Genomic DNA, 72,089 nt, shown 5'->3' with positions numbered 1-72,089 from the left:
AACCGAAGTTTCAAAACCACATTCATTCAAAAATAGGTGGCCATTAAACCACTCACGCTGCACCTCCGCGTCAGGGACGTCTCATGAGTTGCTCGAGGCTGCTGCCAACAGCTGTCCAGACCGCATTATTACACCCGCCAGTAGATGGAGGCGGAGTGCCGTTGAATAAAATCCGGCAAAACACGAATAACGAAGTTAAAAGTGGTATGCGGTTGCCCTCTGCTGAAAGCCACCGCTGTGGCAGAGATACACATTATTAGCGTGGTTGGGGGGGGGGTCACGTACGGTGCAAGAGTTCAATATTCACTACGTACGTAAAAGTCGTTACAGGATTGGGAACATCAGCTGTGTCAGTCGTCATTTTCGGCCATGGTCCACTGCTGAATGGAGGCCTCGTTGTGCGTGGTAGACTTTACGAGAACTCTGATACTCTGGTAAATCGAACAATACAAAAGTAGTTGGAAATACATCTCAATTGTTCATGGGACATTTATTTTGCCAGTATCAAGAAAGGTATCCCATGATGTCGCTGCTCAGCCCGAGCGATACATTCTCTGGTACGTGTGGCATTGTCTTTGTGCTGTTCGCCTTTTGGCGTTCTCTGGTCTGATACTGGGAGCGAGACGAGACCATAAGGGAGGCTGTCTCTGGTGCAGGCCAATCAGTTTCAAAGACAAAGCGTGTATCAGAGGATGTTTGTTTTCATTTTCACCACAAGTACGTCTGGTTAATGCAGACTTCATTCCTTGTTTGAACATCGTAACCACCTGGTTTATTGCCAAAAAGGGTTAAACATATTCAGACTTTCAATCTCAATTCTGTTTCCCACGTGTGCCGCTGTACGGGAGGTTATGGGCGGGGACTGACTACGCCATCGCCTTCGGGAGGCAGGGTGTCGGGGCCGGAGGAATCGACGGTAAACGAGAGTATTTGGTTGTGATTTCACCTCGAGACTTTCACCGGCATGAGTCCAGCGCGAGGGTGACACGTGGCACCGCGTCTACAGGAACCCAATGCCAACGACAGAACACACAACGGGGCTGAGCAGTGGGTATAATTATGTGCTCCCACGGGATGAAGTATGGTCAAAAAAATCCCCCAAGACCCGGACAGGCATGGGGAGGCCCTCATCCAGCAGCGGAGTGACAGAAGAGTGGATATACGGCACTCGGACAGTAAACAAACGTCTGTCCTTGTGGAAGAGGTACGGAGATGACACGTTCGTCATCTGGCCACATGGCCGACCAGCTCTGAACCAATTCCTCAACCACATCAATTCCATACACCCAGCCATCAAATCCACCATGGAGGTGGAAAAAGATGGCAAGCTACCATTCTTGGATGTTTTAATCTAAAAGAGACGTGATGGCTCAATGGGACAATGTCTACAGGAAAGCAACCCATACGGATGCCTACCTAAAACCTGACTCCCACCACCATCCACCCCAGAAGAATTCCCTCATCAAAACTCTACACCATAGAGCTCGATGTATTTATGACCATTATCACCTAGCCAGTGAACTGGAACACAATGGATATTCAGACTACACAATCCGTAAAGCTATCACCCCAACCGTTGGGAAAGTACCATCTGAGGACCCAATCAAAACCATCACCTTGTCATACATAGCAGGGGTCACCAAAAATACTTCCAAAATCATGAGCAAACACAATATCCAGGTTCGATTCAACACAGCACATAAAATTCGTGATCTGATCCCATCTGTGAAGGATGTGATCCCTGACATGCAATACCCCGGCGTCTACAAACTAAGCTGTGCCTGCGGCAGCAGTTACATTGGGGAAACTAAGCGACATGTCTCGGACCGTGTTCGTGAACACAAGGCAGATTTGAAACACGGGAGGACCAATACCTCGGCCGTGGCTGTTTTAATGCGGTGGGCTCAAACCAAATTGATTTCTCCAAGACGAAGGTACCTTGCAAACCCACTGGCTATCAACAAAGATTCGTTCATGAAGCCGTCCATATATACAGACACAATTTAAACCGAGAAGATGGGTACAAACTTAGCAATCATTGGAAGGACGCTATCAACCAGTTTAAGTCATAACTGACTATGATGTTCCCATCCTACCACCTTCTGATGATAGTTCACATGATAATTATGATAATTGGTTTTTACCCTTTTATCTGGCAACAAAACTGACACCTTTTTTTACAAGGAGTCATGTTTGCATAGACCACAATACCTGCAGTCGGAATGCAAACAAAAAACACAACTCTGATAATGTATCAACTTCAAGGACAGTGCATACATTATCAGAGTTATGTTTTTTGTTTGCATTCCGACTGCAGGTATTGTGGTCTATGCAAACATGACTCCTTGTAAAAAAAAGGTGTCAGTTTTGTTGCCAGATAAAAGGGTAAAAAACCAATTATCATATTTTTCTACTGGCAAATGAGGTTCCAATGGTGATAGTTGACATGGTCGGCTCTCCGATTTTACAGTAACACGTTACATTTCTCACACTAAGCACAGCCACCTTCGCGTACCGACCTAGATCTCACATTAACATGCTCATCTCTCACATTAACATGCTCATCTCTCACATTAACATCGCCACCTCAGCACGCTCGCCGTGGAGGCCGCTCACCGATCTTACACTAACATGCTCATTTTTACCTGGCAGCCCTTTAATTGGTGGAAAACCCACCACCGTCGCGGTCGCTGCCCACCACTAACATTCGCTGCCCCGCCCATGCTGCTGACATTTTGGCTAGGCCTATTTCAAACCTTGATAAACAGGTTGCCTTTAGAAGCTAACCACCTTTTCCTGATGATGACCGCTTGTGTTGCGATCGGAACGTCGTAGTTTTTTGTTATTTTCTTTGAACCTATCTACGTTACTTTACCGAAAAACCCCAAAAATAGGTAAACAAACGACTCAAGCAAACGCCACCTTTGCGAAGGAGACGTGGCATTTAAAAAGGGAGCTCACCGCACAAACGACAAGTCAGCAATAAGAGACAAGGGGTCAGGGCCACTGGGTTGCCACTGCTGAATTCGGGTTCCAATTGAGTTGGTGGTCTCGGCCTACTCACCAATGACTGCAGACACACACACAAATGAACCACATTACTTTATATGTATTACTCCCATCTATATTGTGTGGACGGGAGGTTACTTGTAAGCATCCCAGAAGCAGTTCCATGATATCTTCTTCAGCGGACCGTTCTCAAGCACAGGGAGGGGGACGCACTGCCGCTGCGCGAGACGGAATGGACACGCAGCCTCTCACGGCGGCGTGGCGACGACGGCGCAAGATGCGTTTGGGAAGTCAAAATCAAGCGCACGTAGAGGGCAGGAAGAGACCCAACCCGCGTTTCCGCGACTCTCAAGAGCGAATACTGACCTTGAAGACCTGTGGGCCCAAAGGTTCCTTGTTTTTTCCTTCAGCTAACCACATTTCCTTTTTGTTTGGTGCCAAAGATGTAGATTCTAGATTGGATAAAAATGTCAATGTGCTCAAACAAGCCCTGCAACTTCATGACGGTCATGAGCTCATGGGGGAAATGCCACAGTCCTATCGCAGAAACACGCGAGTTATGTCAATCTGGCACCCCGAGGACAAGCCCCTCGACTCCCCGCCTCCTCGTACTCTCCCACCACCTCTCCCCTCGACGCTCCTTCACACGCTCTCCACCTCCAGCCACAAAGGCTTTCTGTCGAATCTCCCAGTCAACGTTTGCTCAGTGGGAAGTCCTCTGCTGCCACCATTCGCAACTCTTACCCCCCAGGTCTCCGTCATGTGCACTCCCTGGCCCTGTTCACATCTAAGTTCAAGAGCTTCATTTGCTACCTTTGACTGACTGCCTCTATGAAATGAATGCCCATCACTCCTCTGCGGGTTGTTCAAGGCGGGGAGCATAAAATCCAACAGTGTACACCAATGAGTTTGGCTCCACTGGCCAATAAGTAACCCCATAATCTATAACAACCATCCGTGCATGGTGGTCGCCCATCCACACACTATCCAGGCTCAACGCTGCTTAGCTCCCTGAGATGCGCGCGGACGCTTCCCGGGTGACATGCCTGCAGGCGCCCACAATTGCGGCGTGAGATTTGTTTCACAATTCTGATTGCGCGACTCTGGTCGTGTCAAAATCACGAGCAGCTTGTACAAGCTCCAGTACAGTGCGTACGTGATTTGGCACGCGTGTTTGGCCATCAAATCTGATGCACATTTGCATAAAACACAAGGCCACTGAAACTGCTGCTGCTGCTCCAGCATGGCAGTGTGGTCACACATTCCACGCCGTGGGTGTCTGTGCAGATAACCTGCGCGCCGTGTGGGTCTCGTGCGTGGCGTGAGTGTGTCTCAAGAGCAGGCGTGTATGTTGCCAGGCTCAAACGGGTCAATGATTGCACAACACTCAGGGATGCGATATTTTAAGCAGTCTATATGGCCTGCAGTGACGCAGCAATCAGAAACGTGGAAACATAGAAAGGAAATGGAATAAAAACTGAAAATGGTGTGAACAGACAGAGACAAATTCATGCTTGTAATTTAACCGAGACCAAAACAGGAATTATTCCATTGGGTAAGGCGCAAACAATATCAATCTTATTCACCGATTCATAACTAGCTATACTCTCTGCCACCTGACAATCAAGTCAAGTTGTCACGTGGTCAAACATGCCAATGGATTTGGGTTTCCAGGATATCCGAGTGGTGAAACGCATGCGATATTGACAAATGTATGCATGTTGAATTTCTTTCGCACCGTACGTAGCCAACCGTGCTAATCAGAGGTGCGGGACACGCACCGCGTGGCCTGCTGAGAGAAGCGAGTGGGGCTTGGGCAGGGGGCTCTTCGCTCGAAGGGGTCGGGGACACACAGAGGGGCAGCCAGAGCAGGAAACACGCCAGGAGAGGACGGAGCGACGAGATCAGACCGTACACACAAGCAGCACTGCAGGGACCATTGCAGCACTGCATGTACTACTCTATTGTAGCACTGCATGTACTACGCCATTGTAGCACTGCATGTACTACTCTATTGTAGCACTGCATGTACTACGCCATTGCAGCACTGCATGTACTACTCCATTGTAGCACTGCATGTACTACGCCATTGTAGCACTGCATGTACTACTCTATTGTAGCACTGCATGTACTACTCTATTGTAGCACTGCATGTACTACTCTATTGTAGCACTGCATGTACTACGCCATTGCAGCACTGCATGTACTACTCCATTGTAGCACTGCATGTACTACGCCATTGTAGCACTGCATGTACTACTCCATTGTAGCACTGCATGTACTACTCTATTGTAGCACTGCATGTACTACTCCATTGCAGCACTGCATGTACTACTCCATTGTAGCACTGCATGTACTACGCCATTGTAGCACTGCATGTACTACTCCATTGTAGCACTGCATGTACTACTCCATTGTAGCACTGCATGTACTACTCTATTGTAGCACTGCATGTACTACTCCATTGTAGCACTGCATGTACTACTCTATTGTAGCACTGCATGTACTACTCTATTGTAGCACTGCATGTACTACTCTATTGTAGCACTGCATGTACTACTATATTGTAGCACTGCATGGACTACTCTATTGTAGCACTGCATGTACTACTATATTGTAGCACTGCATGGACTACTCTATTGTAGCACTGCATGGACTACTCTATTGTAGCACTGCATGGACTACTATATTGTAGCACTGCATGGACTACTATATTGTAGCACTGCATGGACTACTATATTGTAGCACTGCATGGACTACTCTATTGTAGCACTGCATGTACTACTCTATTGTAGCACTGCATGTACTACTATATTGTAGCACTGCATGGACTACTCTATTGTAGCACTGCATGTACTACTATATTGTAGCACTGCATGGACTACTATATTGTAGCACTGCATGGACTACTCTATTGTAGCACTGCATGTACTACTATATTGTAGCACTGCATGTACTACTATATTGTAGCACTGCATGGACTACTCTATTGTAGCACTGCATGTACTACTATATTGTAGCACTGCATGGACTACTCTATTGTAGCACTGCATGGACTACTCTATTGTAGCACTGCATGGACTACTATATTGTAGCACTGCATGGACTACTATATTGTAGCACTGCATGGACTACTATATTGTAGCACTGCATGGACTACTCTATTGTAGCACTGCATGTACTACTCTATTGTAGCACTGCATGTACTACTATATTGTAGCACTGCATGGACTACTCTATTGTAGCACTGCATGTACTACTATATTGTAGCACTGCATGGACTACTATATTGTAGCACTGCATGGACTACTATATTGTAGCACTGCATGTACTACTATATTGTAGCACTGCATGGACTACTCTATTGTAGCACTGCATGTACTACTCTATTGTAGCACTGCATGGACTACTATATTGTAGCACTGCATGTACTACTCCATTGTAGCACTGCATGTACTACTCCATTGTAGCACTGCATGTACTACTCTATTGTAGCACTGCATGTACTACTCCATTGTAGCACTGCATGTACTACTATATTGTAGCACTGCATGTACTACTCCATTGTAGCACTGCATGGACTACTATATTGTAGCACTGCATGTACTACTCTATTGTAGCACTGCATGGACTACTATATTGTAGCACTGCATGTACTACTCCATTGTAGCACTGCATGTACTACTATATTGTAGCACTGCATGTACTACTCTATTGTAGCACTGCATGGACTACTATATTGTAGCACTGCATGTACTACTCCATTGTAGCACTGCATGTACTACTCCATTGTAGCACTGCATGTACTACTATATTGTAGCACTGCATGTACTACTCTATTGTAGCACTGCATGGACTACTATATTGTAGCACTGCATGTACTACTCCATTGTAGCACTGCATGTACTACTCCATTGTAGCACTGCATGTACTACTCCATTGTAGCACTGCATGTACTACTCCATTGTAGCACTGCATGTACTACTCCATTGTAGCACTGCATGTACTACTCCATTGTAGCACTGCATGTACTACTCTATTGTAGCACTGCATGTACTACTCCATTGTAGCACTGCATGTACTACTCCATTGTAGCACTGCATGTACTACTCCATTGTAGCACTGCATGTACTACTCCATTGTAGCACTGCATGTACTACTCCATTGTAGCACTGCATGTACTACTATATTGTAGCACTGCATGTACTACTATATTGTAGCACTGCATGGACTACTCTATTGTAGCACTGCATGTACTACTCCATTGTAGCACTGCATGTACTACTCTATTGTAGCACTGCATGTACTACTCCATTGTAGCACTGCATGTACTACGCCATTGTAGCACTGCATGTACTACGCCATTGCAGCACTGCATGTACTACTCCATTGTAGCACTGCATGTACTACTATATTGTAGCGCTGCATGGACTACTATATTGTAGCACTGCATGTACTACTCCATTGTAGCACTGCATGTACTACTCCATTGTAGCACTGCATGTACTACTCCATTGTAGCACTGCATGTACTACGCCATTGTAGCACTGCATGTACTACTCCATTGTAGCACTGCATGTACTACTCCATTGTAGCACTGCATGTACTACTATATTGTAGCACTGCATGTACTACTCCATTGTAGCACTGCATGTACTACTCCATTGTAGCACTGCATGTACTACTATATTGTAGCACTGCATGTACTACTCCATTGTAGCACTGCATGTACTACTCCATTGTAGCACTGCATGTACTACTATATTGTAGCACTGCATGTACTACTCTATTGTAGCACTGCATGTACTACTCCATTGTAGCACTGCATGTACTACTCTATTGTAGCACTGCATGTACTACTCCATTGTAGCACTGCATGTACTACTCTATTGTAGCACTGCATGTACTACTCTATTGTAGCACTGCATGTACTACTCTATTGTAGCACTGCATGTACTACTATATTGTAGCACTGCATGTACTACTCCATTGTAGCACTGCATGTACTACTATATTGTAGCACTGCATGTACTACTCTATTGTAGCACTGCATGTACTACTCTATTGTAGCACTGCATGTACTACTCTATTGTAGCACTGCATGTACTACTCTATTGTAGCACTGCATGGACTACTCCATTGTAGCACTGCATGTACTACTCTATTGTAGCACTGCAGGTACTACTCCATTGTAGCACTGCATGGACTACTCTATTGTAGCACTGCATGTACTACTCCATTGTAGCACTGCAGGTACTACTCTATTGTAGCACTGCATGTACTACTATATTGTAGCACTGCATGTACTACTCTATTGTAGCACTGCATGTACTACTCCATTGTAGCACTGCATGTACTACTCTATTGTAGCACTGCATGTACTACTCTATTGTAGCACTGCATGTACTACTCTATTGTAGCACTGCATGTACTACTCTATTGTAGCACTGCATGGACTACTATATTGTAGCACTGCATGTACTACTCCATTGTAGCACTGCATGTACTACTCCATTGTAGCACTGCATGTACTACTCTATTGTAGCACTGCATGTACTACTATATTGTAGCACTGCATGTACTACTATATTGTAGCACTGCATGTACTACTATATTGTAGCACTGCATGTACTACTCTATTGTAGCACTGCATGTACTACTATATTGTAGCACTGCATGTACTACTCTATTGTAGCACTGCATGTACTACTATATTGTAGCACTGCATGTACTACTCTATTGTAGCACTGCATGTACTACTCCATTGTAGCACTGCATGTACTACTCTATTGTAGCACTGCATGTACTACTCTATTGTAGCACTGCATGTACTACTCTATTGTAGCACTGCATGTACTACTCTATTGTAGCACTGCATGTACTACTCCATTGTAGCACTGCATGTACTACTCTATTGTAGCACTGCATGTACTACTCCATTGTAGCACTGCATGTACTACTCCATTGTAGCACTGCATGTACTACTCTATTGTAGCACTGCATGTACTACTATATTGTAGCACTGCATGTACTACTATATTGTAGCACTGCATGTACTACTATATTGTAGCACTGCATGTACTACTCTATTGTAGCACTGCATGTACTACTATATTGTAGCACTGCATGTACTACTCTATTGTAGCACTGCATGTACTACTATATTGTAGCACTGCATGTACTACTCTATTGTAGCACTGCATGTACTACTCCATTGTAGCACTGCATGTACTACTCTATTGTAGCACTGCATGTACTACTCTATTGTAGCACTGCATGGACTACTCTATTGTAGCACTGCATGTACTACTCTATTGTAGCACTGCATGTACTACTCCATTGTAGCACTGCATGGACTACTATATTGTAGCACTGCATGTACTACTCTATTGTAGCACTGCATGTACTACTCCATTGTAGCACTGCATGTACTACTCCATTGTAGCACTGCATGTACTACTCTATTGTAGCACTGCATGTACTACTATATTGTAGCACTGCATGTACTACTATATTGTAGCACTGCATGTACTACTATATTGTAGCACTGCATGTACTACTCTATTGTAGCACTGCATGTACTACTCTATTGTAGCACTGCATGTACTACTATATTGTAGCACTGCATGTACTACTCTATTGTAGCACTGCATGTACTACTATATTGTAGCACTGCATGTACTACTCTATTGTAGCACTGCATGTACTACTCCATTGTAGCACTGCATGTACTACTCTATTGTAGCACTGCATGTACTACTATATTGTAGCACTGCATGTACTACTATATTGTAGCACTGCATGTACTACTCTATTGTAGCACTGCATGTACTACTCTATTGTAGCACTGCATGTACTACTCCATTGTAGCACTGCATGTACTACTCTATTGTAGCACTGCATGTACTACTCCATTGTAGCACTGCATGTACTACTATATTGTAGCACTGCATGTACTACTATATTGTAGCACTGCATGTACTACTCTATTGTAGCACTGCATGTACTACTCTATTGTAGCACTGCATGTACTACTCCATTGTAGCACTGCATGTACTACTCTATTGTAGCACTGCATGTACTACTCTATTGTAGCACTGCATGTACTACTCCATTGTAGCACTGCATGTACTACTATATTGTAGCACTGCATGTACTACTATATTGTAGCACTGCATGTACTACTCTATTGTAGCACTGCATGTACTACTCTATTGTAGCACTGCATGTACTACTCCATTGTAGCACTGCATGTACTACTCTATTGTAGCACTGCATGTACTACTCTATTGTAGCACTGCATGTACTACTCCATTGTAGCACTGCATGTACTACTCTATTGTAGCACTGCATGTACTACTATATTGTAGCACTGCATGTACTACTCCATTGTAGCACTGCATGTACTACTCCATTGTAGCACTGCATGTACTACTCCATTGTAGCACTGCATGTACTACTCTATTGTAGCACTGCATGTACTACTCCATTGTAGCACTGCATGGACTACTCTATTGTAGCACTGCATGTACTACTCTATTGTAGCACTGGATGTACTACTCCATTGTAGCACTGCATGTACTACTCTATTGTAGCACTGCATGTACTACTATATTGTAGCACTGCATGTACTACTATATTGTAGCACTGCATGTACTACTATATTGTAGCACTGCAGGTACTACTCTATTGTAGCACTGCATGTACTACTCTATTGTAGCACTGCATGTACTACTCTATTGTAGCACTGCAGGTACTACTCTATTGTAGCACTGCATGTACTACTCTATTGTAGCACTGCAGGTACTACTCTATTGTAGCACTGCAGGTACTACTCTATTGTAGCACTGCATGTACTACTCTATTGTAGCACTGCAGGTACTACTCTATTGTAGCACTGCAGGTACTACTCTATTGTAGCACTGCATGGACTACTCTATTGTAGCACTGCATGTACTACTCTATTGTAGCACTGCATGTACTACTCTATTGTAGCACTGCATGTACTACTCCATTGTAGCACTGCATGTACTACTATATTGTAGCACTGCATGGACTACTCTATTGTAGCACTGCATGGACTACTATATTGTAGCACTGCATGTACTACTCCATTGTAGCACTGCATGTACTACTATATTGTAGCACTGCATGGACTACTCTATTGTAGCACTGCATGTACTACTCTATTGTAGCACTGCAGGTACTACTATATTGTAGCACTGCATGGACTACTCTATTGTAGCACTGCATGTACTACTATATTGTAGCACTGCAGGGACTACTCCATTGTAGCACTGCATGTACTACTCCATTGTAGCACTGCATGTACTACTATATTGTAGCACTGCATGGACTACTCTATTGTAGCACTGCATGTACTACTCTATTGTAGCACTGCATGTACTACTCCATTGTAGCACTGCATGTACTACTCCATTGTAGTACTGCATGTACTACTCCATTGTAGTACTGCATGTACTACTATATTGTAGCACTGCAGGGACTACTCCATTGTAGTACTGCATGTACTACTCCATTGTAGCACTGCATGTACTACTCCATTGTAGTACTGCATGTACTACTATATTGTAGCACTGCATGTACTACTCCATTGTAGCACTGCATGGACTACTATATTGTAGCACTGCATGTACTACTATATTGTAGCACTGCATGTACTACTCCATTGTAGCACTGCATGTACTACTCCATTGTAGCACTGCATGTACTACTCCATTGTAGCACTGCATGTACTACTCCATTGCAGGAACGAGCAATGTAGCGACGTCTTGGGATGGCCTTCCAGCTAGAAGCGGCTGGTGAAGACGATGGTGGTATTCTCAGGTTTTTTCGGTAAAGTCACGTAGGTAAAAACATTAAAATTAATGAAAGTAAAATAAAACAAAATAAAATTCACGACGTTTCGGAGGCAACACAAGTCTCCGTCATCAGGTGGGACCGTCACAGCCGAATTAGCTGCACCACTTGATGCAGCTAATTCGGCTGTGACGGTCCCACCTGATGACGGAGACTTGTGTTGCCTCCGAAACGTCGTGAATTTTATTTTGTTTTATTTTACTTTCATTAATTTTAATGTTTTTACCTACGTGACTTTACCGAAAAAACCTGAGAATATGAATCATTGCAGTCACGAAAGCTTCAAATCTAGAACGATGGTGGTAGTTGCCGATGTCCACGCGGCATTCCCTCAACGCTCGTGTGGGGGGTCACTTCTACAACGCCCCGGGACGTACAACGGCCAGAGCGCTACGGGGCACGGCTTGCTGCCCGAGTGGCTAACACTCCCAGACTGAGACATGGGCCCAGGTCTGCCCGAGTCACCGAGTTGCTACATTTTGTCAAAGGAGCCGATGGAGCTCGAGGGCTCTCATTAACCGGGGGGATCGTTGCGCTACGAGACTCGTACCAGGCGTGGGCCCGGAACATTGGACAGCCTCTTTCATTTAGACTTAAAGCTTTCGTGACTGCAGGGATTCATTTTCTTGGTTCTTTCGGTAAAGTCACGTAGAAGGGAAATAAAAAAAATATTGTTATATTTTATTATTTCCCTTCTATGTGACTTTACCGAAAGAACCAAGAATATGCAGCCTCTTTTACTTTATACTTGTTTTTCCTCTCGGTAAATATTTGCAAACTCGTCTTATTACTCACATACCGTACAAAGGAGAGGTATAACCACATCGTTTAATAAACATTCTCTTTGAACAAACCGAAAATACCAGACCAGGCAAGACTCTCATGGAACCAGTTCTGCCACTGTATGACTGCCACGTCTGCTCCCACTGACAGCGCCGCATATTTGCGGCGCGTCCTGCTGCGTGCGCGCTCTGCACCTCTTCACGCCCGGAATCGCGCGGCGCACGGCGCGAGCCTTCTTCGCCACGCTTCACGTTTGAGTTGCGTCCAAGCGGCGGAGGCCTGCGCGGCTCAGCTAAAGTGACTTTCTTTCTGCAGGCGAAAAATCACCACGCGCACGGCTGTGTACAGCGACACAAAGAGCAAAGGCCCATTACCGCGAAGCTTTTCAGAAAGCAGAACGCTGCAGGCATTTTTGATTGCGAATAAAACATTGTTATTTCCAGCTCGGCCCTAAAGCTTGAGTGTCGCGCAATTCTCGATAATAATAAAGAACGCGCCGATAATGCAAAGTTGTTGCGGTTGTTGATTTATGCGCGCACGACCGAACGTCCTCCCAGGAAGAGAAACCACAGCAGGTACCGGATGCACCACGAATCACTTCTCATGGCGTTTTCAGCTTCGTGTTTTTCACTTTTGACTGCTTTGGACGTGAAACATGTCACTGATAGTTCATGTCATGGTGAAAAAGTAGTTATAATCGGTTCTTGTGGCAGAAAAGAGGCCAAATCGACAAAACACATCAACAATTACATTTGATGACAAATCATGTCTGAGGCTGCCTTTACACCAACACAAAAATTAGACCCAAGATGCATTACACATCTGACCACAGCCCCCGCGTGTCATCGGCAGGCCAGCTGGTGTGTCAATATTCCCATTTTGAGATTTACCAATCTCACCAACTCCAGTCCACCAATGTCACTGCTGCAATTCGTCGTGAACGCGACCATTTCCTAGCTTACAAATTTCCCCTTTGCCAAACGGACGCCAGTTGACAGTCATCTGCCGCGAGCCCATGAGCAAAAACCTCCACGGGGGTCTCCCATTTCCTCCAGCGCCCAACCCCTTCGTTCGTATCCCCCTCGCGTTCCCCGCGGGGTGCGAAACAAACACGAGCGGCCTTCACGAGCCCGGCAGACGGCGTGGAAACACCTGCAGCAGCGTCCACAGGCACCGGCTCGGACGGCCATCGCGCAGCGACGGCAGCAGCAGCAGCGACGGCAGCAAATGCATCGCCCGCCGGATCCGCTCATTTCCCCCGTTTGTAAGCGCCCTGTTTGTATTAACTGTATACAATAGGAAGAACCCCTTTTTTCACAACAATCGGGTAATTTTAGCGACCCCGTTGCTATATATATACGCACAACAGCGCTGGCGGAGCATTGTGTTTGGCGGAAGAGTGCATCCCGGCGTGCGACCCTGCAGCTCCTGCACCTCTGCACGAATGTGTCGTGACGTTTGTATGCGCGAGACGTGCACTTGATGACTTTGCGGGCAGCAGCCTTGTTGTGCTGCTTGCCTGCATTGTCTGGCTGCTCTTTGCCGGATAATTCAGGCAAACGGTCGACAAAACCATAACTTGATGCCACAAGACAGTGGCAACGGATTGTAAACGAATGCTGCGATTAAAGAAATTACACGTGTGGTACAATGTATGGTTTCAGCTTCTGCGGACAATTGCATCATCTCATTTGCACGTCCGCCAAAAATAAGAAATTCTGTAAAGTGCGCATAATCGACACGATTCCACAGACAGCACGTGACAGCCACCGGACTCGCACTCAGAGCGTGCGACCGTGGGAAGGGCATTTATTGCTGCAAGGAGAGAGGACACTCGGCACGAGCCTGAAACGTTTACTCGGATCATAGGCCCACCACACTCCTCACGAAAGGATGAGCCACGCATTCCAAGCAGGACGATCCGTTCAACAGTCCTGATACTCAGGGAGACTTTCTCAGAAATAATGAAAAGTCTCTTTCAGGTCAAAGGTTACAAGCATTATTATTAATGGTGCCAGAAATGCTGCCGATTTGAAAGATACATTGTTGGTGGCACAGAACAGTCGACCACAACCGCCCACGCCACGAGATTATCAACCAGGAACGTCGCGGTGTTGCTTGCTGTGACCAAGTGCACCGCCACCACCACCACCACCACCCATCTCGAAGTGAATCGAGGCATTCTTCGTGTGCAAATTGCCGCGGCTTCAATCAACAAGAAGCAAAACATAGGGCTGGCACAAATAAAGTCCCTACGCCGGTTCTTCACAGCAATAGACGACGCCGTGTCACTTTACACCCTGGCCACACTCTGCGTGCGCACGCACTAGAAAACCTGCATATGAAATTACAGTTCAATTACGCACTGTATTTACAAAATAAAAAAAATGTCCACACAGCTGTACAGTGCACCATACATGTGCACCCTAAATGCTCGCGCGCACCCAGACCACGCACCGTGAATCCGTCGTGGGTCCACGTTTAGAGTCACGCGCGGGGCTTCATTTTCTCACTGAATTGTAGGCACATCCATAGCGAGAGGTAGACTGGATGTGGTGCGTTGGGTGTGGAGATGTTTTCCGGGTCATTAATAGGCTTGAGAAGGTGGCGCGTGAGTTTTAGCCACAGCCGTAGCGAAAGTTTTACTGGATGCGGTGTGCTGGGTGTAGAAATATTTTTCGGTTCGCCAAGCCAAAAGGAACGACCAGGCTGAAATGAAATCCTGGTTCCACGAGGCAGCACCCAGCGGTGGCCGCGGTGAGCGCTGGGGTCCACGCATCACCGCGGCCGCTTGCGCTTGTGCATCCTCGCCAGCCGGCGACCCTCGGCGATCACTTCGTGCAGCTGGTGCAGCGCCTCGGCCACGCCGGCACCGGTGCGCGCGCTCACCGCCTGCGCGCGCCACGCCGTGTGGGGCGACAGCTGAGTGGCGCCCACGCGCCGCCCCACCTCGTCGGCCGGCAGCGCTCCCGGCAAGTCGCTCTTGGAGGCCGCCACCAGCACCGGCACGCCCTGGCACTCGGGCAGCCGCGACACGCGTAGCAGCTCGCACCGCGCCTCCTCCAGCCGCTCGGGGTCCGACGCGTCCGCCACGAACACCAGCCCGTCGGCGCCGCGCACGTACGAGCGCCACAGCGGCCGCAGCTTCTCCTGCCCGCCCACGTCCCAGAAGTGGAAGGAGACGGCGAGGCCCGGAGCGTGCTGTGCCACGCGGCACGCCGCGTCGGGGGGCTCCTCCTCGTCGTCGGAGGAGGAGGAGCTGGCTTCGGTGGAGGCCGCGGGCCCCGAATTCAGCCCGGGGTCACCGCCGGCCTCCGCGGCGGAGGTGCAAGTCTCGTAGCTGCCTGCGGAAGAGTCGTTTGTCTCGTTGACCTCGTCCGGCGGCGCTTCTGCCGGCGCTGCCGCCGCTGCCGGTGATGGCGACGGCTCCGCGACCTGCAGGCGCAGGCGCTCGGTGTTGAAGCTCACGGTGGGCGTGGTGTGGAGGAACTCGCCCAGCTTGAGGCGGTAGAGCAGCGCCGTCTTGCCGGCTGAGTCGAGCCCCAGGAGGGTGACGTGCAGGGGCGCGCCCAGGCCCAGCGACGGGAGCGCCGAGGAGGCAGTGCCGCCCTCGCCGCTCAGACTGTTCCCCATGACGGCTCCGGGCCGTGCGGCGTCACTGTAACAGCATCATAATCGTACAACATTGTCATCATCGTCATCAGACGTTGCTGATATCATCATTATCATCAGACATTGTTATCATCGCCTTAATCTGCTTAATGATCTTCTTTTGTCGTCTTCCCCAATTTGATAAAACTCAGAAGCAAAATATGATTTTCAGAATAAAGCAAATCATAAGCATAGGTTGGACTATAAATGTGCCAAATTTGAGCTCTCCAGCCCTTCCAGAACATCATTAAAATGTTCACGGAGAGAGCTACAAAAATGCAATGATTAAGCATCGCAGGCACGCCTTCACACACCCGCAGTGAAGCCACCGAGGTTCACTTTGAACCGCGTCTGCCAAACGGAACTAAGAGGGCATTCATTAACGCTGTGTGACAAGTGGGATGGCCGTGGGTCAGGGGCGCACTGCACACACCTCTAAGGTCGTGCGTTCAAGTCCTGGTTAGAAGTTGGTGTGAATCATCATCTACCATGGGCTGGAAATCATTCCAGCCGGGTAGGTGATCTGTAAAAAAATTCCATACCCAGCACACCACATCCTTCTTTAACCATTGCTTTTGTGATGAATTCATCCCTCGTCATGGTAAGGAGCACTTTCCACCGATGACTCTGGCTGCCAACATAAACTAATGGTCGTTTCATCACAGGCTGGGTCAGGAGAGCACAGTGTTACAAAGAGAAATTCTGTCTCCAGCATAATAATGGACAAAATCACAACGTGGTCTGGAACTCCCCCGGCCGTCCGGGCTGTCATCTCCCTGCCAAAGAGGCGGTCAGCCCGTGACTGACCGCCTCTCTCTATAAAATACGCATGCTCACCGTTGCTTTACAGCGCACGTAGACGCGTTTATACCTACATGGCGCTGTCAGCCATCGCCAACCACATCCAGCAGTGGATTGACAACAGCTATAGCTCATCATGTGGTGCTTGCTACAAAGCGGGTACGTGTTGTAACCACATGGCCTGAAGAGGTGTGTGTGTGGACTGTGATTGATTATTGAGAGAGGGAATGGTCACAGGCAGAAGGAAATGTTGGGCCGGGAAATTAAAACGCACACGTCTCCCTTAATGGGTGTGTCCGCTCGCTAATACCTGCCGGGCAGGTATTCAGGCAGGTCAATGACACACGTGTACACACACATGTTCCGCATGCATAAAGATCCCTGTGTGGCGATGCTATTAGCGAGCACCTATTAAGGCCAATACGGCACACAAGACGGCGCACAAGACGGCAGTGGCGGCGGCGGCGTGTGGGGAGAGCCACGCCCAAGTCACCTTTGTCTCATTGCTCACACACAGGTACAGGCAGGTACAGCCGCACAGACATCAACACCCACAGGTGTTTCTGTACACCCATAGACAACCCCCCCCCCACCCCGGTATAGCCTTGACAGACTGTTGGGGAAGTTCTGATAGCGAGGAGCACCTACGAATGTGAACGCAGCACGCGAGGGGTTGGGTGGCCAGCACCGAGCCCGGCCGTATTTGTCTCCCTCGTGGGGGACTCGTGTCAGGCCAAGCCAAACTCGGGGAGGCTCGCGACTGATTGAGATGAAGGTGGTGGTGGTGGTGGTGGCCGAGAGTCGGAATGAAACTCGTGTGGCCGGGTCGGCAGCGCGACACCGCTCCCCAGGTATACTCGCATGCTGCTGGTATGCCGTGTGGTGCACCCAGGTACGCACAGGGGAAATACACGCAGGCAAGTTACACACGGAGACACATGCTCAGGTATTTACACACACACACACACAGGTCAGAGACACAGCACACACAGAGATATCCACTGATAGATGCCCACTAAGCAATACTGTACACACCGGTATTTGATCAACAGGTAAGTTGAACGCAAAGCTTCCTGGCTCGCTATTGAGTAACGCTCCTTGGATCTTCGGCGTAAGGCACTACAACTAGAGTAAATATTACACCTATCCGTAATAATCCTGTATTATTGTGCCATCCATTCCTATGAATATAAAGTAACAAAGATAATTAGGGTGATCACCTGGATGTGTGGCCGTCCCAGCCGCAATTCCCGAACAGCGCACCGATTCCACACACAGAGACAACGCACAGGTAATTCACGTGTACACACACACACATAGATAAATACACAGACAGGAGACACACACACACACACGGGAAGCCTATACATAGGATACATAGACCGGTACGTGAAGTAAATACACGAGAGATGAGCACACGGGTAGTGCATTACACATACACAGGTACGCACGCAGGTACGTACAGGTAAAAGATACACAATTAGATACTCGCACAGGTAAGTCGAGTACACACATGTAGTATGTACACCTACACACACACATGTAGTATGTACACCTACACACACACATGTAGTATCTACACACACACATGTAGTATCTACACGCACACATGTAGTATCTACACACACACATGTAGTATCTACACGCACACATGTAGTATCTACACACACACATGTAGTATCTACACGCACACATGTAGTATCTACACACACACATGTAGTATCTACACACACACATGTAGTATCTACACACACACATGTAGTATCTACACGCACACATGTAGTATCTACACACACACATGTAGTATCTACACACACACATGTAGTATCTACACACACACATGTAGTACCTACACACACACATGTAGTATCTACACACACACATGTAGTATCTACACGCACACATGTAGTATCTACACGCACACATGTAGTATCTACACGCACACATGTAGTATCTACACGCACACATGTAGTATCTACGCACACACATGTAGTATCTACACACACACATGTAGTATCTACACACACACATGTAGTATCTACACACACACATGTAGTATCTACACGCACACATGTAGTATCTACACGCACACATGTAGTATCTACACGCACACATGTAGTATCTACACGCACACATGTAGTATCTACACGCACACATGTAGTATCTACACGCACACATGTAGTATCTACACGCACACATGTAGTATCTACACACACACATGTAGTATCTACACGCACACATGTAGTATCTACACGCACACATGTAGTATCTACACACACACATGTAGTATCTACACACACACATGTAGTATCTACACACACACATGTAGTATCTACACGCACACATGTAGTATCTACACACACACATGTAGTATCTACACACACACATGTAGTATCTACACACACACATGTAGTATCTACACACACACATGTAGTATCTACACGCACACATGTAGTATCTACACGCACACATGTAGTATCTACACGCACACATGTAGTATCTACACGCACACATGTAGTATCTACACGCACACATGTAGTATCTACACACACACATGTAGTATCTACACGCACACATGTAGTATCTACACACACACATGTAGTATCTACACGCACACATGTAGTATCTACACGCACACATGTAGTATCTACACACACACATGTAGTATCTACACGCACACATGTAGTATCTACACACACACATGTAGTATCTACACGCACACATGTAGTATCTACACACACACATGTAGTATCTACACACACACATGTAGTATCTACACACACACATGTAGTATCTACACGCACACATGTAGTATCTACACACACACATGTAGTATCTACACGCACACATGTAGTATCTACACACACACATGTAGTATCTACACACACACATGTAGTATCTACACACACACACATGTAGTATCTACACACACACATGTAGTATCTACACACACACATGTAGTATCTACACACACACATGTAGTATCTACACACACACACATGTAGTATCTACACGCACACATGTAGTATCTACACACACACATGTAGTATCTACACACACACACATGTAGTATCTACACACACACATGTAGTATCTACACACACACACATGTAGTATCTACACACACACATGTAGTATCTACACACACACATGTAGTATCTACGCACACACATGTAGTATCTACGCACACACATGTAGTACCTACGCACACACATGTAGTATCTACACACACACATGTAGTATCTACACGCACACATGTAGTATCTACACGCACACATGTAGTATCTACACACACATATGTAGTACCTACGCACACACATGTAGTATCTACACACACACATGTAGTATCTACACACACACATGTAGTACCTACACACACACATGTAGTATCTACGCACACACATGTAGTATCTACACACACACATGTAGTATCTACGCACACACATGTAGTACCTACGCACACACATGTAGTATCTACACACACACATGTAGTATCTACACGCACACATGTAGTATCTACACACACATATGTAGTATCTACACACACATGTAGTATCTACACACACACATGTAGTATCTACACACACACATGTAGTATCTACGCACACACATGTAGTATCTACGCACACACATGTAGTATCTACACACACACATGTAGTATCTACACACACACATGTAGTATCTACGCACACACATGTAGTATCTACGCACACACATGTAGTATCTACACACACACATGTAGTATCTACACGCACACATGTAGTATCTACACGCACACATGTAGTATCTACACACACACATGTAGTATCTACACACACACATGTAGTATCTACACACACACATGTAGTATCTACACACACACATGTAGTATCTACACACACACATGTAGTATCTACGCACACACATGTAGTATCTACACACACATGTAGTATCTACACACACACATGTAGTATCTACACACACACGTAGTATCTACACGCACACATGTAGTATCTACACGCACACATGTAGTATCTACACACACACATGTAGTATCTACACGCACACATGTAGTATCTACACGCACACATGTAGTATCTACACACACACATGTAGTATCTACACACACATATGTAGTACCTACGCACACACATGTAGTATCTACACGCACACATGTAGTATCTACACACACACATGTAGTATCTACACGCACACATGTAGTATCTACACGCACACATGTAGTATCTACACACACACATGTAGTATCTACACACACATATGTAGTACCTACGCACACACATGTAGTATCTACACACACACATGTAGTATCTACACACACATGTAGTATCTACACACACACATGTAGTATCTACACACACACATGTAGTATCTACACGCACACATGTAGTATCTACACACACATGTAGTATCTACACACACACATGTAGTATCTACACACACACATGTAGTATCTACACGCACACATGTAGTATCTACACACACACATGTAGTATCTACACACACACATGTAGTATCTACACACACACATGTAGTATCTACACACACACATGTAGTATCTACACACACACATGTAGTATCTACACACACACATGTAGTATCTACACACACACATGTAGTATCTACGCACACACATGTAGTATCTACGCACACACATGTAGTATCTACACACACACATGTAGTATCTACACACACACATGTAGTATCTACACACACACATGTAGTATCTACACACACATGTAGTATCTACACACACACATGTAGTATCTACACACACACACATGTAGTATCTACACACACACATGTAGTATCTACACGCACACATGTAGTATCTACGCACACACATGTAGTATCTACACGCACACATGTAGTATCTACGCGCACACATGTAGTATCTACACACACACACATGTAGTATCTACACACACACATGTAGTATCTACACACACACATGTAGTATCTACGCACACACATGTAGTATCTACACACACACATGTAGTATCTACACGCACACATGTAGTATCTACACACACACATGTAGTATCTACACGCACACATGTAGTATCTACACGCACACATGTAGTATCTACGCACACACATGTAGTATCTACACGCACACATGTAGTATCTACGCACACACATGTAGTATCTACACACACATGTAGTATCTACACACACACATGTAGTATCTACACGCACACATGTAGTATCTACACACACACATGTAGTATCTACACACACACACACACATGTAGTATCTACACGCACACATGTAGTATCTACGCACACACATGTAGTATCTACACGCACACATGTAGTATCTACGCACACACATGTAGTATCTACGCACACACATGTAGTATCTACACACACACATGTAGTATCTACACGCACACATGTAGTATCTACACGCACACATGTAGTATCTACACACACACATGTAGTATCTACACACACACATGTAGTATCTACACACACACATGTAGTATCTACACACACACATGTAGTATCTACACGCACACATGTAGTATCTACACACACACATGTAGTATCTACACACACACATGTAGTATCTACACGCACACATGTAGTATCTACACACACACATGTAGTATCCACACACACACATGTAGTATCTACACACACACATGTAGTATCCACACACACACATGTAGTATCTACACACACACATGTAGTATCCACACACACACATGTAGTATCTACACACACACATGTAGTATCTACACGCACACATGTAGTATCTACACGCACACATGTAGTATCTACACGCACACATGTAGTATCTACACACACACATGTAGTATCTACACACACACATGTAGTATCTACACGCACACATGTAGTATCTACACACACACATGTAGTATCTACACACACACATGTAGTATCTACACACACACATGTAGTATCTACACACACACATGTAGTATCTACACACACACATGTAGTATCTACACGCACACATGTAGTATCTACACGCACACATGTAGTATCTACACACACACATGTAGTATCTACACGCACACATGTAGTATCTACACACACACATGTAGTATCTACACGCACACATGTAGTATCTACACGCACACATGTAGTATCTACGCACACACATGTAGTATCTACACGCACACATGTAGTATCTACGCACACACATGTAGTATCTACACACACACATGTAGTATCTACACACACACATGTAGTATCTACACGCACACATGTAGTATCTACACACACACATGTAGTATCTACACGCACACATGTAGTATCTACACACACACATGTAGTATCTACACGCACACATGTAGTATCTACGCGCACACATGTAGTATCTACACACACACATGTAGTATCTACACGCACACATGTAGTATCTACGCACACACATGTAGTATCTACACACACACATGTAGTATCTACACGCACACATGCAGTATCTACACACACACATGTAGTATCTACACACACACATGTAGTATCTACACACACACATGTAGTATCTACACACACACATGTAGTATCTACGCACACACATGTAGTATCTACACACACACATGTAGTATCTACACGCACACATGTAGTATCTACACACACACATGTAGTATCTACACGCACACATGTAGTATCTACACGCACACATGTAGTATCTACGCACACACATGTAGTATCTACACGCACACATGTAGTATCTACGCACACACATGTAGTATCTACACACACACATGTAGTATCTACACGCACACATGTAGTATCTACACGCACACATGTAGTATCTACACACACACATGTAGTATCTACACACACACATGTAGTATCTACGCACACACATGTAGTATCTACACACACACATGTAGTATCTACACACACACATGTAGTATCTACACACACACATGTAGTATCTACACGCACACACATGTAGTACCTACGCACACACATGTAGTATCTACACACACACATGTAGTATGTACACACACACATGTAGTATCTACACGCACACATGTAGTATCTACACACACACATGTAGTATGTACACACACACATGTAGTACCTACGCACACACATGTAGTATCTACACGCACACATGTAGTATGTACACACACACATGTAGTATCTACACGCACACATGTAGTATCTACACACACACATGTAGTATCTACACGCACACATGTAGTATCTACACACACACATGTAGTATCTACACGCACACATGTAGTATCTACACGCACACATGTAGTATCTACACACACATGTAGTATCTACACACACACATGTAGTATCTACACACACACACATGTAGTATCTACGCACACACATGTAGTATCTACACGCACACATGTAGTATCTACACGCACACATGTAGTATCTACGCACACACATGTAGTATCTACACGCACACATGTAGTATCTACGCACACACATGTAGTATCTACACACACACACATGTAGTATCTACACACACACATGTAGTATCTACACACACACATGTAGTATCTACGCACACACATGTAGTATCTACACACACACATGTAGTATCTACACGCACACATGTAGTATCTACACACACACATGTAGTATCTACACGCACACATGTAGTATCTACACGCACACATGTAGTATCTACACGCACACATGTAGTATCTACGCACACACATGTAGTATCTACACACACACATGTAGTATCTACGCACACACATGTAGTATCTACGCGCACACATGTAGTATCTACACGCACACATGTAGTATCTACGCACACACATGTAGTATCTACACGCACACATGTAGTATCTACGCACACACATGTAGTATCTACACACACACATGTAGTATCTACACGCACACATGTAGTATCTACGCACACACATGTAGTATCTACACACACACATGTAGTATCTACGCACACACATGTAGTATCTACACGCACACATGTAGTATCTACACGCACACATGTAGTATCTACACGCACACATGTAGTATCTACACACACACATGTAGTATCTACACACACACATGTAGTATCTACACGCACACATGTAGTATCTACACACACACATGTAGTATCTACACGCACACATGTAGTATCTACGCACACACATGTAGTATCTACACACACACATGTAGTATCTACACGCACACATGCAGTATCTACACACACACATGTAGTATCTACACACACACATGTAGTATCTACACACACACATGCAGTATCTACACACACACATGTAGTATCTACACACACACATGTAGTATCTACACACACACATGCAGTATCTACACACACACATGTAGTATCTACACACACACATGTAGTATCTACGCACACACATGTAGTATCTACACGCACACATGCAGTATCTACACACACACATGTAGTATCTACACACACACATGTAGTATCTACACACACACATGCAGTATCTACACACACACATGTAGTATCTACACACACACATGTAGTATCTACACGCACACATGTAGTATCTACACGCACACATGTAGTATCTACACGCACACATGTAGTATCTACACGCACACATGTAGTATCTACGCACACACATGTAGTATCTACACGCACACATGTAGTATCTACGCACACACATGTAGTATCTACACACACACATGTAGTATCCACACACACATGTAGTATCTACACACACACATGTAGTATCTACACACACACATGTAGTATCTACACACACACATGTAGTATCTACACGCACACATGTAGTATCTACACGCACACATGTAGTATCTACACACACACATGTAGTATCTACACACACACATGTAGTATCTACACACACACATGTAGTATCTACACGCACACATGTAGTATCTACACGCACACATGTAGTATCTACACGCACACATGTAGTATCTACGCACACACATGTAGTATCTACGCACACACATGTAGTATCTACGCACACACATGTAGTATCTACACACACACATGTAGTATCTACACACACACATGTAGTATCTACACGCACACATGTAGTATCTACACACACACATGTAGTATCTACACGCACACAGAGACGCTCTCGGCACGGTCACTCACGGCAGGAGGAGGCGACTCCCTCTCGGGAGCTTCGGCTTCGCCTGGAGTGTCCCCCTCTCCGCCGGGGTGTCCCCCTCTCCGCCGGGGTGTCCCCCTCTCCGCCGGGGTGTCCCCCTCTCCGCCGGGGTGTCCCCCTCTCCGCCGGGGTGTCCCCCTCTCCGCCGGGGTGTCCCCCTCTCCGCCGGGGTGTCCCCCTCTCCGCCGGGGTGTCCCCCTCTCCGCCGGGGTGTCCCCCTCTCCGCCGGGGTGTCCCCCTCTCCCAGGCCGGTGACCCCCTATCCGCGTGCCTCCCCGGCCTCCTGCTCCGCTCGCTCTGCGCGTGGAGCTCCGCCTGCACTCAACGTCATCAAGACGGACACGCCCCCATCCCCCCCCACCCCCCACCGCCCCCCTCCCCCCCCACCACCCCCCCCCACCGCCCCCCTCCCCCACCGCCCCCATCCCCCCCCACCGCCCCCCACCGCCCCCATCCCCCCCCACCCCCCACCGCCCCCCTCCCCCCCCACCACCCCCCCCCACCGCCCCCCTCCCCCACCGCCCCCATCCCCCCCCACCGCCCCCCACCGCCCCCATCCCCCCCCACCGCCCCCATCCCCCCCCACCGCCCCCATCCCCCCCCACCGCCCCCCCCCCTCCCCCCACCGCCCCCCTCCCCCCACCGCCCCCCTCCCCAAAACCCCCACCACTCCCCCCCCACCACCTCCAAACCCCACCCCCCCACCACCCCCCCTCCCCCCACCACCTCCCCCCCTCCCCCCACCGCTGCACGCCCACCGACAGAGGTTGCGTGTTTCTCCCTCCCCCATCCAACCCCCGCGGCGTCGTTCGTGACGCAACAGCAAAGCGGAGCGCGCCTCGAGACTCGCGCCGAGGTCGCGGTGCGTGGCCATCACGGTGACGTCACCGCGTTTAACGGCTTCCGACGCGAGGGGTGGGGCAACGGTTACCGACGTCACGTGGTGCGGGCTGGGCCAATGAGAAGCCGCCGCGAGCGTTTGAATTTGTAATCCCGTTGTTTGTTTGGTGCCCGCGGCCACCGTCGCTTCCTCGCAGGGTAAAAACACTCCTCGCCAACACTCCTCGTTATCATCATCGTTATCATCACCGTTGTTATTATAATCACAATTATCATTATTGATGATTAGCCAACGATGTGTCGCCACGTTGTCGCCTAGGTAATGGTGTAGTTGAGCTGATTGTTGTTGAGGGTGGGCGGCAGAAATCCGTTGCGTCCCCAACGTCTGCGTTGTAACCCCCCCTGACCAGCGTGGTGAAGTATGGTCAAATCACTCCCACGACGATGCCGTACGGCGTGGTGGGGCTCATCCAGCAGTGGAGTGACTTGAGGGTTGTGCGTGTTCGGCTGTAATGATGATGGTGGCGGTGGCAGAAACACTCAGACAGCCTCCTCTTCCTCCTGCTGCTGCACACTGGCCTCCTGCTGCTGCTGCACCCTCGCCTCCTCCTGCTGCACCCTCGCCTCCTCCTGCTGCACCCTGGCCTCCTGCTGCTGCACACTCGCCAGTCGCCTCCTGCTGCGGTTGTAGTATAATTGTTTGGTTGTAATGTGGTATGTTTGTGTTGTGTTCTTATAGTTGTTATTGCAGGTGTGTTGTGGTTGTAAATAACATCCTGCTTTGGGAATTGCTGTTTCATTCTCTTTTAATAATGAGGGAAGGACACTGGGGTGGTTAGAGAAACCGTGCACACAAGGGGGTGGGGGGTCTCACCTGTGGTACGGATAGCCGTCAATAAACACACTGCACCGCCTCCTGGCAACAGGGCTTGGTTGAGCTGTCAGATGGATGTCTCGCTTATCGGATGGTACCTGGTTTGGTTATCCACGAACTCCATCTCTATACAAGCATGTACTATACCACCACCACGCCTGGCTATCAGGGGTAGCCTGGCTTGTGTCATGACTAAGATGTGTCGGCACCCTAGGGGCTTCTTCGTGCTCGCCTGTTCTCACCTGTCCACAATGTCCCCACTTTGCCATGTCCAGGTGGTGGCCTCAGGTGGAACTATGGCCCGCGAGAGAGAGTGCCACGGTGAGTGCCGTGTCGCCTGGGGCCGTCGTTGTCCGTGACGTGTGAGCACTTGGGTTGTTGAAGTTCAGTTTCTTGCCACATCAGTAGATCCAGAAACTATCCTGCTATCCTACAAGGCAACATTGAGGGGGCGAGAAAAATAGGGCGCCCAGACTGTTTAATACTGCACCGATGTTGAAGCAAAATTGTCAAATCCATGAGGTTGAGGACTGGGAAAAGGTGGCGTGGCAATGATCTCGCTATTCGGCCAGACGGGAGATGATGGATGGACATACCCTGTAGCGGTCGTTACAAAGGGGCAATCTTTAGCTAGGCATTGCCTTTCCCCAGTCAACTTAGGAAAGTTACTTTTTTTTCCATCATACACTGTTCCCCAACCCTGCTGAGAACTCGTGCCGTTGAGTGTCGGCTTGTATTGCCAGTACTTTTTTTACGGCTTAAAGAATGCGATGTTTTGAATACTGTAGAGCTGTGTTTGTGGACATATTGTGTAACTATACTGTGCCGTGCATTGCTGGATAAATGCAGTTGATGTCGTCACTTGGTGATTGTAACAGGGACCTCCAGCGGTGTGGCCCAACCCCCGAAGGACGTGCCCAAAATGAGGTCCCACAAGGAAAGCCTCGCTCGATTAAAGGAAAAAATATCAAACAAACGAATCCTAAAACTCTCCCGGACGAATGCCACCGTGACTCACAACCTGGCGACGAAGGCCAAGACGAGGCGACTGAGTAAGTGTGCCAGGCCCTGCCTGTCAAATGATATAGTGGATTCGTAAAGCATATAAGCAATTTAGTTTGTTTCCACATGTACACATTTTTTATGATTCCATCAGCCAAACCAATATCAAGGAATATTTGTTGAAGCAAGTAAACTCTGGGCTGTTTTAACAATTCTAGGTCTCGTCGGAATTCAGTCTTGTTAAACACATTTTGCAGGATTAACAAACGTTTGGCAAAAGCAGTTCATAAAACACATTTTATAAAATGAGGTCAAAGCATGAGAGACGGTGTAATTGAACCTGCATGGTCTTCCACTGTAAAGGGAAAAATATGATGTTCAAGCAACAATAATCTCCCTGTAGGGTAAACTAAGACTGTGGGAGAATGGAGTGTGGGGTGTGCTGATAACGGCTGCCCATATCGTACAATATCTCACGTAGTGTGATTATGTAGTAATGATGGCAATCTGTGATGAGAGTAAGCACCAGTAGGCTTGTGGCATATTGGCAAGAGACGTTTTCCATGCTTGTCATTGATCGCCATCCAAAGCCTCCGGCAAATGTTTTTCAATCTTTTTTTCTCCCGTGCAGATGTGTCATCGCGGCAGACACTTCTGGCGAGCAACAAGGCGCTGGCACTGGCACTGGAGGCAGAGAAGCACAAGGGCAGCATGGCGATCAGCCTGATGAACGAGATGCGACACACGTGTTACGTGCAGATGTTAAAGGCCTCCGTGCTCAAGAGGCACCTCAACGTGGCTGAGACGAGCTGCGAGGAGGCCCAGGTGGGTGGTGGTGGGACGACGGGCTCCGTCGCTGCGGCGTCTCGGTGCCCACGCTTGGTGGAGAACCTTTTGGATTTTGTAATTGAAAGTTGCTGAGCACAGGCCCAAAGTGGCATTATTGTATGTACATATGTTGAACTTGTTTCGCACCGTACGTAGCCAACCGTACTAATCGGAGGCGCAGGGGAAGGACAAGAAACTAAACACAAAAAGCAGTTATAAGAGTTGTTAATACGTAAATGTCAATACTTTTCTTGACTTAAGCAAGGTTATAAGAACTTGGCAAAAGAGACATTGGAGTGAATTCCAAAGTAGAGCAAAAAGAGCGTTGTTGTGATCTGCAGTGTGGATGAGACCAAATAGTCTGGTGGACGGAGTCCTCAACGTATGTGGAGGAATGAAGTTCACGCAAACGGCAGCCGTGCTAGTTGGTGCGAGCGTCTGATGGCACAAAGTGAGACCGCTAGAAGATGAGGGTGGCTTGAATGATATTGTATGTGTAGTGACTTAGTCGGAGACAGGTTTCTTAAGGCAACCTCTTTTATTCTACACGTTGGGGAGCTAACCGCGCCCCACGTGCTCGCACGCTAGTCGCACATCCGTCTCCTTGGACGGCACTACCTAGCGCTATATATAACAGTTGGCAGGCTGGCTGGCTAGCGGCGTCTAAGATGGTCGAGACGGCGGCGACGAGGGTGGCGAACAGCAACACAGCGAGGGGATTCACTTCCAGCAAACAGCCGCGAGCCCCGTCCTTGCCATGCCCCCTTTTCTAGAACCTACGAGCAGGTTCTCGGCTTCCAGACGACCCCTTTCCTGGGCTTCCCTTTCGATCTCCTCCTGCTGACGTGTGTACTGCCCCCTGCTGCCAGTACCACTCCCCGTCAGCATCCCGCGTTATTACACTACATCTGTATGAGCTGCAAAAACATATATTCACACGCATTTTAAAAGATTGCTGTGCTTATTATTTAGGTTTGGAATATTTTGTGTATGCATATATATACTGCTGTGGGGAGCGGTAGTGTAGCAATTGGCGTGCTGCGCCAGGAATTTGGGGACCCGAGTTCGATTCCTGCTCATGGCCAACAACAGTGGTGATTGAGTACCTGGTGCAGTGTGTAAACATTTCCTGGGGAGACAAAGGTGGCCGTGTGTGGTGTTGGCCACTCACCCACGCGTGCGCCGTGCCGGCCTTCATGGGTGCTCGCTAACAGCCCTTGTCCCAACAGTCTTAAGGCGATACGGGAAATCATTGTCTTTGTTATACTGCTGAAAAGGGGTTACGTGTGCGAGGAACTTAGATTGAGAGCTAACGTGGAATTTCTCTCTCTTGTAGAATGTGGTCGCAACATTGCAGGATCTCCTCGTCCACGTTTGCAATAACAATGCCGAGCTGCTGTCTGCAGGGCTCAAGGCGTGCGCCCAGATGGTGAGTGGGCATGACCACGCGCATGTCATGTGCGTGCGGCTATGGCGTGTGTGGTGTGCAAAGTCGTTTGAGGACCAGTAGTGTTGCAGTTAACACACTGCGCTATGAAGCCGGCGACCCGAGTTCGATTTCTGCTCACGGCCAATAGCAGTGACAAATATCTCAACGGGTCCTGGGCATTCCCCTCGGTCGACTCGGCCTCAAATGAGTACCCGGTGCGATGTGTGAACATCGCCACTGGGGAGACGATGGCCGTCGGGTGTGGTGCTGGCCACCCACCTCCTCGTGTACCGTACTGGCCTACATAGGTGCTCTCTAAGGGCCATCCCTTAGTCTGTTCAGGCTATACAGGGGATCTTTGTCTTTGAAGTCGTTTGACATGCCGTGTCGATCGGTGCTTTTCACAGAAGAAATTCACTCCGGGTCAAGCAAGGGTTGTGGAAAACGAATTTGGAGCATCAACTGCACAGTAAGGATGTACCTCAGCGGTGTTCTTTACAACCTATATTGTTCCAGGATTTAAATTGTCAATCCATTGGCTCTGTTCGTCGAACTAGGTGTCACGATAACTCCTATAGATGATTTGATATGAATGGAATTTTAATATACCATTGTGTTGCTTTTGGGGAATTGCCCAAATCAATCTAGCCAAATGGATCAAAGGGTTATTATCCAAAACTTTGAGAGATACACCAATGCAAATATCACTTTGGAGATATGCATGTGTTTTGCTTTGAATGATACCCGTGGCCTCTGTACTAATACTTATAAGTAAACTAGTTTTTTTGCCCGTCCAAGGACGGGTGTATATTACAGTAAATCTGAAATACTCAAGAGAAAAATTAACCTCGTGATTATTAATGAGGGGGTGGTTGCTCATGTCGAGTGACGTCACCCGCTAATGGTTATTGGGGATGTGTGCGGCATGTGGAGTGACGTCACCCGCTCATGATTATTAATGAGGGGAGGGGTGCGACATGTGGAGTGCGCGACCTTCTTGTGCGTTCGTGTAAATTTCCACGCGGGCATGAATATTAATGAAGAGGGAGGGGCCTCTTTTGCAGTGACGCCACGCACGGATGTAGCACTGTGCTGCATATATTTATTTTTTACGGTCACTTTCTGTACAGAAACTTCATTTGAAGCGACTTTGCATAATAAATTATTTAATTCAGCTCAACCTTCCTCTGCGTTCGTGTAAAAATCCACTCACTCATGAATATTAATGAGGGGGGGCGGGCCTCATGTGGAGTGACGTCACGCGCGAGACGGACAGATATTTCTGGGTGATTATAGTGGGTAATACTGAGGACAAACTGATGTTGCAGAGCATTACTGAACTTACATTCACTAGATTTTTATCCCTTAAACAATTTATGGATTGTATATTTTTTTGCCATGGCCAAAATTGTAGCTGACGATTGGAGACATTTGAACGACATGTGTGTGTAGAGCTTTACCTTCACAGATCGTGATGCCGCAGCGGATTCCAGTAGGAATGAGCCGCAAGGAGGAAGAGGTCTCTGCTCCTGAGAAGCGAAACGAGTGCTCGCCACGCAGCCCTGGTGAGTGAGACAGCTCGTGAGGGGAAGCGCACACATCATGGCGCACGACCTGGCTTCGTTATCATTCGTGTTTATATTTGCAGGGCCAGTTGCCACCACCGCAAGGCTTTCGGGGCTTAAGCTCAGCTTCTTGGACACGACCGCCACAGAGGAGAACGAGCGTCTGCCTGTGGCTTTGGCCTTAGAACCAACCCTGCCCTCCTACATCACCTCACGCCGGCGTAAAGACTTGACCACCAACCCGGTCCTCACTATTGTCAATGAAGAGATGAATGCGGCCGGCGTGACCGAGTGCAAGACTCCCGCCTTGGAGGTGGACAGCTTCAGCGAGCCGGTGCCCAACACGAGCACTACCACCGAGAAGACCGTGTACAGCCAATTGGACATGGAGATGACGTGCGACTGCTCCGTCAGCATCGAAGTCATCAGGACTAACAAGACGGAAAATGCAAAGGACCCCACTCTGGCCTCGGTGCAGTCTACACCCAGCAAGGCCGAGGGAACCGCGGCTCGTTGGGATGAGCAGGAGAATGACAAGGAGAATGACAAGGAGAATGGCGGCAGGCCCAGGGTACGTTCCAAGTCTGGGAAGATTAAATCTGCTCATCTCGTGAACAAGCTCTCACAAGCGGGAGCCGCCAACAAGGCGCAGCGTAACACCCGGAGCGAGAGTGTGGCGACAGTCGAGAAGACAAGAAGGGTGAGAAATGTGAAGTACAAATCTTCGCCGATAGGAGGGGGAGGCCTTGATGATAGAGCCGGGGATGACGACGATGCATTCGACTTTGATTTGAAGGAGATGTTGTATAAGACCCCCTTTCGCTTCACGTCCAGAGTGGCGGTGGCGGCAGAGGAAGAGCAGGAGCTGGTGCCAATACCTTCACTGACTATGCCTGCAAATAAAAAGTGCAGTGCATCAAGCACATTGGCCGGTGAGTGGTGCTGACATGAGCCGGGGCGTGGGTTGTGTCCAGTTAGCAAAGGACCATGGTCGATCACCTACTCGTAGCGTCATGGGCAAGTGGGTGATGACTGAAGGATCCAAGTTTGAGCATTTATTCTCTCCAGCTTTCGCCAAGCACTACCATGGGTATCTTCAGCAGTTGAAGTGAGGAGTTTCACCTTTAGGACGTGCATTGGTGGTAAATGCTGCAGGATATGTTTTTGTAAATGTGACAACCAGAAAGAAGTGTTTCAATAAAGTTAGTCCAAAAATCCAGCTGAAATTAAGAATATTTTTTTGGAAAGCAATACATTTTTGGAATGGCAACAGATTGTATAAAATGATGTCTAAGTGTTATTGGCCATTGTATGGCACGGGTTGTAAGTTGGTGAATTGCTTTGGTGCCACCATACAATGGTGTTAAATGCTTCCGATTTTTCCACTCCCCAGTCACATGGTAATTAATTTCACTGATAAAATTAAAGTTCCAAACTCGTGATGCCGCACACTGCCCTTGTGCGTGCACAGAGGCGAGCGTTGCAATCCCCCAGCAACTCGTCGACCGAACCAATGAGGCGACGGCTGTCACCGGCACCCCACCGGCACACGGCCACCAGCTGATGCTGAGTGAACCCAAGAGGCCCAACATATCTGTGATGCCGACCTCGGAACGCCGCTGCAGGTCACTAGTGAACTACAAGCTGCCAAAAATCAATACGTGAGTGTTGCTTGACTGCACAGCCCTTCGTTGTCCTTCCCCCGCACCTCTAATTAGCACGGTTGGCTACGTATGGTGCGAAAGACGTTCAACATACGTTGCTATTGCACGCATTTGTCACACCAGAAATTACTTCAAGTGATTTTCTGCTCAAACGAGCGTTGAGATATCATTCCGCTCCTGTTTACAGCTCTGAACCAATGGTAAGAATTCCACATTAATGTGGCAATGGTTAGTCTGTCCATATGACAAACACTGTTGACTGCATCATAAAGTGATAATCATGTTGATTTGAAGCTTTCGTGACTGCAGGAATCCATTCTTTTGTTCTTTCCAACCAAAGAGTATGATAATCATGTATCGACCCCAGAGGATTTTTTTTACAATTGCGAGCCGCTCGCTCTAATGTGGAGCCACCTCGATTGTCTTGGAGCCTTGTTTATATTTTTTTATATGGAATTAAGAGCGACGGACGAGTTTCTGACAATGTTGAGTTTGTAAATCCATTTGGCAGCGTCCGAGGTAGTCGGATGGATACATTTGCCGTTGCCCACACTGCGGCAGTGAGTTGAGTAGCATTGACTTTGGCGGCCCGACTTTAACAAGTTGTCTTAAGTGTCCAACTATTGCCTCCTGTGTGTTCAGGAAGCTACGGCGAGGTGACGAGTTCACGGACGCACAATTCCTCTCCTCTCCGATCTACAAGACTGAACAGAAGAAGAAAAAGCGGCAGACGCGAGGCGCCAGAACTATTCCCCAGATGTCTTGTTTTGAGGAGGCCGATGTTGCATCGGCTAACCCGCCACCTGCTTTATATTGCATTCAAGAATACAATTAACAAAACTTTTCATGGGTTATTGCAAGAGTTGACTTGGTAACTTCCAATTGTTTTGAATGTGTTATTTTTAAGCTTTTTTACCAGGAAAGGATTACCCTCATGACTTTTATTCCAGAGGGTTCTGCCCAAGTTTTGCAGTAGGGAGGCGATTTCCATGTCTCAATCAATATCATTAACTGTGGAGTCATTGACCAAGGTTCACGTTAACCTGTGCTCAAGGTTTGTATACAAGTTGACGGATTTGCTTTGTCATTTTACAACTTCTGACGTTGATACCAGAACAATGGCCTACTCTTTTTAATGCCGTTACAGGATATAGTTAACGTCCACTGTGAAGCAGACTGCACACTTTTACAGTTAATTATATGCGTAGCGTTAACCAGGGTGGCCTCTTGATTAGAATGTGCTGCCACAACAAGTGAATAACGCGTTGCCGCGAGGCCATGTCACCACTCATTTGAATGTTGCATCTTTACAAAGCATAATTTTTGTTTTAATCTGTGGGTTTGTTAATAAAATCTGGAACTGTGCGATGTTGTCAGCGGGGTATGCAAGGCGACCGATTGCACCGCCGCATGGCTGGAGGGGATGGGGATAAAACACCGGCTCTGCCACCATGACACTCAGCAAGTGGCATCTGTGTCATGAGAATACAGCAAAAGAGTTTCTGAACAAAGGCCCAAAATTCCAAGCAGTCTGCAACAAACTACTCATTTTAAATCTGTTCTCAGCCCAATTTCATTTGGGGTTCCTCAGGGTTCAGTTCTTGGCCCTCTTCTCTTTTGTATTTCCATGGTCCAACTGGGTCACTTGCACCGAAACTTGGCCTAAAGTTTCATTGCTATGCGGACGACACTCAATTTACTTGCATACTGAGTCCAATATTCTTTCGTCTGCCTCTATGCTTACTTCGGCGCTGGCTTCCATCAAAAGGTGGGTGCATTAAAACTTCCTACAATTGAACGAGGTGCTAAAAGTGAGGCGTTGCACCCTTCAACATTACGATTGACACGTAATTAGTAAGGCACAGGAAGTCACAAATCTCCATGGGTGGCAATGCGAGGTATAAAACAATTAGGTTTGATAAGGTTTAAATAAAAAAAAAACCTCTATCCCAAAGGTCCAACTAGGGTGAGGTTTATTATAAAAAGACGGCATTTTGGTTTTTGCAGGAAGTCTGACTGAAGTAATGGACTCCTGAAGGGCGGAGCCCGGAAATCAGAAATCTTGACATTACCAGAGTCACTTGCGTTATCAAACAAACCCAGTTTCCACCACGATCAGGACCTGGATGAGGATTTACTCGATTCCGAAGAATGTGATAGTGATGTCGTCATTTTGATGGAGAAGAATGGAGTGGCCGACGAGACGGTGAACGCAGGGAAGGCCAGAACACGCTCGATGGGCCAGTTTTGGCACGACTTCACCGGTGATCCGGAGCCGCACAAGTTGAAGTGTCGTCTGCAAACATTGTCGCACCAGATTCAACCATCACAAGAAGAGTGAGCAGGCAATGAGGCACCTGAATGCATGTGTAGTGACATCGGGCATGTCACTATGTTCTCGCGTAGCAGACAGCACGGGGTGGGTTGCCGAGAGGCCGGCGCTAGCACAGCACGGCATGCGATGCACCGTCATCGCGTAGACCCCGTGGGCAGGTGAGGTACCAGCCGTAGCAGGGCTTGGTGAGCGCTGGGATAGCGCGGGTACCACGCGTCGCGTGTATTGCGAGCTCCCAAGATTCCGTACCAGTCTGAAGTCTTGCCGGATTTTCACGCCCTCCCTGCTGAGTTTGCCAAGTTGCACGAAGACGGTCATGCGAGCACTGAAGAGATCAACGACCTGATCAAGTTGGCAGCAAGTCGCTTTCAGTTTATGTACGGAAAGGCCCATGGACTGGCGTATCTTAGATCCTCGCTTCATTGGAGAGGGCTTGAGCCCGGCTAATCGAAGAGCTGTAGAACATCTTACTGGCGACGCCGATCGACGATGAGACGGCGGTTGATGGCGAGGCGCTCTTTATGCAGCTCACCGAGTACGTCATTTCGGCGCAGTAGGAGAAGGATGCCGGCGGGTTGAGATTCACTATGCTGCTCAAGGGACACAAGACACCTTGGCAGTATTGGCAGTCTGACGGCGTGGCCTGGCCCGATCTTCAGAAGATCGGCGTCCAGCTGTTCACCACGGCGACATCCTCTGCAGCCTCGGAGCACAACTTCTCAACTATGGGCTTCATACGCAGCGAGCTCAGGAACAGCTTGGCACCCAGTTCGGTGGAGAAGTTGGTCTACCTCAAGAGCAATTATGCGGCGTTCACCGAATGCAGTTATATGTCCGAGGGTGACGACAGACTCGTTGGAGGACCAGTACTGATCTGGGAGTATTGTGAATAAAACCATGAAGTTTATTAGGTTTAATTAAGGTTTAAACTTTAAACCTCTAATTCGGATCCGAAAAAGTTAGGTTTTTCCCACCCCTGCATATCTAGGGGTCATCTCGGACCGATCCCACATTGTCCTTTGAGGCTCATTAAGAAAAATCAGACTTCATTTTCCCACCTTTGTAATATCTCCTGTATCCGAACCCTTCTCTCTGCCTCAGATACAGAAAAGCTGGTCCATGCCTTCATCTCATCTCGCATAGACTATTGTAACGTCTTACCTCCTGGCGTGACTAAGAAGGTGCTGATCCATTTGCAGCATTGTCAGAATGCGGCTGCGAGGGTGTTATCCATAACACCTTCAATCTTGATTTGAAGCTTTCGTGACTGCAGGAATCCAGACTGTGGTTATTTCGATAAAGTCACGTAGTTAGAAAAAATAAATAATCACGACGTTTCGATCGCAACACAAGCAACCGTCATCAGGTGTGAAACAAACAAACAGCAGGACTGTTGACCTTCACACATTCGACCCATTGTGGCCTCCCTGTATTGGCTTCCAGTTTCACATAGAATACAGTTTAAAATCACAACTTACAAAGCGGTGAACCATCTTGCCCCAGCTTACATCATTGACATGCTGCACCAAGTCCCTTCAAGGTTCCTAAGATCTGGGGATGCAGATCTTTCCCCAGGTCTTAGGTTTTGGTTTATGGGTGACACTTTTTTCCCGTGTAGCCCTCAGACTATGGAATGCTCTGTGGACATTTAAAAAATGCGCTTTACGACCTATTTGTACGCTTCCGCTTATTACACTTTTCGTTCATCTTGTAAATCATTCTTAAAATGTATGTTTTTATTCTGCGTGTCTGCTGCTGCTGCTGTGTCCTGTACAGCACTTTCGAGATTCATTATTATTAATGTACAAGATGTCTTGTTTCTTGAAGGTTGTACAAGAGCTTGGGAAAGCGAAGACAGCAGTGTTGTAACCTGCAGTGTGATATTGGAATGCAGTATGGATGAGATGGGTGGTGGTACTACTGGCAATAAATGGCCATTACATCAGACAGGCAGGTGTTGACATTGTGGTTTTATTAGTTAAACCAATGCTTCGTGTTCCGAAAATTACTCCTAAGTACAACCACACGGGTAAACTGGCCAACAGCAGTGTTGTTTGCATTGACCGATTTGAATCACAGTAGTCCATACAACTCATCGCTAAAAAAACTCCTTCCTAGTTCACAGCGTATAAAAATGACTCGTGAAAAGCCTTTATACGACAAGGCCTTGTCACGTGAGACCGCCACAGGTCACGCATGAAGAATTCTGAAATTAAGCATTTGTAAAATGCTTAACCGTTCCAACTTGTGCATAAACCTTGAGCACACAGGTTAACGTGAACCTTGGTCAATGACTCCACAGTTACTGATAGTTGTAATTCTTCAGTAGGCATTCCGGTTGTCTATAAACCACACAGCTGCCCTTGCCTCATCCGAACCACAAGGCACGGGATTGAGCAGCGAAAATCTGCACAAGCACAATGTTTAAGAAAAACTCAATCTTTGGAGCAAACAGAAATATTAACAGGAATGCATTCATCATTCTGCTAACCTGCACAGAGGTAGAGGTCGGCTCCAAAGACAAAAGGATTCCTTCCACTTCATGGATGTGGGAGATTTCACCCCAAGTGTCATACGCACGGTTACCAATGTCCCCAGTTAAAGTGTAACGCATGTAACAGCCACCCTACACGTAGTACACAGTACACGTGTTGCGTGCACTACACCTTGACGTGGTCGAAGTCTGGTGTCATTCGAGGTTATACGGCATCAACTCCCAGTGGCCAGTGAAAACCCAGCAGAGGTCACTCCACCGCCACCTGCCGCGCTGGGCATTTCACCTGCCGTGGCAACTCGTTCAAACGAGCGCGGTAAAGAATCTCACCTGCTCGGCTGTTTAACCGCTACCTGGGGGTCAGTGGGAGGAGGTGCCGTGCGGTGCGCTTGGCTCGCAAATGCCCGTGGCGGGCTGGGCGAGGCGTATCAGATGTGCGGCGGTGGCTGGACTGGCAGGCGGGTTGGCTGGCTGGAAGGCGGTGAGGATCTCAGAGCTTGTGGGGGGGGGAGTCTGCGGAGAGCTTGATCTTGAGGTTGTCGGCCAGCTTGTCCATGAATGCGAACGTCTCCAGGTAGTCGCCCTGTTTCACGCTGCACATCGCAATGTGGGGGGGGGGGTCTCTGTGACCGCAGCTCGAGATGTTTCACAGAAACGAAACAATTATTGTTTAGAGAGAAAGAGGCACTATGTTAAAGTCAGAGAGAAGAGGGGCAAGGAGTGTGGGTCTGGATCTCCACATCTAGGAGTCAAGGTTAATAGGTCTCTAATGCAATATAATTACACGCTTTTTATTAACTCACTCTGTCTGTTGTTGTTATTGTATCCTCAAATCTTGTAACTAAATTTTAACCCACTTCCCAATGTGGTATCGATTGCAAACTTGGTATACGTATGCCATACTGATGACAATATTATGTTCTATCATAAAAAATATTTATTTTTAAACATTTTTTTTATATATTATGTTTCGGCTTGGGTCTAATTGTCCACGCTCAACTGACGTTGGCTGTAAATCACCACGGTCCCTTACGTTATGGCAAGCTTCAGGGCCACTTCCTGGAGTCGTGGAGTTCTGCCATTACTAGTACGGTACATTTCATGAAAGCGTGTTTAAAAAAAAAGTTTTTTAAAATATTATTTATTTAGATGTAATGTTAGTGGCAAGAGCACCTTCACAATGGGGCAATAAAACAACACAATATTGTACAAAATCTATATCCTGTAACACATAAGAATCTGTTGTTATAGAGAGCCTTTAATTCAATGATCGCAATGTGCATATCGACATCATCATCGGCCATGATCGACCCACTGCCGAGTGACGTGAAAGGAGCCTTACTTGGGAAGCCCCTTGATGCAAGCTGCCAGGTCCTTGGTCATGAACCCGGCCTCGATGGTCTCCACGCACACGGCCTCCAGCGCCGAGCAGAAGCGAGTCAGCTCCACGTTGTTGTCCAGCTTGGCCCGGTGAGCCAGCCCCCGCGTCCACGCAAACACCGATGCTAAGTCCGGAGGGAGGGGTGGGGTGGAAGAGGTTCTGTCGCTGGTCAATTACAAATGGGTGGGTGGCAGTGGTAATGGGTGTGCCTCACAGCGAGAAGGACCTCGGTTCTATACCAGATTCAGGCATATTACTTTGTAGGGTTTATATGTTCTCCCTCTGTGCTGTATGGTTTTGTCCCATAACTAAAATAAACAACAAAACTTGTATTGGCCAAAGATCCCAATGATGAAAAATTGACCTGCGAACTACTCAATTGGGATTAAACACAGCAGCAATATCACCCCTGACTGCAAACACCTGGCAGTCTTGAGACTCAGGGAGGCTTTCCTCGGTAAATAAGCATCAACAGAATAACAAAGGATTAACATTTGTGTTTGTAACATCACATTAATCGCCTAAATTTGCATGGCCCTTAAAGCACCAAGAATACACAACCCATACGACAACTGAAATGGTGTTGTGATTCACTGGGTGTGGATGATTAGACGGTTACATGACATGTGTGTAATGTGTGCAGCCCAGTGTGTCAATCCACTACTAGCTGATGGCATCCACAGGCCAGGCAGGTCGTTGTTTGAGAGTGCGTCGCCACGCTGGTCACTCGCGAAATGGAGAAGGGTGGAGGGAGGGGCTTAGGGCCAGTTCAGATATCGCTCGCTACTGATGTTAGCGACAGCCGGGAATTTAACTCATTGCCAGGTTCGTAGGGTGGTGCGCTACCCAGTGTGCCACCGCTCCACCAGATTTGTTGGTGTAAGTCGACTAAAACAGTTAAATTATATTTCAGGTCAAGAATAAATGTGAAAATCGTTCCTAAATTTCTATTCACCAAAGTAAAATAACTACCCTTGTAACCCGTGCGAGTAGTGCGTGGTGAACCGCCCCGTGCGACGCAGCGTTACCGATGGGGTTGGTGGACGTCTCCTTGCCCTGCTGGTACATGCGGTAGTGGCGCGTGACGGTGCCATGCGCCGCCTCCGCCTCCACCGTCTTGCCGTCGGGGCACAACAGCACGCTGGTCATCATGCCCAGCGAGCCGTAGCCTGCGGGGAGCCCGCCGCACGGCCACGTCACGCACATCACACTCGCACGTCGCGCTCGCACGTCGCGCCCGTACAGCTTTGAGCTCACTCTAAATGACACGTCGTTTAGATATGGAGTTTCATTATCGGTGGTCGGTCGACTCCTTGCCACTCTTCCATTGCCACTACCATCGTTACTACTCCCGTGAACGTTAACTTCACTCGTTGATGCCATCACCCATGTTGAGGACTCCATTTACCAGATTCTCGACTGTTTCGTCTCATCCCCACCGAGCTCAACCACCGTACCGCAGGTCGCAACAATACTCAAGTCGCCCGCCCGCCCGTCCATTTGCTCGCTCCCCCGCCCGCCCATTCGCCCATTTGCTCATCCGCCCACCCGCTCGCCCGCCCACCCATTAGCTCGCTCACCACACTGCGAGCCACAACACTCCTCTTTCTGCATCTTCCCTCACACTGCTCCACTGTGGAATTCCTTCCCATCATCCCTTTTCCCGAAGCTCTTTCAATAATAACTTTGCTCACTTAAAAAAAACGTGTCAACTCTTTCATATTACAACATGATCGTGCTGTTTGTTGCTGGCTGCTTTACGTTTTGGGCCATTGAGTCTGTGCTCAGCAAAAGTGTTTAAAAATACTAAAGTACACTTCAAAGAAATTGGAAATTTGTATCTAAATTGTAATTGGTAATCTAACGTATTAACTGGCATCTAAGTTACACACCTCATAGCAATGGCAGTGGCTATCTAGTCGTCCCAGCCCTCGCGTTGTCAACACCTTTGTCTAATTTCCACCGAACGAACGTGGACACGCGCGGCGGGGCGTGCAACGGTACCCTGGGCGATGGAGTCGGACTGCACGTCGCCATCGTAGTTCTTGCACGCCCACACGAAGCCGCCTTCCGACTTCATGGCGTAGGCCACCATGTCGTCGATGAGCCGATGCTCGTACCAAATGTTCTTCGCTTCATACTTGGCTTTGTAGTCCCTGGACACATACGCACGTGCAGTTTTTCATTCATTCTCAATTTCTCATTCTCTCTCTCTCTCGAATCATCATCTATCTTGAGAGAGGACGATTCGAGGGAACCACCGAAGGCAGCCAGAACTGGCGGCAACAATTTCCCAAGCTCTGTGGCCTCATATTAGGATGTTTGGCCAACTCCATGAATGAGTTATTCATACATGTTGGAAGAAACCAGAGTACCCGAGGAAAACCCACACATGCGATGGAGGTAACACTTCAATCCCCATACATAGATGGAAATGAATAAACTTGCTGTACTGCCTTGCGCGGAGGCACGCTCGGCACGGCAGGGGGAGACGCTCCTACTTCCTGGGCGATTGTCAAAGGCTATGCCCTATAAACTTCATCATCATCATCCGCCATGATCAATTCCCTGGTGGATGAAGGCATTAGCCAGGTTGTCCCCATGCTTCACAATCCTGTGACACAATGGCTCCCATGTTTAAATAAATAACGTTATTTTAAATAGTTATAAATCAGATTTTCTCTTACATTTTATGAGAGAAATATATCTTTGGTACTAAATGCATGATTGAACATCTTGTCAAGCGAGCACTTATTAACCATCTCAATACAGAATCCCAATGACAAAACAATCTGGACACTCCGTGATCCTTTCCTGGATAAATAAAAAACATTATCCTGGAATATATATACATTAAATGAAGCCATTGTTAACTGGGCTGGAACCACCAAACTCACCACATTTGAGAACTCAGTCTATCCACGAATGTCTGAAACCTGGATTCGAACCCAGCTCCTCAGCATTGCCAGCGCATTGTGGACCCGAGGCGGCCAGCCTCCTACAACAACACCCCCCTTCACGGCACGAGTCTCTCACTTTTCGTAGATGTCCTGGAAGATGTCCTTGAAGCGCCCGTCGTACTTCTTGAGGATGGTGTTCTTGGTGCTCAGGTAGAGAGGCCAGCCCTTCTCCAGCGCCATCTGGAGGGAGCTGTGCGCAAAGTCGGTGATGGAGGCGTCGGTGTTGAACATTCCCATCGTCACTCCGCCACCGTCTGCAGATCAGAGTCGAAGCGGAAAGTCGCTCCACGTTACGAGATGCACCTCAAGTCATCATAAACGTCGCGAAACAATCCACCATGTAATAAACTCAATAATCCGACACAAGATCCGTTACAAAAACCTGGAATCGGCCCAAAGGCAGATTAGGGTCCACATCCCAGGAAATCACTATTAGGCACTTTGAGAATTTTGTTGCATGTATGTTGAACTTCTTTCGCACCATACGTAGCCAACCATGCTAATTGGAGGTGTGGGGTAAACCAGAAAAGTTGCTAGATCGAGCGAAACATTTTCTGAATTGCCAACACTGCACTTTAGCCCCACGTGATCTCCAAGTTGAACGTGAATAACCGCAACTGCGGAAGTGTGGCCAATGCCATGTGTGGCAGCAACGACGGCCGTCCTCACAAGCGAGACTGCGATGCACGCAGATTTGTAAAAAAGCAGGAGACCGTGCTGCTCGTGCAGTCATCTTCACGCGTACAGCAATGCCTGTTGCCATGGTGACATCTGTCAATCGTTAATGGTCTTCGCGGAAATGTTCAAAGGTGAGAAACAGAGTGGAATAAGCATCGCATCAGCAAGTGTCTCGGTTTCTGAGTGGACGGTCGCAGCTCGGCTGACCTTTGAACTCGTGCACGGTGTAGGTGACCGGCACTCCTCCATTTTTGGGGGTAAAGGTGATGTCCACCTTGCCAGGGCCCGGCACCACGAAGTCGGTGGCTATGTACTACGGGGAGAGAAGTACAGCAGTGGCGTTAGCGCAGAGGGGGGCACCTTTCAGCATCGCCTGACACCGGCTGCCTTCCCTGACCACGCCCACGCTGGGATCAGTGGCCGCGGGACCGTGAGACCGATAAGCGGAACATGTGACAATAATTTGAACACACGGCAGCACCCTGGGTTCTCTTGGCACGTCCCTAGGTCCACTTGGCAAATGAACGAGATTCTATACTCACGGGTACAGTAACCGCCTGTGACCATATCACCTGGAATGACTCTGATCGTTTCAGATAGGACTGAGCTAGGACAGTGCTTAGGCGGGTGCCCACCGTGCACGTCAGCTGGTTACAGGGCTGCGGTGCTACGAGCTAGGGCCGTAGAGCACAGTGCAGAAAAATCCTCTGTCGCACTGTACTTTTATGCTCCAACGTCTGTGCTCTCCGCCATCACCAGCCCACACTGACCAAAGTGAAAAACGGACAAATAAGCAAAATGACCCGCATAGCATGGGGAAGCCCTCATCCAGCAGTAGTTTGGCAAGGAACCGCTTAACTTCCGAGCTTTGATGAGAATGGGAACATTCCTGGGGATTTGGTCAAAGGCCTGACACACAAATTACTGTACAATGCAACCTGAAAATCACTCGGCTGTGACAGTCCTCGGCCCAGTCGCCGCCCCTTCACACGGAGGCCCCTGTGAAGCAGGGACGGTGCCCCATAGTCACCGCACGTGTCACCGTTCACGAGCGCGCACCTGGTCCCCGTAGGCATGGCGGCCAATGACGATGGGCTTGACCCAGCCGGTGACGAGGCGAGGGATGTTGGAGCAGATGATGGCCTCGCGGAAGACGGTGCCGCCCAGGATGTTACGGATGGTGCCGTTGGGCGACTTCCACATGGTCTTGAGGTGGAACTCCTCCACGCGCTTCTCGTCCGGCGTGATGGTGGCGCACTTGATGCCCACATTGTAGCGCTTAATGGCCTCTGCCGCGTCCACCGTCACCTGGTCGCCCGTGGCATCGCGGTTTTCCATGCCCAGGTCGTACCTGCCGTTGGCATGGACGATGTTCGCGAGGTCGGTTTTTAGCAGGGCTTAATTTAAGCCTGGTCTGTACAGAACATATGTTTCTGAACCCCCCCATAGCAAACACAGTGCACCATCTAACTTACGGGTGTGGCTACTAGTCACGTGCCTACTCCGGCCGAAAAGTGAATCAGAAAATATTCTGTGAGAAACTAAGCCCTGGTTGCGAGCGGTTAGCGGCACTTATCACCTCTCGCAAATATCAGCTGCTTGTGCAGCCATGATTTCGAATGGAGGAATCTCCAAATCCTCTGCACGTGGGCTCAATTTTGCACCACATAATGAACTGTACTGCAGCAGTGCATGTTAAATAAATCTTGACTTAAAGCTTTCGTGACTGCAGGAATTCATATTCTTTGGGTCTTTCGGTAAAGTTACGTAGATAGGTAAAATAAACAACACGAGCGATCGTCATCAGGAGGAAAGAGGGGCAAAGCTGCTGAATGCAGACTGTTTTACAGGTTTAAAATGGGTGTAGTCTTATGATCATAAACGAAGTATATCTTACACAGAGTTTTAATTTTAAAGTGTATTATTGTTTAACCAGCTGAGAACTTAAACGAGACCAGGATGAGTCTCATTTTCAAGAGTGACCAGTGCCACCACAATGGCCTTAGCAAAACAAATACAAGTAAGCACAGCGATGAAAGGAACAGAAACCAGCACACAAACAACTGTCTCTACGACTTCAAAATACTGCACGAACGTAAATCAACGTAACAAAAAAAATTCCCTGTAGTGAAAATCGGCTGGGGCAGATTATGTTTACAATTAAGTTACATGAACATTTAACAATGAATAAATGTCGGGCGCCAATTGTACTAATATTTAATTAGACGTATGATGTATTTTGAACTTCTTTCGCACCGTACATAGCCAAATGGGCTAATCGGAGATGCGAGGGAAGGACAACAAACTAAACACGAAAAGCAGTTCGCATTTACCAGCACGAGGTGCTGTACAGCGAGTGGTTGGACGATGAACACCGGGTTCTGTGCTCACGGCACTGTGCGCATGGAGTGAAGCGCGGGGTGCTGTGTGTGAGAAGTGGTGCTCACGTGTGGAGGTCCATCTGGATGTAGGGCAGAATGAGCTTCTCCTTGATGAGGTCCCAGATGACTCGCGTCATCTCGTCACCCTGCATCTCCACCACCGGCCCGGCCTTGATTTTCTGCGACATGTTCTGAACACAGGACACGAAGAGATCCACAGTCTCACACGGGCAAATGCTATTAGCGAGTAGCACCTATAAAAGGCCGGCATGGCACACGAGGGGGTGTGGGTGGCCAGCACGACGCCTGGCCGCCTTTGTCTCTCGAGCGGCGATGTGTACACGCCGCACCATGCGCTCATTTGAGGTCGAGTAGACCTCGGGGAGGCCCAGGACTGGTCCAGATAATCGTCACTGCTGTTGGCCGTGAGCGGGTATCGAACTCGGGTCGTTAGGGCCGTCCATAAATGACGTCACGCGATTTTGGACGATTTTTGACCCCCCCCCCCCCTCGTCACACGGCCTCACAAAAAGTCAGACCCCCCCCTAGGTGCGTGACGTCATTTATGGACGGCCCCTTAGGTTCATTGAGCAGCGCCTGCATATAGCCTTTAATAGATTGTTGGGGTAAGTGCTTTTAGCAAGCACCTATACAGGTCACACATGCATCTGGGCGCCTTGCCCCACCATGGCTTAGAATTATTCCCCATCATCATCATCCTCCCCACCCTCTCACGCCCTCCCAACCAATAAGCCCCTCCCCAAGGAAACCCATCATCAGCCGCGCGTGACCCTTTCATCTGAAACCCCTTGAGCGAGCAGCCGCGTGACCCTCAGCTGATCAATTGGAGCTCGCTGCCTGGCTCAGCACAAATGCAAAACTCTCGGTTGTTTTACAACAACAGGCAGAATTTATCCAAATAACACACACGGCTCTCTCATCTTGTCGATATGACATCTCGTTGTAATGCCATATATACATACGCGTGTGTGTATATGTAGAGCACAACTCTGCACTCACACAGCCAATACCTGTCAACCCATTATCAGTGCCCTCCCTTATTACAGACCAATTCAGACTTTACTGGTCACCCCGTGCCCCTTGTAAATCTCAACGTTCATCCTACAAAGTCCCATCGCGAGGGAGAAACACAGATACTAATAATTGCCCGTATTGAAACGGCTGTACGCCGTATGGACCTGAAACGGCAATCCGCATGGGTTGACAGCTCTTGACTGGTAACATGTAGCACGCGACTGCCACTGTGCACGGTGTATCAACATCTACAGCACTTCGAATTGCCCCCCAATGCTAGGTTGTATCCCCCCCCCCCCCCCAGTGCCGGATTAAGCTAGTGGGGGCCCTGTAGCATATGTTATAAAGGGGTCCTAAATAAAAAACAAATATTAAAATAATTGTTTTTAACAACTTGCATAGTAAAGTAATTGTTTTTTTCAACGGTTTTATTTAACTTGACTCCTGTTTGTCGTGGTCAAATCTTGGAATCAAAATTTCGTCTACTTCCTGTTGTCCAATTAATTCCTAATGTTGCACACCTACTGAGATCCGGTGACAATACACGCCTGTATCAAAATCGGCGTCAATTAATCAATTAAATGGCTCTTTTAAAGCAATTCACATTTTGTTTGGACGGCTCATTAATTAAATATTTATTGGGTTCGTTCAAAAACGCCGCGGTCCCTAAACTCTGGAATCGCCTCGCCCAAGAAGCAGGCGCCACGCTCCGTGTCAATGAGTTAACGAAGTCATCACTTCATGTCAGCGTTGATGTGGGAGCAGGTGCCGCATCATGGACTACTTCTCGACCGCGAGTTAAACGAAGTTGTTAATAAAACCGTTGTTTAAAAAAAACTTTTTTAAGGAGTTAATTTCATTTTCTATACAGCCAGATAATATAAATCGCTAACTTTAAACACCGAATCGTTCATAAAAGTTGAAGGCAGTATAGTACTATAGTAATAGAGCAAGTGCAGAATCACTGAACCGGAATTGATAGCTTGATAGCATTTAGCGCGGGGCCCTTGAACGTAGCTACTACACGTGCAGTAGCTACTACACGTGCAGTAGCTACTAGACGGGTTGACGTTGACCGGGTCCTGGAATCCCGAGTCACGGAGGTCACGGCATTGACCCCTACGGGGGTCACGGTAATGACCCCGAGTCACGGGGGTCACGGCAATGGCCCCTGCGGGGATGCCACTCACGACCGCCAGGGGGTGTTGAGAGTTGGGGGTGTCGAGAGCTCGCGGCGTCAACGTCGCGAGTCGATTCGTCGCCACGATTCTCCAGGTCACGATTCCAGTGGGGAGTCGAGCGCCTTTTGCCTCCCGTCTGAGGTAGCTCCTATTTTAATTGTCTCGTTGGCGCAGTCGCACTCGCCCCATTAGCCTAAACGTAACACTTTGGGGGAAATTGCATTTAAAGTGCATACCTGGTGCATGCACACATCGATTGCAATGCTCGATTATTCGATGCAGGTATCTGAAGATGGGGATCAATGTCGATCAATTAATCGTGACCGGCGGAGTCTCGTCGCCTAGCAACAGAAACCGCTCCTCAACCACCTCCTCACCCTCACCCTGTCTCTCCTCACCTCGTCACCCTCACCTCGTCTCTCCTCACCCTCGTCTCACGTCCCCCTCACCGCTTCCCCCTCTCCCAACAAAAAACTGCAACCTCACGCCGGAAGAGGCTCGCGAATAAAAACACAACCCTCATCCCCTTCCCCCTCACCCGCTCCCTCCCCCCCTGAATGCCCCAACCAAGGAGCCTCTTCTGCCCAGGGGGCTCGGGGCGAGGTGGGAACCGCTGACCGTCTCGACCCGCCGCGTCACGTCTCGCATCCCTCCCGCCACGGGGGTCGCTCCAGCAGGGGACCACCGGGGGTCAGCGACCCCACAGCGCCACCCGAGGCCACCCGAGGCCACCCGAGACCTCGCCCTGAGCCCCGCTGCTCCACCAACCCCCCAGGCTGCCCATCGCCGCCTCCCCTTAACGCTCCGCAACAACGGCGCCTGACCCGACCTCTTTGCCCGCCTAAAACCAACAGCCCGGATCCGAAAACGGCGACCCGTGCGTGCAAACCCCTCGACGCCGCGGCACAATCTGCAGTGAGCTTGACCAGAACTCAAAGTAAAACATCGACCAGCACCGAGCACCATCGCCGCACCTTGCACCAGACCCTGACGCCAGGCGGAAACCATCAACCCGCGGCACCGATCGGCGAATAAATCAGCCACGGCCGCCTCACCTGGGTGCTCGTGACGACAAGCAGACACGGGGCGAGACAGACGACGAGGTGACAGACGAGGTGAGAGAGACAGAGAGAGACGAGGTGAGAGAGAGAGACGAGATGGAGGCACCGCCTTCTGTTAAAGGCGCCGGGGACGAGGAGCCGCCCTCGCGCCGAGGGGGCGGGGCCCACCTGCACGTGAGGCCCCCTGGCGAATGGCGCGCGAGGGGCGTCATCACCGCGGCCAATGGGCGTGCCCCGTCCAGCTGATCTGGCCACGCCCACACGAGGTGACAATCAGCTGTTGGTGACGTCACGTTCATTCGTTATTAATTCCCTCCGTCAGCCGGTGGTCACATTAATTGGCGCATGATCGTCATCGCCACCATCGGCCGCTGCTGGGTGAAGAACTCCCCACACGCCGCCGCCGCGGCTTCTCGCGAGCCCTGGCAGAGGCGATAATCCACGACTTACGGGTTCGTCGCCGTTTGGACGATGACTGCATCAGTGACTCAGTCGGTTTTCAAATATTTCACTCACTCGTCTCACCAGGCGACAGCCTAGACCTATCCACTGCTGGATGGCGGTCTCGAATCGCAGCTGTCGGCGACGGTAGCATTGCAACCCTGATTCAAACCGTAAACAAGCTGATGTCACCGAGGTGCGATATACAGTAGATATGTGTAGGATGCAATCACTTTAACATGAAGGCATTTGTACAAACTATGGATGACAAGGAATGATACGCGTCCGAGGGGAGACGGAGCGATGAAATCAGCTCGTGTGCAAGGTGCGAGCTAGGGGGAGCGTTGTTGCATCGCAGGGTCGTGAGAAGCGGCGGCTTGGGGAGGCATTCATCCAGCAGTGGATTAACTACGGCTGATGGTGATGAAGTTGAACGCGCATCTTGTCCAGGCTAATGTACGGAATGTCAAAATACAATGGGCACAGCAATTAACAGCGCGCACTGCATTTAGCTATGTCCGGGGTGAAAACGAGGTTGCGCAAGATGGAACAATGGGTGCGCCTGTTTGGAAGAATTCACTGCACGCAACCACAGCGGCCTCTCGTCGTGTTTGCGTTGCGAGGACGCACAAAGGAGGGGGGCGTGCGGGAGGAGGGGAGGGACTTTGGTCGGCACGGGGCGGGGGGGAGTTGGAGCCAAGGTGGCGTGATCACCCTCCCCGACAGCCCCACGCCCACCACCAACAGGCCGGGCGACAAAAAGCCACGACTGGCCGAGCCTCAGTCAACTGCGGGACTTTCACTGCCGCAGTAAACCATACCCCACGAGCACTGCCTTACAACAGAATGGCCAAGGCGTCAGACCGGCGTGGAAGAGTAGACCAACTAAATACCGTGGAGAGGGCTCCCGAGAACTCCCTCGAGCGGAGAACTCTTCCAGCAGCTGCAGTGGCGTGAGCAAATAGTTTCAGGGCTGCACCTCTACATTTCACTACAGAAATTCCTCTGTCCACATCGCCCGGAAAGCGCCCGATCTCGTTTCACATCAGCAGAGTTGAGGCCAGGACAGTGTTTGGATGGGCGACCACCACGCACCGCTGGTTGCGAGGGGCAGCTGCACAGTGCAGCAAAATCCACTGTTACACTGTTCTATGCTCCCCACCTTCGCCCACCCACTGACGAGTATGGTCTAGTACCCCCCCCCCCCAGATGTAGAGAAGCACTCGTGTAGCAGTGGAGTGACAAAAGGGCTGTACGTGTACACATCAGAACATAAACGGAGCTTTGTTAGGAAGTCTGGGAATACCGGGCTCTGTCGGAGTGGACTGCGTGGTGGGCCAAGTATCAGAAGAGCTGCACCGGAGGCCTGGGTGCGACTCGCGCGCGTAGGTGGGTTGTATCCGGGTAATCAGGTTTCCTCCCACCAGAATGGCACCAACAGAATTGGCCAATCTCAGGCTTTCCTGGGAACAGGGCACTCATAGCACGCCGATGTTTGGGAGATGCCCTTTGGAGTAGTCCAACCAGTCACGTTTACGTGGTGGCTGCACGTTACACCACAGTGCCTTGCACGACAACAACATCTGGGACGGATTGGATATAACCTCTGTGTAGCACGATTGGCTACGCACGGTGAGAAGTAATTTCAACATGCATAACGATGAGGCCCATCATCGTCAATTGTGGGGAGGACTTCCACAGGTTCGTGGACCTCGAGGTCCCCATAACGGGGCTGGGTGGAGAGAACGCCTGAAATATATCAGAAGTTGACATTTGAAGCCTTTTAAATTGATATGTAAAGTTTTTTTTCTCTTAACAGACATCGAATAACCATCAAACAATACAGAATCCAGGTATAAATTAAACGCACCGAGACGGTATAACCACACCGCGTGACCTTTCTGTTAACACTTGGCCTTCTGAAAACACGTGACAATTGCGTATACGCACAGCTTGCGGCGTAGATACATTCGGAGTTGTTGAAGATTAGTCGTTTACGATCACATACAAAACACGACAACATGACCCAACCAACAATGTCCATGATGAACGCGGTACATGTACACGAAGAATGACGCAACAGCCACTACCATCAGAGTTCAGGACGCGTGTGACCTGGCGGGGTTCACCAAAGCAAGCTTGGCAGGACGGGTTGTTTTTAAACGTTATCTACAGTACCTCGGCCCACGATTAAATCACCCACAATGCGCCCCATCTTAAGATAAGCAAGGTGGGAGCCTGCATGGCGCTTGGATTAGCAACCACCAAGCACAACAGGTTGTGTGCGATGGGCTGTGGGCTACGTGGTGGACATCGCAAAATCAATCGTACTGTATCCCTATGCTTCCCGTCTGGTGACAAATGATCAAACGGTCCCCCCGACCCGCACGGCGTGGGTTGACGTGAACTCTACGTGTACACGTACGAGTGCAAACAACATGAAAATCTGCTCGGTGAAATGGAGCGAGAACCCTCTGCACATGGCCCTGGCAAGGTCACGCAAGTACAACCACCAGCCTACGCCATCCCACAAAGAGCCGCTCCCACACCACATGTGGCACCGCACACGCAACTGCTTTCGCAACACGACTGTTTCTGTTGCTGTCAGCTGCAGGCTGAGGAGGCGACACACTCCAACGCGGGTTTTACAGTCAATGCCTGCGGGTGTATCGAGAAACTTCATGTGCGACGGCCAGCGGCTTCACCATCAGCGTTTCTTCACCTGCGTCCCATCCCCCCCATCTTCCCATATCCATTCGACATCCGCTCAGAATTTAAGATGACAAAGTTGCGAGGAGAGCTTTTTAGTTGGAGGGGCAAAAGGAAACCTGTAGACATTTCTCAGGGCATGCAGCTGGGGTTTGAGCGATGCAGATATTTAACGCTACAATTCTTAACAGCTGTGTCCATACAAATCGTTCGGGTATAAATTCAGCCAAATGGAACCAACTCATAAAATGTAGCTACCAGCAGTTCAGGTGCTGGCAATGGTTAAATTTCAATCTTTTCAAAACTTTACAACTCAGGTTGAGAAAAAAACTGAAACTGAGTGAATGTAATAGCTTATCTTCTTGGTTCTTTCGGTAAAGTCACGTAGAAGGGAAGTAATAAAATAATAAAAATAAAACGTAATAAAATAATTCTCACGACGTTTCGGCCACAACGCAAGCATCCGTCTTCAGGTGAAGAATGAAACACTGCCAAGCTTGGAGCGTATATATAAGCTGGGTTGGAGGTGGAAGAAGAGCGCCTTGACTTTCAGACCGCAGTCCACTCACTGGCATTGACTGTGTATCTTGTGTTCTCCACAGGGAATGCATTATTTGCTCCACTGCGGGTCTCCTTCTACCGCTCTCCCATTGACATGTTTCGTGGCTTCTACATACTATTAACATTCCCTCTCTTTGTTAATGCTACCCCCTACCCCCTCCCTTTGATGCTGCTAATCCTACATAATGCATGGGCATAATGACTTTGAAACCGCCCCGCCCACCTCCTACGCATTTCCCATTAATATGCTAAATTCCTCTTGATATGCAAATTATTTTGTCAAGGCGCTCTTCTTCCAACCTCCAACCCAGCTTATATATACGCTCCAAGCTTGGCAGTGTTTCATTCTTCACCTGAAGACGGCTGCTTGCGTTGTGGCCGAAACGTCGTGAGATTTATTTTATTATGTTTTATTTTTATTATTTTATTACTTCCCTTCTACGTGACTTTACCGAAAGAACCAAGAAGATGAATCCCTGCAGTCACGAAAGCTTTAAATCGAAATGTAATAGCTTACTTGTCTGTAGGGGACGTAACTATCTCAAAGTTCATCCCATACGAACGTAATGTTCGTGTAAAGTTATGTTGCAATTAGGATTTGCATCACATCACGTGCCGTGTGTTGTCATCTCGCCGTGCGGTTTTCAACGTATCGTTCTCATCGCTGAATAAATACTTCCATCAGCAAAGCCTATTGGAAAGCGGTGCAGAATCCATACATCCGCACCTCCGATTAGCACGGTTGGTTACGTTTAGTGCGAAAGAAGTTCAACATAAATACATACGCACGATTCTTCTTCCTAGTTTTTAGAATAAAAATGTGACCTTGTTTCCATTGCCAATAATAGAGCGAATCGGCAGGAAGATGCATTTGTGCATTTAAGTCGTGTGTGTGTGTAGTCAAACGATCACTCTCGCCCACAAAGTACAATTACTCAACTACCTGCGACTATACATTCGGTGTGCAAATCGTACTTTTAACATTCACATTTAAATTCATACACGTCAGTATGTACTAAAAATATACAGAACTACAACTGCAGTCGAATGCTTATTGGCAAAAACCCCTCACCGACTTTGCATTCTGTTGCACTGCAGGCACTCGTTGACTCAAGGGCGCGCCACTCCCAAGCGAGTAATAAAACAACTTTTCCATCCCTCATTGCGTGCGTGTTTATACTCCACCCTCCTGTTGACAATGCAAGCGCTAAACGACGCGGTGGTCCGTCCTCAACGCACCCACGGATCGCCACGGCGCCAATGCTGGCAGCACGAAAAGTTCCGATTGTTCCTTCCACGCGTCATGCGCTCGCAGCAGCTTGTGTCGCCGACGATTCGCAGCGCCACCGTTTCCAAACGGCAGGAGAACTCGCACGTCGAACGCGCAACTGCAACGAGAGCTGGTGGACGACACCCCCGGCCCCCGTGGCAATTAGCGGTCAGGACTCGCGTCGATTTCCACGTTTGTTCGGCCGCTGAGATTCGGGCCCTGTCCCAAGCCTGGGATCCGCACAGCCACAGCCACCACCGCTACTTGTCGATGAGACCGGCCTCCTTCATCTTGTTGTAGAAGAAGCGCTCGAGCGTGTTGGCGCAGCGGTAGTACTCCGTCTCAGGGGGGTTATATTCGCGGCAGTTGGTGAAGATGCGCTGCATGTCGGCCATGAAGAGCTTCTTGGTCACGTAGTAGCGGTTCTTCAGTCGCTCACTCATCGTCTTCAGGTCTGTGGTGGGAGCGAGTGCACACGGGGCGCACAGCGGGGAAGCAAATGTGACGCATTACGCAGATGCTGAAGCCGGTAAGTGGCAATCGTCACCAGAACAGTCACTACAACGTGGCCAGGCAGCCTCCATTATTCCACTAGAAGACACCGACCCTTTGGAGACACGGGACTACCTTTTATACCTCTTTTGCAAGGGCGACCTGGATGATATCTAAGTCTCCATATCGCTCACTATTTATAAATGCACCTCACAATCGTGTGTGCGGTAGAACGGCCATGAACAAGGACCCACGCTTAAAGCGCTTTCGGGTGAACTTAACTGGCAGATGCTCAATGAGCATGGCGACAACGATGGAGACGGTGCAACGACAAAATGTGCACTGTAATGCGTTCGCTTTGGACTCCAAATCTGTGGCATTGCTATGCTACATCCCTGCCAAATGTTACACCTGCTTTCTGTGAGCAAAGTTCGTGGACAATCACAGCCACACTGCTTAGGAAGGCGCCACACCATTTATGATGTCCAGTCTCAAGCCACCAGTGAGCTTGAACTTTAATGGTTAGAATTTGATCGATACATGGGCATGTATAAAAAGTATATATTTGAAAATGTGACAATCTTGTCGGGTGGTAAAGAGTGAATGACAAGAATATCAGCAGATAAATAAAATGTGGCCAAGCTAAAAAACAAATGTAGATCACCGTATTGGCTACAAAACCGAAGTGTTGAGTTTATTTTTGTTTGTTTTATCCTCTGCGCTCTCACCCATGGGAAAGCGAATGACGTCGTAGTAATCAGGGGCTTCGGACTTCTTCACGGGCTCCATGAATGGCCAGGCGCTGGGCTGACCCTGGAATAATCATGCACACACACACAAAGATTTGTGTCTATATACAAAACAAAGATCCCTGTATAGCAATAACAGATTGCTGGGGAAAGTGCTGTGTGAGCAGCATCTATGAAGGCCGACACGGCACACGAGGAGATGGGTAGCCAACATCACGCCTGCGGGCCTTTGTTTCCCGAGTGGCGATGTTTACACAACGCACCGGGTACTCAATTGAGTTGACACAGGGGGAGGCCCAAGACTGGTTCAGATAATCGTCACTGGTGCCGGCATTAAGTGGAATCGAACTCGGGTTGATGGGTTCGTAGACCAGAGCGCCAACTGTTACACTTCCACCCCCTAAGCACTACCACTCTATACACCCACACACACACGTATGTGCACACCCCCCCCCCACATATACATACACGTGTAAGTCCATCTCACTCAACTGCCTCCTGCAAGACACGAGCCCAGCTCATTGCTTAACCGACGAGGTCACTCCCTAAAACATCTATTGTGGGAATCCACTGCCTTGAGTGAGGTCAACGTATTCACTCCACTTGCACGGTCACAACCCATTTGTCCATCCACTGCCTGGATGAGAGCTTCCATACGCTGTCCGGGGCCTCGGGGATAACCGACCAAACTTCCCCACGTTGGTCAGTGGCTGGTGATGGCAGACAGCACAGACGTTGGAGTACTAAAGTACAGTGCGGCAGAGGGTTTTTCTGCACAGCGCTCTACGGCCCTAGCACGTAGCACCGCAGCCCTGTAACCAGCTGACGTGCACGGTGGGCACCCGCCCAAGCACTGTCCAAGCTCAGTCCTATTTGGCTGAAACGATTGGATTCATTCCAGGTGATATAGTCACAGGCGGTTTTTGTACCCGTGAGTATAGAATCTCGTTAATTTGCCAAGTTGACCTAGGGACGTGCCAAGTGGACCTAGGGTGCTGCCGAGCGTTGCACTTGGGGTCACGTGTTCCGCTTATCGGCCTCACGGCCCCGCGGGCACTGATCCCGGCGTGGGCACGGTCAGGGACGGCAGCCGGTGTCGGACGCCGCCGAGAGGTGCCCCCCTCGGCGCCAACGCCGTTGCTGTACCTCTGTCCTGCAGTCCAAAGCTACCCAAAAACAGAGGAGCGCCGATCACCTACACCGTGCACGAGTTCAAAGGTCAGCCGAGATGCCCGTCGACTCGCAGACCGAGACACTCGCTGACGCAATGCTTTTTTCACTCTTTGTCCCCCGTCCCCGAAAATCTGTGCAAATTCCGTTAACGATTGACAGATGTCGCCGTGGCAACAGGTATTGCTGTGCGCATGAAGATGACGGCACGAGCAGCGCTGAGAATGTTCAACACCGACGCCTTCATCGCCGACTTTGCGCACAGCTCCCTCCAGATGGCGCAGGACAAGGGCTGGCCTCTACCTGAGCACCAAGAACACCATCCTCAAGAAGTACGACGGGCGCAGAGAACGCACGCCCCACCCCAGCGCCGGCGCGGGTCACGACGTACCTTCACCTGCTGCATGATGCTCTTGAGCGTGTTGTAAAGCTGCTCACTGTCCTTAGGCTCCTTCCTGCCAAAGCAACACTGGTCAATACAACCACTGCACAATCTTCAAGATCAGCACTCTCATACGTGCCATCCTCCAACGGACTCTGATATGATAATATTAATGTAGAGAAAAATATGATAAGCTATGTGGATGCATTTCATATCATTCTTTGCCGTTGACTAAATTACCCGGAATGCTTCCAATCTCATCAATGGATTGGCAAAGGGGCGTGTACGTTATTAATGAATGAACTAGATTTGTTTACACTGCATCGGCCATCAAAGATGATGCATGTTGCTTAAAATAATTAACATACAACACATTACTCAAGACAATGTCACACAAATACGTCACTGCCGGTGAGATGTTCACCCCTTGTCCTTGGTGCTGGCCTTCCAGCCGGTCTCACCTGGGGAAGAAATCACAGCCACGATTCAGCCAACAATGTTTTTTCTGTTCGAGGAGGTATCGCGGCAGAGGAGCTCAGGCCCGTGATGGACATGCTGGGTGGGTGCCCAGTGAAGACAAGGGCGGGTGCTGGTGCCACGAGTATACGGGAATCTCTGCTACTCCCACTATGTGCACAATGGGTTCGAGCGCCGACGCTGTAAGGATGGGTAGTGCCAGCGCCCGTGCTCTACATATGGGGAAGGGCTAACACGCTCGTGCTATACTTGCAGGAAGCACTGCTGCTCGTGCTATATATGATAATCCGGTGAGTGTATCAAGCGGTGATGCTAAGGCTCTATGTGGAATGCATGTGCTGTTTGTGTGAATTCACAATGCCCGTGCTATACGTGTGGGGAGAGTTTGTGCTGTAAACGTGTGCAGTGCTCCGTCTTGTGCAATGTCAATGATAAGTAACGGTGCCGTCTACATTCGAGCCACTGGTACTGGCGTTGTTTTCGAAGCGCTGCTGCCGGCGCTGTACAAATGAGCAGTAGTGCCGCTGCCGCTCGTGCTCCGTTCGCAGTAAGCGCTGGTGGCCGTTAGAACGGCTGGCAATGTACGCACGGATGCCAGGGATGCTCTCGATGGGGATTTGCCGCACGCCCTCCTTGAAGCACGTGAGGCCAGGGTACACCTTGCGGATCTGCGCCTGCTTGCGCTCAATCAGCTTCTTTATTATCTGGGGAAAGAGGTCACCGTCGTTACACACGCAGGACTAGTACATTATTATTATTATTGTTGTAAATAGTGCGCTTGTTAACCTGGAGAAGGCTAACCACATCTCATTACTATTTTTAAGGAGTTTTCGCAATAGACGGGTGATGCTGCCGTGAGTTTCCCAACTGAATAATTTGCGAAGAGATTAATCGTCACATGACAGCGAAAGCAGAATTGAGATCAACGTGCGGGGAATTAGGGGTGAGGTCCCCTAGGCCGAACCAGCCACATGGAGACATATCGCTACGTTACAGGCACAGTACAAATGCAAGTAATAATATTATTATCAATGAGAATTTTTTAAGGGAAGCTCTGCGCCTATCGCTGCCCTACCTCCTTCTGTTTCTTGATGATGACGGAGAACTCCGTGTAGGGGATCCTGGGGTTGAGCTCGCAGCCCATGAGCGTGGCGCCCTCATAGTCCTTGATGTAGCCCACGTACTTGCTCTTGGGGATCTTGATGTCCTTGGAGAAGCCCTGCAAACACCCAGAGAGAGAATCCAAGACGTTTCTCACGCGGGCCGTCGCGAGACTCTGTCACGGCCGTCGGCTGCTCTCCATTTTTTAATTTGTTACGAAGAGCAGCTGCAGCGTATAAATTGACATTGGGCCTGGACTTTGCATTACATCAAGAAGATATTACGTTCTTCCATCTTTGTTGGGTTAGCCCAGGGGTCGGCAACCAAAATAACAAGAAGAGCCATTTCTTTCCAATTCGGTACAAAATTCAGTATTTCAAGAGCCGCAATACATCTGAGTACATACTGTACATACGTACATATTGTCAAGAAGCAGCCCGTAAAGAGCCGCATGCGGCTCCGGAGCCGTAGGTTGCCGACCCCTGGGTTAGCCCAACGAAGATAACAAAAATACAGTGGAGGTTGCAGGAACTCTAGGCGAGTGAAGTCCTGTCTGATGATTTTTAAAAAAATATTCCCAGTTAGGATGGAGCAGTCGAGTAATTGGAGGGGGAGGGCAAAACCGAGAATTGTACTAACGATGCCAATCACATGCAGTGGGGAAGACCAAAATGGGGACCGGTTCTGATGAAACGTCAGGGACCTGTCGGCTGAAGCCCTGCAGCTGTGATAACGAGCGAGCAGCGAGGCGGATGGGAGTGGAGGGGGGTAGCAGCAGGCGACGTCACCTGCTTCTTGAAGTAGCCGATGGCGTACTCGTCTGCGAAGGTAAGGAAGTGCAGCACGCCCTGCTTGATGTGGTACTCCTTCAGGTGGTTCATCAGGTGGGTGCCGTACCCCTGCGCCACCAAAAACCGGACGCAAGCACCGCACACGGCACCAACCGTCGGTGGTTCGGAGGTGAGGACGATGCGCAGTGTAGCTGAGATAACATCAGATGCTAACAGTCGTACGTTTCTGTGAGATATGGCTCCATATCTCACAGAGCACTTTTAAATGCGTTAACACTGTGTGTATTGAGATGGTGGGAGATATGAAGGGGGCTTTGAAATTAAATGTTTTCTCCATCATTAATCCATTTGTTTAGCAGGGCATCTATTACTGGATCACCCTGTAAGTTATGCGGGTGGATAATTGCTGCGAGTGAGTGGCTGTTGAAGTGTTAGCTGCTGGTGGATGACACAGTAGGTTGTGTGCACATGTCTAGCCCCATTCGTCTATCCACTGCTGCTTGAGGGCCTCCCCGTGCCATGTGGGTTGTGTGACCACACGTCACCACGCTGGCCAGTGCTGGTTGGTAAAGGCTGGGAAACATCCACACGGCCACACAGAAGTATAGCGCAAGAATGAGTTTTTGTCCGCTTTGCTCTCCGTTGCCCTCCACCTAGCCCCACAGCAGCCTACAACACCTGTCACGTGTGCTGGTCACCCATCCAAGCACTATCCAGGCTCAAAACTGCTTAACATCTGAGACCTGGTTAGACCGGGCACATTCTGGGTGTAATGGGTGGCGCACTGAACTTGCGATGCAGAGGTCGTCGGTTCTGTCTCCCAGCTGGCAGCTGAAAAAGTGGGCACGTTTTTTAAACTCCGGGAGATTTGATGGCAGGCATGTGCCCACCACGGCAGAGGCGATTGAGAAGGCCGCGCGGGTGAGGATGTGGAACAGGTGCCTCTCACCTTGACCTGCTCGTTGGAGGTAACGGCGCAGAAGACAATCTCGGTGAAGCCCTGCGTGGAGAACATGCGGAAGCAAATCCCTCCAATCACGCGCCCGTCCTTCACCAGCGCCAGTGTCTTGTGCTTCCTGTGCATACGCCATCACCGTCCCGCTTAGAGTCGCAACAAGACGTGGATTTACAGTGTCTGAAAGCGGCCTCATATGAAGATGCTGCGCTAAAACAGTGGGCACACGTATTTTATACAAGAGGTTCTATAGGAGTCTGGGGGTCCCTGCATGGGTCCATGGGTCTCTATCTGAGTCTATGGGTCTCTGTGCGAGTCTTTAGGTCTCTGTACGAATCTATATAACACAACACCGTCAGCAAGGTGACGGCACTCTGGTGTTTGTGCACATGACCACATTGCCACGTACGGTTCGCGTGTCCGGGTTTAGGGCGAGGGTTAAGCGAGCCTGTGAGCGGGGTGGATCGGTAAGCGGGTGTGCGGTGAGCGTGCGGCAAGGAAGGGGCTCGCTCACGGGTCGAACACGAGTCGCGTGATGTACTCCTTGGGCATGCGCGGCAGCTGGTGCGAGAACACGTTCTGCAGCCCCACGAGCCACATGAGGATCTTGCGGTTGGGTTTCTGCGAGAGCGAGTTCCCCACCACGTGGAACTCGATGACGCCGCGCCGCTCCTCCATGCGCGCCGCCTCATCGCGGGCCGCGTGCGCCGACAGCAGGCTCGTCTGCGCATACACAAACACACACGCATGTGTACATGCACACGCAGTGAGGACGACACAATGCATGCACAAAGACCCCCCTGTGGAATGACAAGATCTCCCAAACCGTGAAGGCAAGTGCTGTGAGCGAGCACCTACGAAGGCAGGCACTGCACACGAGGGGGTGGCTGGCCAGCACCACGTGTCTTTGTCGCTCCAGTGTTGATGTTGACACGCTGCACTAGGTAATCAATTAAGGTCGAGTCGAGCTCAGGGAGGCCCAGGCCCAACACTTCGTACACTGTGCGGAACTACACGTGCAGTGCAGCGCAGCGAGATAACCGTGCTGCAGAACGAGGTCCACGCGGCTCGCGTGAACGGGTGAGGTCTCACCTCGGGCCCCAGCATGGCGGCGGGGTCCGTGATGGTGGACATCACTTCGTTCACCAGCTCCATGGGGATGTCGCCCATCACCCGCTGCCTCTTGGCATCTTCCAGAGTCATTGACTCGTCGAGTTTGCGCTTCTCACCTGGAAAAAGTATCAGGGACAAGACAACATAAACAAGGCTGCACGACCAACTGTGAATGAACTAATATTTCAAGTGTAGTGAGTTAATAGTTTCGGCTCAATAACTATTGACGGAACAAAATAACCAAACAAATTTTTTATAAATTCCACCTCTGAGATTTAAAAATTAAGTCAGAATGTGCTGTCTTCTATTGGGTAGGCGAGATGTCACTTGATGGGTTGCAACTGGATGCTTCATCTCATGACAAAGCCAACAGTGCGCAATGGGGAAAAGATCACAAAATATGTAAAAAGATAATATTTTAATGCAGAATTCCTGGTCTCTCTATATCAATCAGGCACCGATTCCCACACACACCAGCCTCCCCGACGAGCCCGCCGTGACCATGCTGGCATCTCACCGGCCGCGCCGCCTTCCTCTCCCTTCCTCCAGGGACTGAGCACGCCGGGGCTGAGTCCGCTAGCGCTGGACGGCTCGCCGGTGACACACGACACGCCAGACTGGAAGCTGAACTGCCGGTTGGACGTGGGGGTCCCGACGCCCTGGCTTCCAGACACTGTCGCACACGCGCGCACACACGCATGCACACACTGGCATTGAGAATATCCCCAGTTAAGCCCGACACATTGTAGGACAAGAGTGCAGAACCGTTCCCTTGCATACAGCACACATTACACACACCGCGTGATGCGCACCACACACGCTCCACACGCTCCACACGCTCCACACGCACGCTGCACATACCACGGTGCATATGCAGTGCCGTGCCTGCAGAGGGGGGCTATGTCTGCGATTGCCGACGCTGGGTAAGTGCCACCTGTGTGTGGGCGGGGGGGCCTCACCTGCCTGCAGAGCGGCCTGAGCGCCAGCGACGTCGGAGCCTGAGAAATCGGCGTCCCAGATTGGAGAACTGGAGCTGTATACCTCCTCCTCAAGCATGGACAGGAACCTGACCACAACCGCCATCACCAGAACTGTCAGCATCTACAATCGCCACTCACTGGCAATTACAACCATCAGCAACCGCAACCACTGGCACCTTGGCAATCACCACCACCACCACCACCACCGTTAGCAACAACAACCACTGCCACAACCATTATCATCACAACCGTAAGCGACCATCTAAACCACAGCAACTGTCAGCCACCACAACACAACATTGCCTTCACGAACAACAATCAGCATTCACGCTGTCTCTTTGAGAGATGTAAAAATTGAATAATGTCACGCGTCTAATGCTTACACACAGTCAGGCTCCAAATCTGGCAAGTTCAAAAATACCCGCCTATAAATAGCTATCATCGGCCCTACCGGCAGTCTCGGAAATCAGAGAATCCTGGTTTCTCACCTGGTGAAACAAAATACCCTTGCAACTTGTCCAACGCGAGATGCGATGCGACACACACACGCGCACGCTCGCACACGCCAGGAGTTCTCGCGCCGTACGTTACTTGGGGAAGTGCGTGAGGATGAGCGTGCGCTGCTCCGCCGGGAGTTTGTCCTTCTCCTTGCGGAACTTCTCCTGCAGCTGCAGCCGCATCACGGGGAAGATGGAGCGCAGCAGCGTGCGGCCGAACACCTGCGTGGTGTCGTAGCAGGGCAGGCTGTCGCAGAACTGCGGCACGTTGCAGTAGCACAGCCACCTGGACCGCGCGCGCCGCAGACACAGCAAGGGGGTGAAACTCACCGACGTGGGACGCGAAATCGCGATGACGACACACGCCTAGCCCGTTTCCCAAACAGCGCAATGACTGCATTCATTCTGTGTAACGTATTCTCTAACTTAGTTTTAGTACAAATATTTTAAAAGTATTTTGACTGAGCCAACTGGAGTTACAGGATACGTTATTTTATTTAATACTGATATACATTTTCACCTTGTGGGATGCAATTGCATAAACAACGCTATATAAAATGAAATTACTACTCACTACTACTACTCAAGCAGGAGTTCTCGGATTTGTTTTATTTTCCTTGCTCTAATTTTAATTTATTCCTTTGTCATTTTTGTGACCAAGGTCACTCTGGCAAATAAGACTGGTCTCTTGAGTTCTCACATGGTGAATCTTTACTAACTTCATGAAACTATTTACCCCTCGAAAACCTACTTGAGACTCATACTCGAGACTCATGCGAGTCTCAAGTAGGGCTGAATTTCAGCCGCGTCTGTCTTTATCAGTGACCCGGAAAATATTTCCACACCAAATCCAGTAAACCATCCGATATGGCTGTGGCTATTAGTCACGCGCCACCTACTCCAAGCTATAAGCAACCCAGGTTGCTGGAAGATTACTGATATCATATTTAGTGAAACATTAAGCTCTGGTCTCAAGACTCTTATCTGAGGGGTGACTACTTCAGGAGCACTTTGCTAGGTTTGTTAACTTCTTAACAGGTGCTGGGCAGGTGCCAGGGACCCCCCCCCCCGGGACACCGGCTGGTGTGCACCTCCTCCCGGCGCTCCGCACCTTGTGTAGTTGACCTTGTAGGCGGAGAGCTCGTCCGTCTGGGCGCGGGCGCGCCGGTGGGAGGGCGTCTCTAGCCGCCAGTAGTTGAGGCAGCGCAGGAACATCTTGGCGAGGTCGTACATGGGCTGCCGCTCCTTGGGCGGCAGGTGGCTGAACTTGTACTGCACGAAGTTGGCCACGCCCTGCCGACGACAGGAGAAGCGTGAACGCCGTAGGGTCACAAGTGCTCTGCAGCCGGACCACTTGAGGAACCTGTAGCACTCAACTCTCTTGCTGATGCAATGGAGTTGTCAGCGTTCCGTTTGTCCTTTGACTTTATTTGACAATGACAAAATCATCCTGAATGTGCCCAATCTCGTCCAATCTTGAAAGCAAGCAGGGTTAAGCTTGTCCAGTGCTTAAATGAGAGACTGTCTGGGAACACTAGGTGCCGTGTGGGCTTTGGCTGTTATGCGGCCAGGAGACAGTGATACAGCAATATATTTTTTTATATACCTGCGAGGATCTTTCAGCATTAACTCTTAATTAGTGATGACATTTCTCCATCTTCTCAGATTTCCTCCAAACACTCATTCATAAAACTGGCCAAACATTTCAATGCAAGACTATCTTGAAAAATAATCTTGAGACTCTTAAGGTTTCAAGAAAATATTTCTTATTCATTTACCTGCCCCAACCACCCACTTCACCTTGCGTGTGATAAGCAGACAAGCAGGGCTCGGGCGAGAGAAGCGGCTGTACCTTCTCGATGCTGGGCTTCTCGAAGGGCGGGCTTCCCAGTGGCCCCTCCACCACGGGCTTGCTCATTTGCAGGATGCACTTCCTGAGAAGCTACGCAAACAGCACAGTGCAGCGGCGCTCTCTCAGCACCCAGCAGCGCACCGGCACTTCCACACACACTTGAGAAACTGCAGTCACGGTCCAATGCACTCACCTCTGAAGATGAGACAATCAGAAAACTATCAGTGAATGAACCGCAGATCCGCTTGACGATAAAAGTTAAAATAAACATGCCGACATAAAAATTATGAGGCACGATGACGAAAGGTGCCTTGAATGCAGACCCACATGGTCTTGCTTATATTTTGTTCAGCACCACAGGAACAGGGTGGAGTGATCCGTTAAGAAGCCAGTGACCCAAGTTTGATTGCTGGCTACGGCTAACATTAGTGGTGATATCTAAACCAGTCCTGGGGAGACTGTACAATATGTAAAATGTTCATATTTCCCTCCACCGCACGAATCACACGGTAACAACTGGAGGTGCTACGTTTTTTTAATTGAATGGGAAGATGAGGTGGGCTCGTCACACCTTGAAGAGGTAGAAGAAGACCTGCTTGGTGTCGGCGTCCTCTTCTTTGGTGACACAAATGAAGAGGTTCTCCACGTCCACCACGATGCCCAGCAACCGGTTCATCTCCTCTTCCGACACGTTCTCCAGGTGAGACACATGGTCGGCTGTGGACCAAGTGGTCGGCACACGGAACGCCGCACCAGAGGCTTACCGGTCGGTACAGGTGCCGGCGATCACAGCGCGAGATTGTTTGAACAAATTCAATTGTTTAAATGTACATGTTAAACTTCTTTCGCACTGTACGTGTTCATCACGATGGTAACAATGAGTTACCAGTATATACAGGTGGCCTGAGTTGGGATTAAGGAGGCTCAAATTAAATGATTCTTAAGTGAAGCAACCCCAGCTCCTGCTTTCGATTCATCATTGATGTTTACTTGCAGGCTTGGCAAAAGTTGAAAGTTATATTGCATCTGCAGATATTGGGATAAGAATGCAGTCTCTTTGGCACTGCTGTCAAACCCGGCTGAGGCATATTTACCTTATTATCAAAATGCCTCATCTTAACCATGGACTGTGAAATTCCATAGTTTGTTTTTCTTTATTCTTAATCACGACAGAAACACAGCTGTATATGTCCCGTTTCAATGCAGAGTGGTGGTATAAGTATTAAAAAAAATATTCACAGCACTTTGTCCATCCATTGCTGTGTGGGCTGTAGGAGCACAGAGGAAAACCTACAACATGTGTTCACAAACCAGTTTACAATCCACTGATGGACGGACGCCTGACCACACTATGTAGGTCACGGAGGTTTGTTTCACTAGATTCACCACCGCTGGTCAGTGCTGGTTGGCGAAGGGAGAGGGCGCTGCCGGGACCGGTCTAGACATCACTCAGCACAGATGTTGGTTAACCCACAGGCTGCAATTGAACTCGGGCCACCAGACTGCTCCCGTTGTGCGCTAATCACGACGCCACCACTCTCCCCCTGAATGCGGGATCGCCTCGCCTTACCGAGGACGTGATTACAGCTGCGGCAGGGATCGCTGAGTGAGGCGACGTTGTGCTGCTGCACGTCCACAGTGGGAGGGTTCGGCGCTTGGTTGGGGTTCTTCCAGCCGTTGCACTTGCACGAGTCGTCGGCCTACAACAGCGTACCATTGATTTCGTGAAAGATCTCAATGGTGGGAAATATTTACCAACACAAGTGTTTGTATTGTTTTACTTTAGTCAACGATGATGACCGAGTTGGACGCAAATCATCTCAAGCATGACCATAGTGGCGAAGACACCCTGACAAACTCTCAACCACTTTGGACCCCCATAGGGCCTCCTCAGGAGTCTTGTTACAGAAAAAAAAATCTGCTTGATTTAAAGTGAGGATATTAGCAAGCGCACTCCATGCACACTCTGCTCCCCCCTGTGTAATATACAGGATTGATTGGTGATACTGCTTTGGCAGTCACGCACAAACACAGACAACAAAACACACATTTGTCATGAATAACGCTGTGGCTTTAAGATAAAAAATATACAAAAGGCGACATTCCAAACAATGGCCCTTCATGGGATGGTTTTGATATTAAGGACCATTTCCACAAATGTAGTCTATTATATTTGTTTCCTTTTAAGGCCAAACCGTTATTGAGGAACATATAACATACATATATATACATACCTGTGCAACCAATACCTGCCATTCGCCACTAAGTGATGGTGACATCACCACGGCGCCTGTACCAGGCCAGGTGCACTTTTAGGCCATGTGAAGTGTCGAAGGCTCGCTGACAGGTCTCAGGACAGTCCCAGGTGCCATGGGTTGGCTGACTGAGATGACCGGTTGATGTACCAGCTGTACCCCCGACTGTGCAAACTTTATGCATTTTAACCGCACAGTGCTCCGCTCGTTGTTGTGAGCGTCGCTCCTCTGCCCTCCGTGGTTACTGGAGGGCAACTGCCTCCAACTGCTCAGTAGCGTCCTTTACAAGCCTCCTCCAGAGACCAATCTTGACACCACTGGCGCCAGTCGTCGCCATTCCACTCAGCTCCACATCCTCCCGTACCGCATCAGTCCATCTCTTCTCCAGCCCATGTCGTGTCCGTTTAGCCACCTCTATGCGGCCAAACAGAAGCTGCTTGGGCATGTGGTGCCTGGGCATGCGGGCTACATGACCCAGCCAATGCAGCCTTGCCTGCTGGAGGAGCTGACTGATGGGATTGTGTCCAAATCTTTCAAGGATTTGTGAGTTCCTCACACAATCCGGCCTGGTTAAATCCAGGATGGATTGTAGGCATGCCAGCCTGAATGTTTCAAACCAATGCAGATGTTCCATTAGAGGGGTATACGTTTCACAAGCGTAGAGAAAGGAGGGCAAGACTGTGGCCAAGAAGTCCTGAAGCTTGGTGCAGAGCGACAGACCAGGTAGCGTCCACATAGCCGATAAAAGTAATAATGCCGCCCAACTGATTCGGAGCGAGACCTCTGCTGTCAAACCAGAGCTGGTTATAAACACACTACTCCATCACCAATGGGCAGCTGAGGGGGTGGAGTATTTGGTGACACAAAATACCCAGGCAGGGGTTTAGTTTTGGTGGGGCTGATGGTAAGACCCCACCTCTTAGTGGCACACTCCAGGTTCAGCAACAGCGCCTGCAACTCCTCCTCTGAGTGAGCAACAATCACCAGATCATCAGCATACATAACATGGTTGATTAATAGTGAGCCATCCCTCAACCTTTCCCGAACATCGATCAGAATCTGTACCAGATGGAAACTCCTGCGGTTACAGCCATAGAAAGCTTCTTGAACTACGTGGTCAAAAATGATGTTAAATATTGTGGGAGCCAGAGGACATCCCTGTCGCACCCCAAGGTGAACAGGGAATGGCTCCGACTCTTGGCCACATAGCTTTACCTGGGCCTGCCCACCATCATGAAGGCCCTTAATGATTGTGAGCAGAGTCGGGGACTCTGAAAGCATGAAGAACTGCCCATAGCTCTGGCCTGTTGATGGTTTCATAGGCCTTGACCAAGGCAATAAAGCAGATTTAGGTCTTGTTGGAATTCCCTACACCTCTGTTGTAGCAGACGGACGAAGAATATGGAATCTGTGCAGGAACGCACTGGTCTGAAACCACATTGGGGCTCCGCAAGCCTCTCCTCGGCGTGCCTGGCAAGGTGATGTTGAATAATCCTTGCCAGGACCGTTCCCGGTACACTGTGAAGAGAGATCCTCCGAGAGTTGTTACAACCTGTGCGGTCCCCTCTTGAAGAGTGGGACCACCAGGGCAACCTTCCAATCCTGCAGAACTCGTCCTGTGGTCCACAGTTGTGATGATGTAATGTAGGGCAGTCTGCACACAGATGCCACCCTCCCTTAGCATTTTGCTTGGGAGATCATCTTTGCCTGGCATGTTTCCTGGTCTCAGACTTCAGATCGCCCCTCGCACTTCCTCCACAGATAGCACCTCAGCCAACCATTCAGAAGGGGTAGTGACTTCTGCCAATATTTGATGCACCACAGCCCTAGCAGGGTTGTCCCCACTTTGCCCCATGATGTTGTATGGGCTGAGGGAATTCCCCTCCTCCAAGACTGTTGTTTCCCTTAAGGATGGTGATAGGTGAGGTCGCTTAAAAGTTACCTTTTTATGGAATTAAATAGTGATTTGTGATTGCAGGCTACTGAGACAGATTGCATCTCCTCAGCAACCCGCCCCCACTATTTATCCGTGCAACGTCACACGGCTCTCCGAATCTCCGAGCGAAGGCTGTGGTAAGCCTCATTCTCCGATTTTGGATTCTGTAGACAACGTAAGTGGTCCTGTTGTTTTCTCTCAACCAGTTAGAACACCTCCTTTAGCTAGCATCTCTGGGGAGGTCTGGACCGCATACCCAATGCAGCCGTTGCAGCTGCATGAGCCACAGTCCTGAACCTCACCCATTTCTCCTCAGCATCAGGAGGGGGACACAATCCTACCCCCAGCTGCAAGCAATGTTGAAATTCCTGCTTGAAACTATCCTCAGCTAGCTGAGACCAGGCGACTGTGGGTTTTAATGGGGTCCTAGATGGAGACCCACCACCAGAATGGAAGAATGTCAGGTGCATTTTACAGATGACAAGTCGATGGTCAGTGGGCAGATCAGCTCCACAGTAGGTCCTGGTGTCAAGGACATGGGTCCACATCTGCTGGTCCGTCACTATATAGTCCAGCAGATGTTCTTTCCTGGACCCGGCGTGCATCCATGATGTTGTGTGGATCTGCCGATGCTGGAACAGCGTGTTCATAATTACAAGCCCATGGGCTGCACAGAAGTCTAGCAGCCTCCTTCCGTTATTATTGAGCTGATCTGGCCCATGCCTTCCGATCATTCAAACCCATGTGTCTGCGTCATGATCTACTCGGGCATTAAAGTCACCCAACAGGATGACTCTATCCCAAGGGGCCACTTTAGCTAGCACCTGGGACAGGTTTATAGAAGGCATCAGACTCATCGGCCTTGCCTGCATCCCTCCACTGATGTTCATTTTCGGTGGGGGCAGTATTCCAGTACACCCCACAGTAAATACACTACAGTACGCCAGACTATGTATACATAGACTAGAACGCACGCACACAGATACACAAACACACGAGAACACCGACAATATGCACACTAATGTCACACGCTCTCAGGAAAAAGGGCGCCAAAAACAAACCGCCGTCAAAAACGTTGAAACAAAAACGTTAAAATAAAAAACAATAAAAAAACGCTACTTTAACGCACACTAATAAACACGTAGATGTATGCAGTACTATGAGCACCTACCTTCACACAAACGTTCAATAACTTTTGATTTAAATTACACACGCACGCTCACAATAACGCGATCGCTGAGGCGATCTCCGACACCCACAACACCTTGACCCTCTCCTACTAACCCCTCCCCCCTCCTACTAACCCCTCCCCCCTCCTACTAACCCCTCCCCCCTTCTACTAACCCCTCCCCCCTCCTAACTCCTCCCCCTTCCTAACCCCTCCCCTAACCTGTACAACAAAGACAAGGATCCCCCGTGTAGCCTCAACACTGTCGGGGCAAGTGCTGTTAGCGAGTAACTATGAAGGCCGCAATGGCACACGAGGGAGTGGGTAGCCAGCACCACGCCCGGCCGCCTTTGTCTCCCCAGTGGCGATGTTTTTACACACCGCACCAGGTACTGATTTGAGGCTGTTGAGGCTGAGTCGACCTAGGGGAGTTCCAGGACCGGTTTGGATAATCGTCACTGGTGTTGGCCACGAGCGAGAATCGAACTCGGTGGCTGAGTTCATTGACCAGCGCGCTAACCGCTGCGCCACCGCTCCCCACACAACACACGCGCGTGCACGCTTTACATCTCGCAGCTCGCATAAGCGGCGGCGTGGCGCCTACCCGCGCTGGGGAATGCAATGCGCGGCCTTGCCTTGCAGGCCGAGTAGACCCCCAGCTTCTCCAGCTTCTTGCTGTGCGCGTAGCCGCGCACCTGCGCCTTCCTCTGCGCGATGCGCTGCAGGTTCTCGGCGCGGCTCATCTCCACGGGCCCCACCGCCGAGCCCGCCTTCTTGGGCGCCGTCTCCGCGCTCGCGACGCCGCTCGCGACGCCGACGCCGCTGCCAGCCGAGGCCACGGGTGGATCCGCGCCGCTTTCCGCCATCGCGGGGAGGGCGGGGCTCGGGGGGCGGGGCTACACACGGGGGGAGGGGCTTAGATAGATGGGCGGGGCTACACGTGACGGACGGGGCTTAGATAGATGGGCGGGGCTACACGTGGTGGGCGGGGCTGCACGTGGTGGGCGGGGCTACACGTGGTGGGCGGGGCCGCACGTGGTGGGCGGGACTGCATGTGGTGGGCGGGGCTACACGTGACGGGCGGGGTCTCGACGAGCTTCTGGAGTGTGCTTTGAAGAACATTTCCAGGGCCATTACCCGAAACGTCCAAGTTCAAGTTCATTTATTAATTTTCGATTTAAAGCTTTCGTGACTGCAGGGATTCATCTTCTTGGTTCTTTCGGTAAAGTCACGTAGAATGGAAATAATAAAATCATAAAAATAAAA

The 72,089-nt window shown here is 49.1% G+C and overlaps 4 protein-coding genes across 7 annotated transcripts; 1 reads left to right on the top strand and 3 right to left on the bottom strand.

Moving 5' to 3' along the window:
• Positions 1-12,642: 12,642 nt before the first annotated feature.
• On the bottom strand, positions 12,643-26,564 carry LOC144938273 (ADP-ribosylation factor-like protein 4D). Of its 2 annotated transcripts, none has more exons than XM_078866138.1 (2): positions 26,201-26,564; positions 12,643-16,330 (listed from the first exon to the last, which is right to left on the bottom strand). In XM_078866138.1, exon 2 carries the CDS (start codon positions 16,303-16,305, stop codon positions 15,451-15,453), a length of 855 nt encoding a protein of 284 aa, XP_078722264.1. In that variant the 5' UTR covers positions 16,306-16,330; positions 26,201-26,564; the 3' UTR covers positions 12,643-15,450. The 2 variants fall into 2 exon arrangements, with proteins under 2 accessions (XP_078722264.1, XP_078722265.1); XM_078866139.1 differs by lacking the exon at positions 26,201-26,564 and adding an exon at positions 17,769-17,954.
• Positions 26,565-27,178: 614 nt separating this feature from the next.
• Positions 27,179-35,918, top strand: SGO1 (shugoshin 1). Of its 2 annotated transcripts, none has more exons than XM_078865779.1 (10): positions 27,179-27,254; positions 28,206-28,251; positions 28,809-28,982; positions 29,564-29,757; positions 31,097-31,189; positions 31,597-31,658; positions 32,642-32,754; positions 32,838-33,686; positions 34,226-34,415; positions 35,061-35,918. In XM_078865779.1, the coding sequence occupies exons 2-10, from the start codon at positions 28,227-28,229 to the stop codon at positions 35,251-35,253; spliced, it is 1,893 nt and encodes a 630-aa protein (XP_078721905.1). In that variant the 5' UTR covers positions 27,179-27,254; positions 28,206-28,226; the 3' UTR covers positions 35,254-35,918. The 2 variants fall into 2 exon arrangements, with proteins under 2 accessions (XP_078721905.1, XP_078721906.1); XM_078865780.1 differs by lacking the exon at positions 27,179-27,254 and adding an exon at positions 27,698-27,740.
• A 2,787-nt stretch (positions 35,919-38,705) lies between these two features.
• Positions 38,706-50,091, bottom strand: IDH1 (isocitrate dehydrogenase (NADP(+)) 1). Of its 2 annotated transcripts, none has more exons than XM_078866134.1 (9): positions 49,919-50,091; positions 46,714-46,838; positions 45,326-45,617; positions 44,474-44,579; positions 43,665-43,842; positions 42,633-42,784; positions 41,657-41,797; positions 40,590-40,752; positions 38,706-39,840 (listed from the first exon to the last, which is right to left on the bottom strand). In XM_078866134.1, the coding sequence occupies exons 2-9, from the start codon at positions 46,833-46,835 to the stop codon at positions 39,738-39,740; spliced, it is 1,257 nt and encodes a 418-aa protein (XP_078722260.1). In that variant the 5' UTR covers positions 46,836-46,838; positions 49,919-50,091; the 3' UTR covers positions 38,706-39,737. The 2 variants fall into 2 exon arrangements, with proteins under 2 accessions (XP_078722260.1, XP_078722262.1); XM_078866136.1 differs by lacking the exon at positions 49,919-50,091 and adding an exon at positions 49,838-49,859.
• Positions 50,092-52,161: 2,070 nt separating this feature from the next.
• KAT2B (lysine acetyltransferase 2B) lies at positions 52,162-71,705 on the bottom strand. The gene is made up of 18 exons (XM_078866133.1): positions 71,459-71,705; positions 67,035-67,164; positions 66,036-66,181; positions 65,465-65,554; positions 64,724-64,905; positions 63,707-63,898; positions 63,095-63,201; positions 62,653-62,808; positions 62,115-62,251; positions 61,537-61,745; positions 61,017-61,143; positions 60,065-60,175; positions 59,251-59,394; positions 58,765-58,879; positions 58,123-58,159; positions 57,708-57,771; positions 56,126-56,210; positions 52,162-55,359 (listed from the first exon to the last, which is right to left on the bottom strand). Exons 1-18 carry the CDS (start codon positions 71,687-71,689, stop codon positions 55,166-55,168), a joined length of 2,457 nt encoding a protein of 818 aa, XP_078722259.1. The 5' UTR covers positions 71,690-71,705; the 3' UTR covers positions 52,162-55,165.
• Positions 71,706-72,089: the final 384 nt, after the last annotated feature.

Source organism: Lampetra fluviatilis, chromosome 21, assembly GCF_964198595.1.
Source record: "Lampetra fluviatilis chromosome 21, kcLamFluv1.1, whole genome shotgun sequence".
NCBI classification, from domain to species: domain Eukaryota; kingdom Metazoa; phylum Chordata; class Hyperoartia; order Petromyzontiformes; family Petromyzontidae; genus Lampetra; species Lampetra fluviatilis.
This window is presented reverse-complemented; position numbering and strand designations above follow the sequence as displayed.

Excerpts from the sequence above, each read along its gene's own strand:
- LOC144938273 (XM_078866138.1), bottom strand. The coding sequence starts at position 16,305 with ATGGGGAACAGTCTGAGCGGCGAGGGCGGCACTGCCTCCTCGGCGCTC.
- SGO1 (XM_078865779.1), top strand. The coding sequence starts at position 28,227 with ATGGCCCGCGAGAGAGAGTGCCACG. Across the intron at positions 28,983-29,563 it reads GGCCAAGACGAGGCGACTGA|ATGTGTCATCGCGGCAGACA; the intron begins GTAAGTGTGCCA and ends TCTCCCGTGCAG. Across the intron at positions 33,687-34,225 it reads TGCATCAAGCACATTGGCCG|AGGCGAGCGTTGCAATCCCC; the intron begins GTGAGTGGTGCT and ends GTGCGTGCACAG.
- KAT2B (XM_078866133.1), bottom strand. The coding sequence starts at position 71,689 with ATGGCGGAAAGCGGCGCGGATCCACCCGTGGCCTCGGCTGGCAGCGGC. Across the intron at positions 60,176-61,016 it reads CCTCCAACGAGCAGGTCAAG|GGGTACGGCACCCACCTGAT; the intron begins GTGAGAGGCACC and ends TTGGTGGCGCAG. Across the intron at positions 57,772-58,122 it reads GCCAGCACCAAGGACAAGGG|GAAGGAGCCTAAGGACAGTG; the intron begins GTGAACATCTCA and ends TTGCTTTGGCAG.
- IDH1 (XM_078866134.1), bottom strand. The coding sequence starts at position 46,835 with ATGTCGCAGAAAATCAAGGCCGGGCCGGTGGTGGAGATGCAGGGTGAC. Across the intron at positions 43,843-44,473 it reads CACCGTGCACGAGTTCAAAG|ACGGTGGCGGAGTGACGATG; the intron begins GTCAGCCGAGCT and ends TCTGATCTGCAG. Across the intron at positions 39,841-40,589 it reads TGCATCAAGGGGCTTCCCAA|CGTGAAACAGGGCGACTACC; the intron begins GTAAGGCTCCTT and ends TGCGATGTGCAG.